The sequence below is a fragment of the Struthio camelus genome, chromosome 25, assembly GCF_040807025.1.
Source record: "Struthio camelus isolate bStrCam1 chromosome 25, bStrCam1.hap1, whole genome shotgun sequence".
Lineage (NCBI taxonomy): Eukaryota > Metazoa > Chordata > Aves > Struthioniformes > Struthionidae > Struthio > Struthio camelus.
In genome coordinates, this window is record NC_090966.1 from 1,406,270 (window position 1) to 1,474,071 (window position 67,802).

Sequence of the window (67,802 nt, forward strand, 5' to 3'; positions counted from 1 at the left end):
CAGCATGGGTCATGTGGTCTCCCAGGCGGCACGGAGATGCCGTCTGCAACCCTTGCTCCCCGTCCAGAGGGTAGGCAGGAGAACTCCCGACACTGCCCGTCTCTGTGCCCAGGAAGCGGAGGCCTGTGAGGCCGGCCGCCCGGCCGGCCCCACCCTCCCTCAGTGTCACCCCCAAGGCTGTTGCTGGCCCTGGTGGGGAGGTCTACCCAACGGAGGGCCGAGGACCAAAGGCTCGAAGGATACTTCAGGTCGGAAGGCACCTCTGGAGTCGTCTGGTCCAACCTCCTGATCCAAGGCGGGTCAGCCATGAGGTCAGACGAGGCTACTCAGGGCTTTATGTGCGCCGGTATGGCAAACGCCCAAGGCTGGCGAGTGCGCGGCCTCACTGGGCGACTTGTTCTGCCGCTTGACTGTCCTCGGGCTGAAAAGTGCTTTCCTCGTATGTAGTCTGAACCTCTCTCCTTCCAGCCTGTGCCCCGTGTCTGCTGTACTCCAACCACGCAGCCCAGGGCAGAGCCTGGCTCTGTCTTGCGCGTGACCTCCCCGTAGCTACTGGAGAGCTGCCGTTAGGTCCCCCCAGCACAGCCTTTTCTTCTGCAGGCTCAGCACGCCCCATTCCCTCCGAATGGCCCTCCTCTCCTCACAGGCCAAGTGCTCCAGCCCCCTGACCGTCCTGGCAGCCCCCCGCTGGACTCGCTCCAGTTGGTCCGTGTCGTTCTTGCGTTAGAGAGCCCAGAACTGGACGCAGCTTTCTTCCTGCGGTTGAACGAGCGCCGAGCAGAGGCGGATGATCACTCCGCTCCAACTACTTACTGGCTGTGCTGCTGTTAATGCAGCCCCGGATGCTGTTGAGAGTCCTTGGTGCCAGGCACTGCTGTCGCCAGTCGCAGCTGTCCTGAAGGGGTTTCCCCAAGAGCACCTTTTTGTGGCCTTGTTTTGGGGCTGTTGCTTGAGAGGGGCTGGAAGATGTGTGGGGGCAGAGTGCTGGTCGCGTCTCCTCTCCCCAGACAGCCGCCGGTCACGGCTCTGAGCGGTCGTGCATCATCCTGCCCAGCCGCGTCTTGCAGCAGTTCCGCACTGCCCTTTCCGCAGCTGTAAGCCTCTCTCCAGCCTTCCTGCTGGGGACAGCACTGCTTGGGGGCGCTCCTGGCTGCCCTTGGGACCCTGGGACAGCACCCCCTGCCTCTGCTCTTGCCCCGAGTCCCTGCCGGCTTCCCTCTCCCCAGAAACTTTCCCCAGGAAACGCAGGGCATCGACGGGAGGAGGAGGAGGAGGACATGCGCTGCCCGCAAGCCTATTCCCTCCCATCCACACTCCTGCTGTCTTTGGGGAGCCACCTTCTGTCTGAGCCTCCTCCCCCAGCACTGCTCCGTCCAGAGCAAGAGCAAGAGGAACTCCCTGCCCCAAGAGCTCGTGGGGCTGCTGCCCTCCCAGGGCCTCCCGCAGCCGCAGTCGGGGCTCTTCGCTTGAGGTCAGCAGCGGTCAGGCTCCCCGGTCCGAAGGAGGTGCACGGCGGCCGAGAGGGCGTTTCTGGGCAGAGGCACGGCAAGGCAGGGCTGGATGGCTGTGGGCTCTGGAGGAGCCGGGGATGGCCTCCGGAGCTCCACGGGAGAGTGCCTAAAAGGCCACTGCTGCAGTGTGTCCACCCTGCGCTTCCCCTGGGAACGGTGAAGGGTCCTCAAGTGGCCCCAAGCCCCCCCAGTTCCCCCCGAGCACTGCCTTTCTCGCAGGCCACCTTGGAAGAGCCCCCGCAGAGGCAAGCACCACGTGGAGACCCAGGCTGGCATGCAGAAGACTTTAATATTAGAGTCGCTGGAGGGGCAAAACCGAGCTTGCTCCGAGTGGAGGCCCCGGTGCAGGGAGCACGAGGGTCAGCCCAGAATCTGCAGCTGCCCCTTGGGAGAGAGGGGTGAGCAGTTCCCGCCTAGGCGGGCTTTGGGAGCCTCGTGGCCCAGGGCGGCAGAAGACAACAAGGACACGGGAGGGAAAGGAGAGAGCGGGAGAAGGGAAAGGCAGTGATGGGCCATGCGGGCAGGGCGCCCCGGCTGGCCCCTTCCGGCCTTGCTTTGCAGGGGCAGCCAGTATTGCTCAGCCCCCCCACCCGCATCCGCTGGCCAGGAGATCCGTCCTCATTCCGGCATCATCTTCTGGGTTGCTGGAGGTGGTGCTCTGGGGCCGTCGCCAGCGGCTTTAGCAGGGGAGGCACGTCGTGCTGCAGTAGCGGCTGCCGATGCCAGAGAGGCTGAAGCCCCCGGAGGAGATGGGGACTCCCTGGGAGCTGAGGATGCTGCCAACGGCAGCGGAGGTGGTGGATCCGACGGCGGTGTTCTGCGGGAAGGAGCTGAGGATGGGGCCGGGCAGGGTCACCACCACAGGAGAAGGCTGGATGACAACGGTGGAGTCCTGGCACTGCCTGACACAGGGCTCGTTGCAGCTGTTGGCCAGCGGGGTCGGGCCGCAGGGCTGGCGCGGCAGGCAGGGGTTGTAGCAGGACATGTCTGAGGGCGGGAGGTGCGCCTGGAAGAGAGGGCAGGGAGGAAGCAGGCAGAGGATGGGGCGGGCGGGGCGCGAGAGGAGCACTCCCTGTGACCCTGCCACGAGGGAGTCAAGGCCGCTGGTGGGCCGGGAGCTGGAGGCTGTGCAGCCCAAAGCACGGCCTTCTGCTTTGCCTGGACGCCAAGGGCCCTGCCAAGAGCAGCCAGGGCAAAGGAGGCTCCTGCCCAGCCCAGAGCCCAGAACACCCCTCAGGCAAGCACCAGCCCCTCTCCAGGCCAGAACTCCTCGCCTCTTTCCCCCTCCCAAGCAGCCCCAAGACCCAGCGTAGCACAGAGGAGCAGGAATCAGCTGAGACGTGCTGGAGGAGCAGGAGGAGGAGCAGCAGCAGAAAGGGCTTCAGGCTCACCTGGTTCCCGAGGAGGTGGAGGCAAGAGAAGTGGCTGAGAGAGTGGGGAGGCTGGCTGGCTTTTATAGTGCTCCTGCACGGCCCCAGGCCCAGAGTCACCCTGTACGTGGGCCATAATTTTCCAGCAGACTCATCTCCAAATGCAAAAGAGCCTAGCTCATGGCACGGGTTGTGTTTGTTGTCCCTTCAACGTTGCCTTTTCATTTCCTCGTTGCTGGCATGCCCTTTCTTCCACAGAGGCTCCTTTCAAGTGCTGGCCGGAGAGGCCCAAGGATTTCTGGGGCAGGAACATGTCAGGATGGGCCGAAGTCAAGGCCCAAGTGCTGGAGGGGTCCCGTGCAGAGAGGGCATGTCAGCCTAGGGCCCTTTGGTGGGCTTGCTTGTGACTCCCTTTACAAGAAGGGGCCGGGCACTGCAAGCTCCCATGCCTGAGTACAAGCCGCTCTGTGGAGCAGCTCGCTCTGTGCAGCAGCACACCGGACCCTGGCCCCTTTTCCACAAGGCCCTGAGCATCCTGCGAGGTGCCTGAGCTGTGGGAGCAGCAGCAAGGTCAGGCTGGAGGGCCACGGCCATTGGGGCTCGGCGGAGCTGTGCCCGCGAGGAGCGTGGTGCTCAGAAGAGGTTTCCCCAGGGCAGCGCTGGAGCTGCGCGGGCGGGAGGGGAATTCAGCCCTGCGTGGGGTGCAGGGCTGCAGACTTGGCACAGCCTTCTGGCTCGGCCTCGGGCCAGAAGGGTGACACATGGCCCTCCCAAAGTTGGCTGCGGCTGGCGGCGGGTTGGCCCCTGTGTCACGGCACATGGCTGAGCACAGCTCCTCTCTCAGGAAGGCAAAGGGAGCTCTGTGGGCAGGCTGTGCTCTTCCCTGAGGGCTGGGGGAGTCTACCCGAGCAAGCACACCCACTGAAGGCATCCCCGTACGCTTCTGGGACGCGTCCCAGCTGCCTCCACGTCTCCAGGGCAGGGAAGTCCTTGGTTCGTGCAGTGAGGCTGCGAGGACTCCTGGATGTAGTCCGTGATGCTTTCATAGCCAGGGCCCTTCTGAGCACATCCCCTCCCTGAGCATCGCCAGGCATGTGGCAGGGTCCGGCCAGCCCTCACTAGGGTCCTGCCAGCAGTGCCCCTTGCTTTGGGAGGGTTGTTGGGAAGGCTCGAGTGCCCTGCCCAAGCCTGCGGGGCTGGGGTGGGAGCGGGGGGGAGGCTTGCTTGCCTCCCCGGTGGTTGAGGGCTGTGCTCCGAACTGAGGAGGGCTTTGGAGCATGGGAGGGGAGGTGTGCCCAAGCCCTAATGCCGCAAAGCCCTAATGCCGTGAGCACACATGCCGCCTGCTTGGCAGGGACGACTGCCGGCCAGCGCGGAGCTGTTTTCTGCAACCCTTTCTTTCCCTGCCCAGCGCAGTCAGCGTTGCTTCTGGCCACTGCCAGTCTCTGTGGCGGGGAAGCTGCCATGAGAAGCCATGAGACCCTGTTGTAACAGCAGCAGCAGGGGTTACAGGGGCAAGGCCAGAAGACAAGACAGCAAGAAAACAACAGAACAGCAGCGTGAGAGCAATAAGGGAAAATACTGGCACAGAAGCTTTGGCAAAACACTGTCCCAGCAGCTTCCAACCGTAGCAGCATGGGTCATGTGGTCTCCCAGGCGGCACGGAGATGCCGTCTGCAACCCTTGCTCCCCGTCCAGAGGGTAGGCAGGAGAACTCCCGACACTGCCCGTCTCTGTGCCCAGGAAGCGGAGGCCTGTGAGGCCGGCCGCCCGGCCGGCCCCACCCTCCCTCAGTGTCACCCCCAAGGCTGTTGCTGGCCCTGGTGGGGAGGTCTACCCAACGGAGGGCCGAGGACCAAAGGCTCGAAGGATACTTCAGGTCGGAAGGCACCTCTGGAGTCGTCTGGTCCAACCTCCTGATCCAAGGCGGGTCAGCCATGAGGTCAGACGAGGCTACTCAGGGCTTTATGTGCGCCGGTATGGCAAACGCCCAAGGCTGGCGAGTGCGCGGCCTCACTGGGCGACTTGTTCTGCCGCTTGACTGTCCTCGGGCTGAAAAGTGCTTTCCTCGTATGTAGTCTGAACCTCTCTCCTTCCAGCCTGTGCCCCGTGTCTGCTGTACTCCAACCACGCAGCCCAGGGCAGAGCCTGGCTCTGTCTTGCGCGTGACCTCCCCGTAGCTACTGGAGAGCTGCCGTTAGGTCCCCCCAGCACAGCCTTTTCTTCTGCAGGCTCAGCACGCCCCATTCCCTCAGAATGGCCCTCCTCTCCTCACAGGCCAAGTGCTCCAGCCCCCTGACCGTCCTGGCAGCCCCCCGCTGGACTCGCTCCAGTTGGTCCGTGTCGTTCTTGCGTTAGAGAGCCCAGAACTGGACGCAGCTTTCTTCCTGCGGTTGAACGAGCGCCGAGCAGAGGCGGATGATCACTCCGCTCCAACTACTTACTGGCTGTGCTGCTGTTAATGCAGCCCCGGATGCTGTTGAGAGTCCTTGGTGCCAGGCACTGCTGTCGCCAGTCGCAGCTGTCCTGAAGGGGTTTCCCCAAGAGCACCTTTTTGTGGCCTTGTTTTGGGGCTGTTGCTTGAGAGGGGCTGGAAGATGTGTGGGGGCAGAGTGCTGGTCGCGTCTCCTCTCCCCAGACAGCCGCCGGTCACGGCTCTGAGCGGTCGTGCATCATCCTGCCCAGCCGCGTCTTGCAGCAGTTCCGCACTGCCCTTTCCGCAGCTGTAAGCCTCTCTCCAGCCTTCCTGCTGGGGACAGCACTGCTTGGGGGCGCTCCTGGCTGCCCTTGGGACCCTGGGACAGCACCCCCTGCCTCTGCTCTTGCCCCGAGTCCCTGCCGGCTTCCCTCTCCCCAGAAACTTTCCCCAGGAAACGCAGGGCATCGACGGGAGGAGGAGGAGGAGGACATGCGCTGCCCGCAAGCCTATTCCCTCCCATCCACACTCCTGCTGTCTTTGGGGAGCCACCTTCTGTCTGAGCCTCCTCCCCCAGCACTGCTCCGTCCAGAGCAAGAGCAAGAGGAACTCCCTGCCCCAAGAGCTCGTGGGGCTGCTGCCCTCCCAGGGCCTCCCGCAGCCGCAGTCGGGGCTCTTCGCTTGAGGTCAGCAGCGGTCAGGCTCCCCGGTCCGAAGGAGGTGCACGGCGGCCGAGAGGGCGTTTCTGGGCAGAGGCACGGCAAGGCAGGGCTGGATGGCTGTGGGCTCTGGAGGAGCCGGGGATGGCCTCCGGAGCTCCACGGGAGAGTGCCTAAAAGGCCACTGCTGCAGTGTGTCCACCCTGCGCTTCCCCTGGGAACGGTGAAGGGTCCTCAAGTGGCCCCAAGCCCCCCCAGTTCCCCCCGAGCACTGCCTTTCTCGCAGGCCACCTTGGAAGAGCCCCCGCAGAGGCAAGCACCACGTGGAGACCCAGGCTGGCATGCAGAAGACTTTAATATTAGAGTCGCTGGAGGGGCAAAACCGAGCTTGCTCCGAGTGGAGGCCCCGGTGCAGGGAGCACGAGGGTCAGCCCAGAATCTGCAGCTGCCCCTTGGGAGAGAGGGGTGAGCAGTTCCCGCCTAGGCGGGCTTTGGGAGCCTCGTGGCCCAGGGCGGCAGAAGACAACAAGGACACGGGAGGGAAAGGAGAGAGCGGGAGAAGGGAAAGGCAGTGATGGGCCATGCGGGCAGGGCGCCCCGGCTGGCCCCTTCCGGCCTTGCTTTGCAGGGGCAGCCAGTATTGCTCAGCCCCCCCACCCGCATCCGCTGGCCAGGAGCTCCGTCCTCATTCCGGCATCATCTTCTGGGTTGCTGGAGGTGGTGCTCTGGGGCCGTCGCCAGCGGCTTTAGCAGGGGAGGCACGTCGTGCTGCAGTAGCGGCTGCCGATGCCAGAGAGGCTGAAGCCCCCGGAGGAGATGGGGACTCCCTGGGAGCTGAGGATGCTGCCAACGGCAGCGGAGGTGGTGGATCCGACGGCGGTGTTCTGCGGGAAGGAGCTGAGGATGGGGCCGGGCAGGGTCACCACCACAGGAGAAGGCTGGATGACAACGGTGGAGTCCTGGCACTGCCTGACACAGGGCTCGTTGCAGCTGTTGGCCAGCGGGGTCGGGCCGCAGGGCTGGCGCGGCAGGCAGGGGTTGTAGCAGGACATGTCTGAGGGCGGGAGGTGCGCCTGGAAGAGAGGGCAGGGAGGAAGCAGGCAGAGGATGGGGCGGGCGGGGCGCGAGAGGAGCACTCCCTGTGACCCTGCCACGAGGGAGTCAAGGCCGCTGGTGGGCCGGGAGCTGGAGGCTGTGCAGCCCAAAGCACGGCCTTCTGCTTTGCCTGGACGCCAAGGGCCCTGCCAAGAGCAGCCAGGGCAAAGGAGGCTCCTGCCCAGCCCAGAGCCCAGAACACCCCTCAGGCAAGCACCAGCCCCTCTCCAGGCCAGAACTCCTCGCCTCTTTCCCCCTCCCAAGCAGCCCCAAGACCCAGCGTAGCACAGAGGAGCAGGAATCAGCTGAGACGTGCTGGAGGAGCAGGAGGAGGAGCAGCAGCAGAAAGGGCTTCAGGCTCACCTGGTTCCCGAGGAGGTGGAGGCAAGAGAAGTGGCTGAGAGAGTGGGGAGGCTGGCTGGCTTTTATAGTGCTCCTGCACGGCCCCAGGCCCAGAGTCACCCTGTACGTGGGCCATAATTTTCCAGCAGACTCATCTCCAAATGCAAAAGAGCCTAGCTCATGGCACGGGTTGTGTTTGTTGTCCCTTCAACGTTGCCTTTTCATTTCCTCGTTGCTGGCATGCCCTTTCTTCCACAGAGGCTCCTTTCAAGTGCTGGCCGGAGAGGCCCAAGGATTTCTGGGGCAGGAACATGTCAGGATGGGCCGAAGTCAAGGCCCAAGTGCTGGAGGGGTCCCGTGCAGAGAGGGCATGTCAGCCTAGGGCCCTTTGGTGGGCTTGCTTGTGACTCCCTTTACAAGAAGGGGCCGGGCACTGCAAGCTCCCATGCCTGAGTACAAGCCGCTCTGTGGAGCAGCTCGCTCTGTGCAGCAGCACACCGGACCCTGGCCCCTTTTCCACAAGGCCCTGAGCGTCCTGCGAGGTGCCTGAGCTGTGGGAGCAGCAGCAAGGTCAGGCTGGAGGGCCACGGCCATTGGGGCTCGGCGGAGCTGTGCCCGCGAGGAGCGTGGTGCTCAGAAGAGGTTTCCCCAGGGCAGCGCTGGAGCTGCGCGGGCAGGAGGGGAATTCAGCCCTGCGTGGGGTGCAGGGCTGCAGACTTGGCACAGCCTTCTGGCTCGGCCTCGGGCCAGAAGGGTGACACATGGCCCTCCCAAAGTTGGCTGCGGCTGGCGGCGGGTTGGCCCCTGTGTCACGGCACATGGCTGAGCACAGCTCCTCTCTCAGGAAGGCAAAGGGAGCTCTGTGGGCAGGCTGTGCTCTTCCCTGAGGGCTGGGGGAGTCTACCCGAGCAAGCACACCCACTGAAGGCATCCCCGTACGCTTCTGGGACGCGTCCCAGCTGCCTCCACGTCTCCAGGGCAGGGAAGTCCTTGGTTCGTGCAGTGAGGCTGCGAGGACTCCTGGATGTAGTCCGTGATGCTTTCATAGCCAGGGCCCTTCTGAGCACATCCCCTCCCTGAGCATCGCCAGGCATGTGGCAGGGTCCGGCCAGCCCTCACTAGGGTCCTGCCAGCAGTGCCCCTTGCTTTGGGAGGGTTGTTGGGAAGGCTCGAGTGCCCTGCCCAAGCCTGCGGGGCTGGGGTGGGAGCGGGGGGGAGGCTTGCTTGCCTCCCCGGTGGTTGAGGGCTGTGCTCCGAACTGAGGAGGGCTTTGGAGCATGGGAGGGGAGGTGTGCCCAAGCCCTAATGCCGCAAAGCCCTAATGCCGTGAGCACACATGCCGCCTGCTTGGCAGGGACGACTGCCGGCCAGCGCGGAGCTGTTTTCTGCAACCCTTTCTTTCCCTGCCCAGCGCAGTCAGCGTTGCTTCTGGCCACTGCCAGTCTCTGTGGCGGGGAAGCTGCCATGAGAAGCCATGAGACCCTGTTGTAACAGCAGCAGCAGGGGTTACAGGGGCAAGGCCAGAAGACAAGACAGCAAGAAAACAACAGAACAGCAGCGTGAGAGCAATAAGGGAAAATACTGGCACAGAAGCTTTGGCAAAACACTGTCCCAGCAGCTTCCAACCGTAGCAGCATGGGTCATGTGGTCTCCCAGGCGGCACGGAGATGCCGTCTGCAACCCTTGCTCCCCGTCCAGAGGGTAGGCAGGAGAACTCCCGACACTGCCCGTCTCTGTGCCCAGGAAGCGGAGGCCTGTGAGGCCGGCCGCCCGGCCGGCCCCACCCTCCCTCAGTGTCACCCCCAAGGCTGTTGCTGGCCCTGGTGGGGAGGTCTACCCAACGGAGGGCCGAGGACCAAAGGCTCGAAGGATACTTCAGGTCGGAAGGCACCTCTGGAGTCGTCTGGTCCAACCTCCTGATCCAAGGCGGGTCAGCCATGAGGTCAGACGAGGCTACTCAGGGCTTTATGTGCGCCGGTATGGCAAACGCCCAAGGCTGGCGAGTGCGCGGCCTCACTGGGCGACTTGTTCTGCCGCTTGACTGTCCTCGGGCTGAAAAGTGCTTTCCTCGTATGTAGTCTGAACCTCTCTCCTTCCAGCCTGTGCCCCGTGTCTGCTGTACTCCAACCACGCAGCCCAGGGCAGAGCCTGGCTCTGTCTTGCGCGTGACCTCCCCGTAGCTACTGGAGAGCTGCCGTTAGGTCCCCCCAGCACAGCCTTTTCTTCTGCAGGCTCAGCACGCCCCATTCCCTCCGAATGGCCCTCCTCTCCTCACAGGCCAAGTGCTCCAGCCCCCTGACCGTCCTGGCAGCCCCCCGCTGGACTCGCTCCAGTTGGTCCGTGTCGTTCTTGCGTTAGAGAGCCCAGAACTGGACGCAGCTTTCTTCCTGCGGTTGAACGAGCGCCGAGCAGAGGCGGATGATCACTCCGCTCCAACTACTTACTGGCTGTGCTGCTGTTAATGCAGCCCCGGATGCTGTTGAGAGTCCTTGGTGCCAGGCACCGCTGTCGCCAGTCGCAGCTGTCCTGAAGGGGTTTCCCCAAGAGCACCTTTTTGTGGCCTTGTTTTGGGGCTGTTGCTTGAGAGGGGCTGGAAGATGTGTGGGGGCAGAGTGCTGGTCGCGTCTCCTCTCCCCAGGCAGCTGCCGGTCACGGCTCTGAGCGGTTGTGCATCATCCTGCCCAGCCGCGTCTTGCAGCAGTTCCGCACTGCCCTTTCCGCAGCTGTAAGCCTCTCTCCAGCCTTCCTGCTGGGGACAGCACTGCTTGGGGGCGCTCCTGGCTGCCCTTGGGACCCTGGGACAGCACCCCCTGCCTCTGCTCTTGCCCCGAGTCCCTGCCGGCTTCCCTCTCCCCAGAAACTTTCCCCAGGAAACGCAGGGCATCGACGGGAGGAGGAGGAGGAGGACATGCGCTGCCCGCAAGCCTATTCCCTCCCATCCACACTCCTGCTGTCCTTGGGGAGCCACCTTCTGTCTGAGCCTCCTCCCCCAGCACTGCTCCGTCCAGAGCAAGAGCAAGAGGAACTCCCTGCCCCAAGAGCTCGTGGGGCTGCTGCCCTCCCAGGGCCTCCCGCAGCCGCAGTCGGGGCTCTTTGCTTGAGGTCAGCAGCGGTCAGGCTCCCCGGTCCGAAGGAGGTGCACGGCGGCCGAGAGGGCGTTTCTGGGCAGAGGCACGGCAAGGCAGGGCTGGATGGCTGTGGGCTCTGGAGGAGCCGGGGATGGCCTCCGGAGCTCCACGGGAGAGTGCCTAAAAGGCCACTGCTGCAGTGTGTCCACCCTGCGCTTCCCCTGGGAACGGTGAAGGGTCCTCAAGTGGCCCCAAGCCCCCCCAGTTCCCCCCGAGCACTGCCTTTCTCGCAGGCCACCTTGGAAGAGCCCCCGCAGAGGCAAGCACCACGTGGAGACCCAGGCTGGCATGCAGAAGACTTTAATATTAGAGTCGCTGGAGGGGCAAAACCGAGCTTGCTCCGAGTGGAGGCCCCGGTGCAGGGAGCACGAGGGTCAGCCCAGAATCTGCAGCTGCCCCTTGGGAGAGAGGGGTGAGCAGTTCCCGCCTAGGCGGGCTTTGGGAGCCTCGTGGCCCAGGGCGGCAGAAGACAACAAGGACACGGGAGGGAAAGGAGAGAGCGGGAGAAGGGAAAGGCAGTGATGGGCCATGCGGGCAGGGCGCCCCGGCTGGCCCCTTCCGGCCTTGCTTTGCAGGGGCAGCCAGTATTGCTCAGCCCCCCCACCCGCATCCGCTGGCCAGGAGCTCCGTCCTCATTCCAGCATCATCTTCTGGGTTGCTGGAGGTGGTGCTCTGGGGCCGTCGCCAGCGGCTTTAGCAGGGGAGGCACGTCGTGCTGCAGTAGCGGCTGCCGATGCCAGAGAGGCTGAAGCCCCCGGAGGAGATGGGGACTCCCTGGGAGCTGAGGATGCTGCCAACGGCAGCGGAGGTGGTGGATCCGACGGCGGTGTTCTGCGGGAAGGAGCTGAGGATGGGGCCGGGCAGGGTCACCACCACAGGAGAAGGCTGGATGACAACGGTGGAGTCCTGGCACTGCCTGACACAGGGCTCGTTGCAGCTGTTGGCCAGCGGGGTCGGGCCGCAGGGCTGGCGCGGCAGGCAGGGGTTGTAGCAGGACATGTCTGAGGGCGGGAGGTGCGCCTGGAAGAGAGGGCAGGGAGGAAGCAGGCAGAGGATGGGGCGGGCGGGGCGCGAGAGGAGCACTCCCTGTGACCCTGCCACGAGGGAGTCAAGGCCGCTGGTGGGCCGGGAGCTGGAGGCTGTGCAGCCCAAAGCACGGCCTTCTGCTTTGCCTGGACGCCAAGGGCCCTGCCAAGAGCAGCCAGGGCAAAGGAGGCTCCTGCCCAGCCCAGAGCCCAGAACACCCCTCAGGCAAGCACCAGCCCCTCTCCAGGCCAGAACTCCTTGCCTCTTTCCCCCTCCCAAGCAGCCCCAAGACCCAGCGTAGCACAGAGGAGCAGGAATCAGCTGAGACGTGCTGGAGGAGCAGGAGGAGGAGCAGCAGCAGAAAGGGCTTCAGGCTCACCTGGTTCCCGAGGAGGTGGAGGCAAGAGAAGTGGCTGAGAGAGTGGGGAGGCTGGCTGGCTTTTATAGTGCTCCTGCACGGCCCCAGGCCCAGAGTCACCCTGTACGTGGGCCATAATTTTCCAGCAGACTCATCTCCAAATGCAAAAGAGCCTAGCTCATGGCACGGGTTGTGTTTGTTGTCCCTTCAACGTTGCCTTTTCATTTCCTCGTTGCTGGCATGCCCTTTCTTCCACAGAGGCTCCTTTCAAGTGCTGGCCGGAGAGGCCCAAGGATTTCCGGGGCAGGAACATGTCAGGATGGGCCGAAGTCAAGGCCCAAGTGCTGGAGGGGTCCCGTGCAGAGAGGGCATGTCAGCCTAGGGCCCTTTGGTGGGCTTGCTTGTGACTCCCTTTACAAGAAGGGGCCGGGCACTGCAAGCTCCCATGCCTGAGTACAAGCCGCTCTGTGGAGCAGCTCGCTCTGTGCAGCAGCACACCGGACCCTGGCCCCTTTTCCACAAGGCCCTGAGCGTCCTGCGAGGTGCCTGAGCTGTGGGAGCAGCAGCAAGGTCAGGCTGGAGGGCCACGGCCATTGGGGCTCGGCGGAGCTGTGCCCGCGAGGAGCGTGGTGCTCAGAAGAGGTTTCCCCAGGGCAGCGCTGGAGCTGCGCGGGCGGGAGGGGAATTCAGCCCTGCGTGGGGTGCAGGGCTGCAGACTTGGCACAGCCTTCTGGCTCGGCCTCGGGCCAGAAGGGTGACACATGGCCCTCCCAAAGTTGGCTGCGGCTGGCGGCGGGTTGGCCCCTGTGTCACGGCACATGGCTGAGCACAGCTCCTCTCTCAGGAAGGCAAAGGGAGCTCTGTGGGCAGGCTGTGCTCTTCCCTGAGGGCTGGGGGAGTCTACCCGAGCAAGCACACCCACTGAAGGCATCCCCGTACGCTTCTGGGACGCGTCCCAGCTGCCTCCACGTCTCCAGGGCAGGGAAGTCCTTGGTTCGTGCAGTGAGGCTGCGAGGACTCCTGGATGTAGTCCGCGATGCTTTCATAGCCAGGGCCCTTCTGAGCACATCCCCTCCCTGAGCATCGCCAGGCATGTGGCAGGGTCCGGCCAGCCCTCACTAGGGTCCTGCCAGCAGTGCCCCTTGCTTTGGGAGGGTTGTTGGGAAGGCTCGAGTGCCCTGCCCAAGCCTGCGGGGCTGGGGTGGGAGCGGGGGGGAGGCTTGCTTGCCTCCCCGGTGGTTGAGGGCTGTGCTCCGAACTGAGGAGGGCTTTGGAGCATGGGAGGGGAGGTGTGCCCAAGCCCTAATGCCGCAAAGCCCTAATGCCGTGAGCACACATGCCGCCTGCTTGGCAGGGACGACTGCCGGCCAGCGCGGAGCTGTTTTCTGCAACCCTTTCTTTCCCTGCCCAGCGCAGTCAGCGTTGCTTCTGGCCACTGCCAGTCTCTGTGGCGGGGAAGCTGCCATGAGAAGCCATGAGACCCTGTTGTAACAGCAGCAGCAGGGGTTACAGGGGCAAGGCCAGAAGACAAGACAGCAAGAAAACAACAGAACAGCAGCGTGAGAGCAATAAGGGAAAATACTGGCACAGAAGCTTTGGCAAAACACTGTCCCAGCAGCTTCCAACCGTAGCAGCATGGGTCATGTGGTCTCCCAGGCGGCACGGAGATGCCGTCTGCAACCCTTGCTCCCCGTCCAGAGGGTAGGCAGGAGAACTCCCGACACTGCCCGTCTCTGTGCCCAGGAAGCGGAGGCCTGTGAGGCCGGCCGCCCGGCCGGCCCCACCCTCCCTCAGTGTCACCCCCAAGGCTGTTGCTGGCCCTGGTGGGGAGGTCTACCCAACGGAGGGCCGAGGACCAAAGGCTCGAAGGATACTTCAGGTCGGAAGGCACCTCTGGAGTCGTCTGGTCCAACCTCCTGATCCAAGGCGGGTCAGCCATGAGGTCAGACGAGGCTACTCAGGGCTTTATGTGCGCCGGTATGGCAAACGCCCAAGGCTGGCGAGTGCGCGGCCTCACTGGGCGACTTGTTCTGCCGCTTGACTGTCCTCGGGCTGAAAAGTGCTTTCCTCGTATGTAGTCTGAACCTCTCTCCTTCCAGCCTGTGCCCCGTGTCTGCTGTACTCCAACCACGCAGCCCAGGGCAGAGCCTGGCTCTGTCTTGCGCATGACCTCCCCGTAGCTACTGGAGAGCTGCCGTTAGGTCCCCCCAGCACAGCCTTTTCTTCTGCAGGCTCAGCACGCCCCATTCCCTCAGAATGGCCCTCCTCTCCTCACAGGCCAAGTGCTCCAGCCCCCTGACCGTCCTGGCAGCCCCCCGCTGGACTCGCTCCAGTTGGTCCGTGTCGTTCTTGCGTTAGAGAGCCCAGAACTGGACGCAGCTTTCTTCCTGCGGTTGAACGAGCGCCGAGCAGAGGCGGATGATCACTCCGCTCCAACTACTTACTGGCTGTGCTGCTGTTAATGCAGCCCCGGATGCTGTTGAGAGTCCTTGGTGCCAGGCACCGCTGTCGCCAGTCGCAGCTGTCCTGAAGGGGTTTCCCCAAGAGCACCTTTTTGTGGCCTTGTTTTGGGGCTGTTGCTTAGAGGGGCTGGAAGATGTGTGGGGGCAGAGTGCTGGTCGCGTCTCCTCTCCCCAGACAGCCGCCGGTCACGGCTCTGAGGCGGTCGTGCATCATCCTGCCCAGCCGCGTCTTGCAGCAGTTCCGCACTGCCCTTTCCGCAGCTGTAAGCCTCTCTCCAGCCTTCCTGCTGGGGACAGCACTGCTTGGGGGCGCTCCTGGCTGCCCTTGGGACCCTGGGACAGCACCCCCTGCCTCTGCTCTTGCCCCGAGTCCCTGCCGGCTTCCCTCTCCCCAGAAACTTTCCCCAGGAAACGCAGGGCATCGACGGGAGGAGGAGGAGGAGGACATGCGCTGCCCGCAAGCCTATTCCCTCCCATCCACACTCCTGCTGTCCTTGGGGAGCCACCTTCTGTCTGAGCCTCCTCCCCCAGCACTGCTCCGTCCAGAGCAAGAGCAAGAGGAACTCCCTGCCCCAAGAGCTCGTGGGGCTGCTGCCCTCCCAGGGCCTCCCGCAGCTGCAGTCGGGGCTCTTCGCTTGAGGTCAGCAGCGGTCAGGCTCCCCGGTCCGAAGGAGGAGCACGGCGGCCGAGAGGGCGTTTCTGGGCAGAGGCACGGCAAGGCAGGGCTGGATGGCTGTGGGCTCTGGAGGAGCCGGGGATGGCCTCCGGAGCTCCACGGGAGAGTGCCTAAAAGGCCACTGCTGCAGTGTGTCCACCCTGCGCTTCCCCTGGGAACGGTGAAGGGTCCTCAAGTGGCCCCAAGCCCCCCCAGTTCCCCCCGAGCACTGCCTTTCTCGCAGGCCACCTTGGAAGAGCCCCCGCAGAGGCAAGCACCACGTGGAGACCCAGGCTGGCATGCAGAAGACTTTAATATTAGAGTCGCTGGAGGGGCAAAACCGAGCTTGCTCCGAGTGGAGGCCCCGGTGCAGGGAGCACGAGGGTCAGCCCAGAATCTGCAGCTGCCCCTTGGGAGAGAGGGGTGAGCAGTTCCCGCCTAGGCGGGCTTTGGGAGCCTCGTGGCCCAGGGCGGCAGAAGACAACAAGGACACGGGAGGGAAAGGAGAGAGCGGGAGAAGGGAAAGGCAGTGATGGGCCATGCGGGCAGGGCGCCCCGGCTGGCCCCTTCCGGCCTTGCTTTGCAGGGGCAGCCAGTATTGCTCAGCCCCCCCACCCGCATCCGCTGGCCAGGAGCTCCGTCCTCATTCCGGCATCATCTTCTGGGTTGCTGGAGGTGGTGCTCTGGGGCCGTCGCCAGCGGCTTTAGCAGGGGAGGCACGTCGTGCCGCAGTAGCGGCTGCCGATGCCAGAGAGGCTGAAGCCCCCGGAGGAGATGGGGACTCCCTGGGAGCTGAGGATGCTGCCAACGGCAGCGGAGGTGGTGGATCCGACGGCGGTGTTCTGCGGGAAGGAGCTGAGGATGGGGCCGGGCAGGGTCACCACCACAGGAGAAGGCTGGATGACAACGGTGGAGTCCTGGCACTGCCTGACACAGGGCTCGTTGCAGCTGTTGGCCAGCGGGGTCGGGCCGCAGGGCTGGCGCGGCAGGCAGGGGTTGTAGCAGGACATGTCTGAGGGCGGGAGGTGCGCCTGGAAGAGAGGGCAGGGAGGAAGCAGGCAGAGGATGGGGCGGGCGGGGCGCGAGAGGAGCACTCCCTGTGACCCTGCCACGAGGGAGTCAAGGCCGCTGGTGGGCCGGGAGCTGGAGGCTGTGCAGCCCAAAGCACGGCCTTCTGCTTTGCCTGGACGCCAAGGGCCCTGCCAAGAGCAGCCAGGGCAAAGGAGGCTCCTGCCCAGCCCAGAGCCCAGAACACCCCTCAGGCAAGCACCAGCCCCTCTCCAGGCCAGAACTCCTCGCCTCTTTCCCCCTCCCAAGCAGCCCCAAGACCCAGCGTAGCACAGAGGAGCAGGAATCAGCTGAGACGTGCTGGAGGAGCAGGAGGAGGAGCAGCAGCAGAAAGGGCTTCAGGCTCACCTGGTTCCCGAGGAGGTGGAGGCAAGAGAAGTGGCTGAGAGAGTGGGGAGGCTGGCTGGCTTTTATAGTGCTCCTGCACGGCCCCAGGCCCAGAGTCACCCTGTACGTGGGCCATAATTTTCCAGCAGACTCATCTCCAAATGCAAAAGAGCCTAGCTCATGGCACGGGTTGTGTTTGTTGTCCCTTCAACGTTGCCTTTTCATTTCCTCGTTGCTGGCATGCCCTTTCTTCCACAGAGGCTCCTTTCAAGTGCTGGCCGGAGAGGCCCAAGGATTTCCGGGGCAGGAACATGTCAGGATGGGCCGAAGTCAAGGCCCAAGTGCTGGAGGGGTCCCGTGCAGAGAGGGCATGTCAGCCTAGGGCCCTTTGGTGGGCTTGCTTGTGACTCCCTTTACAAGAAGGGGCCGGGCACTGCAAGCTCCCATGCCTGAGTACAAGCCGCTCTGTGGAGCAGCTCGCTCTGTGCAGCAGCACACCGGACCCTGGCCCCTTTTCCACAAGGCCCTGAGCGTCCTGCGAGGTGCCTGAGCTGTGGGAGCAGCAGCAAGGTCAGGCTGGAGGGCCACGGCCATTGGGGCTCGGCGGAGCTGTGCCCGCGAGGAGCGTGGTGCTCAGAAGAGGTTTCCCCAGGGCAGCGCTGGAGCTGCGCGGGCGGGAGGGGAATTCAGCCCTGCGTGGGGTGCAGGGCTGCAGACTTGGCACAGCCTTCTGGCTCGGCCTCGGGCCAGAAGGGTGACACATGGCCCTCCCAAAGTTGGCTGCGGCTGGCGGCGGGTTGGCCCCTGTGTCACGGCACATGGCTGAGCACAGCTCCTCTCTCAGGAAGGCAAAGGGAGCTCTGTGGGCAGGCTGTGCTCTTCCCTGAGGGCTGGGGGAGTCTACCCGAGCAAGCACACCCACTGAAGGCATCCCCGTACGCTTCTGGGACGCGTCCCAGCTGCCTCCACGTCTCCAGGGCAGGGAAGTCCTTGGTTCGTGCAGTGAGGCTGCGAGGACTCCTGGATGTAGTCCGCGATGCTTTCATAGCCAGGGCCCTTCTGAGCACATCCCCTCCCTGAGCATCGCCAGGCATGTGGCAGGGTCCGGCCAGCCCTCACTAGGGTCCTGCCAGCAGTGCCCCTTGCTTTGGGAGGGTTGTTGGGAAGGCTCGAGTGCCCTGCCCAAGCCTGCGGGGCTGGGGTGGGAGCGGGGGGGAGGCTTGCTTGCCTCCCCGGTGGTTGAGGGCTGTGCTCCGAACTGAGGAGGGCTTTGGAGCATGGGAGGGGAGGTGTGCCCAAGCCCTAATGCCGCAAAGCCCTAATGCCGTGAGCACACATGCCGCCTGCTTGGCAGGGACGACTGCCGGCCAGCGCGGAGCTGTTTTCTGCAACCCTTTCTTTCCCTGCCCAGCGCAGTCAGCGTTGCTTCTGGCCACTGCCAGTCTCTGTGGCGGGGAAGCTGCCATGAGAAGCCATGAGACCCTGTTGTAACAGCAGCAGCAGGGGTTACAGGGGCAAGGCCAGAAGACAAGACAGCAAGAAAACAACAGAACAGCAGCGTGAGAGCAATAAGGGAAAATACTGGCACAGAAGCTTTGGCAAAACACTGTCCCAGCAGCTTCCAACCGTAGCAGCATGGGTCATGTGGTCTCCCAGGCGGCACGGAGATGCCGTCTGCAACCCTTGCTCCCCGTCCAGAGGGTAGGCAGGAGAACTCCCGACACTGCCCGTCTCTGTGCCCAGGAAGCGGAGGCCTGTGAGGCCGGCCGCCCGGCCGGCCCCACCCTCCCTCAGTGTCACCCCCAAGGCTGTTGCTGGCCCTGGTGGGGAGGTCTACCCAACGGAGGGCCGAGGACCAAAGGCTCGAAGGATACTTCAGGTCGGAAGGCACCTCTGGAGTCGTCTGGTCCAACCTCCTGATCCAAGGCGGGTCAGCCATGAGGTCAGACGAGGCTACTCAGGGCTTTATGTGCGCCGGTATGGCAAACGCCCAAGGCTGGCGAGTGCGCGGCCTCACTGGGCGACTTGTTCTGCCGCTTGACTGTCCTCGGGCTGAAAAGTGCTTTCCTCGTATGTAGTCTGAACCTCTCTCCTTCCAGCCTGTGCCCCGTGTCTGCTGTACTCCAACCACGCAGCCCAGGGCAGAGCCTGGCTCTGTCTTGCGCGTGACCTCCCCGTAGCTACTGGAGAGCTGCCGTTAGGTCCCCCCAGCACAGCCTTTTCTTCTGCAGGCTCAGCACGCCCCATTCCCTCAGAATGGCCCTCCTCTCCTCACAGGCCAAGTGCTCCAGCCCCCTGACCGTCCTGGCAGCCCCCCGCTGGACTCGCTCCAGTTGGTCCGTGTCGTTCTTGCGTTAGAGAGCCCAGAACTGGACGCAGCTTTCTTCCTGCGGTTGAACGAGCGCCGAGCAGAGGCGGATGATCACTCCGCTCCAACTACTTACTGGCTGTGCTGCTGTTAATGCAGCCCCGGATGCTGTTGAGAGTCCTTGGTGCCAGGCACCGCTGTCGCCAGTCGCAGCTGTCCTGAAGGGGTTTCCCCAAGAGCACCTTTTTGTGGCCTTGTTTTGGGGCTGTTGCTTAGAGGGGCTGGAAGATGTGTGGGGGCAGAGTGCTGGTCGCGTCTCCTCTCCCCAGACAGCCGCCGGTCACGGCTCTGAGGCGGTCGTGCATCATCCTGCCCAGCCGCGTCTTGCAGCAGTTCCGCACTGCCCTTTCCGCAGCTGTAAGCCTCTCTCCAGCCTTCCTGCTGGGGACAGCACTGCTTGGGGGCGCTCCTGGCTGCCCTTGGGACCCTGGGACAGCACCCCCTGCCTCTGCTCTTGCCCCGAGTCCCTGCCGGCTTCCCTCTCCCCAGAAACTTTCCCCAGGAAACGCAGGGCATCGACGGGAGGAGGAGGAGGAGGACATGCGCTGCCCGCAAGCCTATTCCCTCCCATCCACACTCCTGCTGTCCTTGGGGAGCCACCTTCTGTCTGAGCCTCCTCCCCCAGCACTGCTCCGTCCAGAGCAAGAGCAAGAGGAACTCCCTGCCCCAAGAGCTCGTGGGGCTGCTGCCCTCCCAGGGCCTCCCGCAGCCGCAGTCGGGGCTCTTCGCTTGAGGTCAGCAGCGGTCAGGCTCCCCGGTCCGAAGGAGGAGCACGGCGGCCGAGAGGGCGTTTCTGGGCAGAGGCACGGCAAGGCAGGGCTGGATGGCTGTGGGCTCTGGAGGAGCCGGGGATGGCCTCCGGAGCTCCACGGGAGAGTGCCTAAAAGGCCACTGCTGCAGTGTGTCCACCCTGCGCTTCCCCTGGGAACGGTGAAGGGTCCTCAAGTGGCCCCAAGCCCCCCCAGTTCCCCCCGAGCACTGCCTTTCTCGCAGGCCACCTTGGAAGAGCCCCCGCAGAGGCAAGCACCACGTGGAGACCCAGGCTGGCATGCAGAAGACTTTAATATTAGAGTCGCTGGAGGGGAAAAACCGAGCTTGCTCCGAGTGGAGGCCCCGGTGCAGGGAGCACGAGGGTCAGCCCAGAATCTGCAGCTGCCCCTTGGGAGAGAGGGGTGAGCAGTTCCCGCCTAGGCGGGCTTTGGGAGCCTCGTGGCCCAGGGCGGCAGAAGACAACAAGGACACGGGAGGGAAAGGAGAGAGCGGGAGAAGGGAAAGGCAGTGATGGGCCATGCGGGCAGGGCGCCCCGGCTGGCCCCTTCCGGCCTTGCTTTGCAGGGGCAGCCAGTATTGCTCAGCCCCCCCACCCGCATCCGCTGGCCAGGAGCTCCGTCCTCATTCCGGCATCATCTTCTGGGTTGCTGGAGGTGGTGCTCTGGGGCCGTCGCCAGCGGCTTTAGCAGGGGAGGCACGTCGTGCCGCAGTAGCGGCTGCCGATGCCAGAGAGGCTGAAGCCCCCGGAGGAGATGGGGACTCCCTGGGAGCTGAGGATGCTGCCAACGGCAGCGGAGGTGGTGGATCCGACGGCGGTGTTCTGCGGGAAGGAGCTGAGGATGGGGCCGGGCAGGGTCACCACCACAGGAGAAGGCTGGATGACAACGGTGGAGTCCTGGCACTGCCTGACACAGGGCTCGTTGCAGCTGTTGGCCAGCGGGGTCGGGCCGCAGGGCTGGCGCGGCAGGCAGGGGTTGTAGCAGGACATGTCTGAGGGCGGGAGGTGCGCCTGGAAGAGAGGGCAGGGAGGAAGCAGGCAGAGGATGGGGCGGGCGGGGCGCGAGAGGAGCACTCCCTGTGACCCTGCCACGAGGGAGTCAAGGCCGCTGGTGGGCCGGGAGCTGGAGGCTGTGCAGCCCAAAGCACGGCCTTCTGCTTTGCCTGGACGCCAAGGGCCCTGCCAAGAGCAGCCAGGGCAAAGGAGGCTCCTGCCCAGCCCAGAGCCCAGAACACCCCTCAGGCAAGCACCAGCCCCTCTCCAGGCCAGAACTCCTCGCCTCTTTCCCCCTCCCAAGCAGCCCCAAGACCCAGCGTAGCACAGAGGAGCAGGAATCAGCTGAGACGTGCTGGAGGAGCAGGAGGAGGAGCAGCAGCAGAAAGGGCTTCAGGCTCACCTGGTTCCCGAGGAGGTGGAGGCAAGAGAAGTGGCTGAGAGAGTGGGGAGGCTGGCTGGCTTTTATAGTGCTCCTGCACGGCCCCAGGCCCAGAGTCACCCTGTACGTGGGCCATAATTTTCCAGCAGACTCATCTCCAAATGCAAAAGAGCCTAGCTCATGGCACGGGTTGTGTTTGTTGTCCCTTCAACGTTGCCTTTTCATTTCCTCGTTGCTGGCATGCCCTTTCTTCCACAGAGGCTCCTTTCAAGTGCTGGCCGGAGAGGCCCAAGGATTTCCGGGGCAGGAACATGTCAGGATGGGCCGAAGTCAAGGCCCAAGTGCTGGAGGGGTCCCGTGCAGAGAGGGCATGTCAGCCTAGGGCCCTTTGGTGGGCTTGCTTGTGACTCCCTTTACAAGAAGGGGCCGGGCACTGCAAGCTCCCATGCCTGAGTACAAGCCGCTCTGTGGAGCAGCTCGCTCTGTGCAGCAGCACACCGGACCCTGGCCCCTTTTCCACAAGGCCCTGAGCGTCCTGCGAGGTGCCTGAGCTGTGGGAGCAGCAGCAAGGTCAGGCTGGAGGGCCACGGCCATTGGGGCTCGGCGGAGCTGTGCCCGCGAGGAGCGTGGTGCTCAGAAGAGGTTTCCCCAGGGCAGCGCTGGAGCTGCGCGGGCGGGAGGGGAATTCAGCCCTGCGTGGGGTGCAGGGCTGCAGACTTGGCACAGCCTTCTGGCTCGGCCTCGGGCCAGAAGGGTGACACATGGCCCTCCCAAAGTTGGCTGCGGCTGGCGGCGGGTTGGCCCCTGTGTCACGGCACATGGCTGAGCACAGCTCCTCTCTCAGGAAGGCAAAGGGAGCTCTGTGGGCAGGCTGTGCTCTTCCCTGAGGGCTGGGGGAGTCTACCCGAGCAAGCACACCCACTGAAGGCATCCCCGTACGCTTCTGGGACGCGTCCCAGCTGCCTCCACGTCTCCAGGGCAGGGAAGTCCTTGGTTCGTGCAGTGAGGCTGCGAGGACTCCTGGATGTAGTCCGCGATGCTTTCATAGCCAGGGCCCTTCTGAGCACATCCCCTCCCTGAGCATCGCCAGGCATGTGGCAGGGTCCGGCCAGCCCTCACTAGGGTCCTGCCAGCAGTGCCCCTTGCTTTGGGAGGGTTGTTGGGAAGGCTCGAGTGCCCTGCCCAAGCCTGCGGGGCTGGGGTGGGAGCGGGGGGGAGGCTTGCTTGCCTCCCCGGTGGTTGAGGGCTGTGCTCCGAACTGAGGAGGGCTTTGGAGCATGGGAGGGGAGGTGTGCCCAAGCCCTAATGCCGCAAAGCCCTAATGCCGTGAGCACACATGCCGCCTGCTTGGCAGGGACGACTGCCGGCCAGCGCGGAGCTGTTTTCTGCAACCCTTTCTTTCCCTGCCCAGCGCAGTCAGCGTTGCTTCTGGCCACTGCCAGTCTCTGTGGCGGGGAAGCTGCCATGAGAAGCCATGAGACCCTGTTGTAACAGCAGCAGCAGGGGTTACAGGGGCAAGGCCAGAAGACAAGACAGCAAGAAAACAACAGAACAGCAGCGTGAGAGCAATAAGGGAAAATACTGGCACAGAAGCTTTGGCAAAACACTGTCCCAGCAGCTTCCAACCGTAGCAGCATGGGTCATGTGGTCTCCCAGGCGGCACGGAGATGCCGTCTGCAACCCTTGCTCCCCGTCCAGAGGGTAGGCAGGAGAACTCCCGACACTGCCCGTCTCTGTGCCCAGGAAGCGGAGGCCTGTGAGGCCGGCCGCCCGGCCGGCCCCACCCTCCCTCAGTGTCACCCCCAAGGCTGTTGCTGGCCCTGGTGGGGAGGTCTACCCAACGGAGGGCCGAGGACCAAAGGCTCGAAGGATACTTCAGGTCGGAAGGCACCTCTGGAGTCGTCTGGTCCAACCTCCTGATCCAAGGCGGGTCAGCCATGAGGTCAGACGAGGCTACTCAGGGCTTTATGTGCGCCGGTATGGCAAACGCCCAAGGCTGGCGAGTGCGCGGCCTCACTGGGCGACTTGTTCTGCCGCTTGACTGTCCTCGGGCTGAAAAGTGCTTTCCTCGTATGTAGTCTGAACCTCTCTCCTTCCAGCCTGTGCCCCGTGTCTGCTGTACTCCAACCACGCAGCCCAGGGCAGAGCCTGGCTCTGTCTTGCGCATGACCTCCCCGTAGCTACTGGAGAGCTGCCGTTAGGTCCCCCCAGCACAGCCTTTTCTTCTGCAGGCTCAGCACGCCCCATTCCCTCAGAATGGCCCTCCTCTCCTCACAGGCCAAGTGCTCCAGCCCCCTGACCGTCCTGGCAGCCCCCCGCTGGACTCGCTCCAGTTGGTCCGTGTCGTTCTTGCGTTAGAGAGCCCAGAACTGGACGCAGCTTTCTTCCTGCGGTTGAACGAGCGCCGAGCAGAGGCGGATGATCACTCCGCTCCAACTACTTACTGGCTGTGCTGCTGTTAATGCAGCCCCGGATGCTGTTGAGAGTCCTTGGTGCCAGGCACCGCTGTCGCCAGTCGCAGCTGTCCTGAAGGGGTTTCCCCAAGAGCACCTTTTTGTGGCCTTGTTTTGGGGCTGTTGCTTAGAGGGGCTGGAAGATGTGTGGGGGCAGAGTGCTGGTCGCGTCTCCTCTCCCCAGACAGCCGCCGGTCACGGCTCTGAGGCGGTCGTGCATCATCCTGCCCAGCCGCGTCTTGCAGCAGTTCCGCACTGCCCTTTCCGCAGCTGTAAGCCTCTCTCCAGCCTTCCTGCTGGGGACAGCACTGCTTGGGGGCGCTCCTGGCTGCCCTTGGGACCCTGGGACAGCACCCCCTGCCTCTGCTCTTGCCCCGAGTCCCTGCCGGCTTCCCTCTCCCCAGAAACTTTCCCCAGGAAACGCAGGGCATCGACGGGAGGAGGAGGAGGAGGACATGCGCTGCCCGCAAGCCTATTCCCTCCCATCCACACTCCTGCTGTCCTTGGGGAGCCACCTTCTGTCTGAGCCTCCTCCCCCAGCACTGCTCCGTCCAGAGCAAGAGCAAGAGGAACTCCCTGCCCCAAGAGCTCGTGGGGCTGCTGCCCTCCCAGGGCCTCCCGCAGCCGCAGTCGGGGCTCTTTGCTTGAGGTCAGCAGCGGTCAGGCTCCCCGGTCCGAAGGAGGTGCACGGCGGCCGAGAGGGCGTTTCTGGGCAGAGGCACGGCAAGGCAGGGCTGGATGGCTGTGGGCTCTGGAGGAGCCGGGGATGGCCTCCGGAGCTCCACGGGAGAGTGCCTAAAAGGCCACTGCTGCAGTGTGTCCACCCTGCGCTTCCCCTGGGAACGGTGAAGGGTCCTCAAGTGGCCCCAAGCCCCCCCAGTTCCCCCCGAGCACTGCCTTTCTCGCAGGCCACCTTGGAAGAGCCCCCGCAGAGGCAAGCACCACGTGGAGACCCAGGCTGGCATGCAGAAGACTTTAATATTAGAGTCGCTGGAGGGGCAAAACCGAGCTTGCTCCGAGTGGAGGCCCCGGTGCAGGGAGCACGAGGGTCAGCCCAGAATCTGCAGCTGCCCCTTGGGAGAGAGGGGTGAGCAGTTCCCGCCTAGGCGGGCTTTGGGAGCCTCGTGGCCCAGGGCGGCAGAAGACAACAAGGACACGGGAGGGAAAGGAGAGAGCGGGAGAAGGGAAAGGCAGTGATGGGCCATGCGGGCAGGGCGCCCCGGCTGGCCCCTTCCGGCCTTGCTTTGCAGGGGCAGCCAGTATTGCTCAGCCCCCCCACCCGCATCCGCTGGCCAGGAGCTCCGTCCTCATTCCGGCATCATCTTCTGGGTTGCTGGAGGTGGTGCTCTGGGGCCGTCGCCAGCGGCTTTAGCAGGGGAGGCACGTCGTGCCGCAGTAGCGGCTGCCGATGCCAGAGAGGCTGAAGCCCCCGGAGGAGATGGGGACTCCCTGGGAGCTGAGGATGCTGCCAACGGCAGCGGAGGTGGTGGATCCGACGGCGGTGTTCTGCGGGAAGGAGCTGAGGATGGGGCCGGGCAGGGTCACCACCACAGGAGAAGGCTGGATGACAACGGTGGAGTCCTGGCACTGCCTGACACAGGGCTCGTTGCAGCTGTTGGCCAGCGGGGTCGGGCCGCAGGGCTGGCGCGGCAGGCAGGGGTTGTAGCAGGACATGTCTGAGGGCGGGAGGTGCGCCTGGAAGAGAGGGCAGGGAGGAAGCAGGCAGAGGATGGGGCGGGCGGGGCGCGAGAGGAGCACTCCCTGTGACCCTGCCACGAGGGAGTCAAGGCCGCTGGTGGGCCGGGAGCTGGAGGCTGTGCAGCCCAAAGCACGGCCTTCTGCTTTGCCTGGACGCCAAGGGCCCTGCCAAGAGCAGCCAGGGCAAAGGAGGCTCCTGCCCAGCCCAGAGCCCAGAACACCCCTCAGGCAAGCACCAGCCCCTCTCCAGGCCAGAACTCCTCGCCTCTTTCCCCCTCCCAAGCAGCCCCAAGACCCAGCGTAGCACAGAGGAGCAGGAATCAGCTGAGACGTGCTGGAGGAGCAGGAGGAGGAGCAGCAGCAGAAAGGGCTTCAGGCTCACCTGGTTCCCGAGGAGGTGGAGGCAAGAGAAGTGGCTGAGAGAGTGGGGAGGCTGGCTGGCTTTTATAGTGCTCCTGCACGGCCCCAGGCCCAGAGTCACCCTGTACGTGGGCCATAATTTTCCAGCAGACTCATCTCCAAATGCAAAAGAGCCTAGCTCATGGCACGGGTTGTGTTTGTTGTCCCTTCAACGTTGCCTTTTCATTTCCTCGTTGCTGGCATGCCCTTTCTTCCACAGAGGCTCCTTTCAAGTGCTGGCCGGAGAGGCCCAAGGATTTCCGGGGCAGGAACATGTCAGGATGGGCCGAAGTCAAGGCCCAAGTGCTGGAGGGGTCCCGTGCAGAGAGGGCATGTCAGCCTAGGGCCCTTTGGTGGGCTTGCTTGTGACTCCCTTTACAAGAAGGGGCCGGGCACTGCAAGCTCCCATGCCTGAGTACAAGCCGCTCTGTGGAGCAGCTCGCTCTGTGCAGCAGCACACCGGACCCTGGCCCCTTTTCCACAAGGCCCTGAGCGTCCTGCGAGGTGCCTGAGCTGTGGGAGCAGCAGCAAGGTCAGGCTGGAGGGCCACGGCCATTGGGGCTCGGCGGAGCTGTGCCCGCGAGGAGCGTGGTGCTCAGAAGAGGTTTCCCCAGGGCAGCGCTGGAGCTGCGCGGGCGGGAGGGGAATTCAGCCCTGCGTGGGGTGCAGGGCTGCAGACTTGGCACAGCCTTCTGGCTCGGCCTCGGGCCAGAAGGGTGACACATGGCCCTCCCAAAGTTGGCTGCGGCTGGCGGCGGGTTGGCCCCTGTGTCACGGCACATGGCTGAGCACAGCTCCTCTCTCAGGAAGGCAAAGGGAGCTCTGTGGGCAGGCTGTGCTCTTCCCTGAGGGCTGGGGGAGTCTACCCGAGCAAGCACACCCACTGAAGGCATCCCCGTACGCTTCTGGGACGCGTCCCAGCTGCCTCCACGTCTCCAGGGCAGGGAAGTCCTTGGTTCGTGCAGTGAGGCTGCGAGGACTCCTGGATGTAGTCCGCGATGCTTTCATAGCCAGGGCCCTTCTGAGCACATCCCCTCCCTGAGCATCGCCAGGCATGTGGCAGGGTCCGGCCAGCCCTCACTAGGGTCCTGCCAGCAGTGCCCCTTGCTTTGGGAGGGTTGTTGGGAAGGCTCGAGTGCCCTGCCCAAGCCTGCGGGGCTGGGGTGGGAGCGGGGGGGAGGCTTGCTTGCCTCCCCGGTGGTTGAGGGCTGTGCTCCGAACTGAGGAGGGCTTTGGAGCATGGGAGGGGAGGTGTGCCCAAGCCCTAATGCCGCAAAGCCCTAATGCCGTGAGCACACATGCCGCCTGCTTGGCAGGGACGACTGCCGGCCAGCGCGGAGCTGTTTTCTGCAACCCTTTCTTTCCCTGCCCAGCGCAGTCAGCGTTGCTTCTGGCCACTGCCAGTCTCTGTGGCGGGGAAGCTGCCATGAGAAGCCATGAGACCCTGTTGTAACAGCAGCAGCAGGGGTTACAGGGGCAAGGCCAGAAGACAAGACAGCAAGAAAACAACAGAACAGCAGCGTGAGAGCAATAAGGGAAAATACTGGCACAGAAGCTTTGGCAAAACACTGTCCCAGCAGCTTCCAACCGTAGCAGCATGGGTCATGTGGTCTCCCAGGCGGCACGGAGATGCCGTCTGCAACCCTTGCTCCCCGTCCAGAGGGTAGGCAGGAGAACTCCCGACACTGCCCGTCTCTGTGCCCAGGAAGCGGAGGCCTGTGAGGCCGGCCGCCCGGCCGGCCCCACCCTCCCTCAGTGTCACCCCCAAGGCTGTTGCTGGCCCTGGTGGGGAGGTCTACCCAACGGAGGGCCGAGGACCAAAGGCTCGAAGGATACTTCAGGTCGGAAGGCACCTCTGGAGTCGTCTGGTCCAACCTCCTGATCCAAGGCGGGTCAGCCATGAGGTCAGACGAGGCTACTCAGGGCTTTATGTGCGCCGGTATGGCAAACGCCCAAGGCTGGCGAGTGCGCGGCCTCACTGGGCGACTTGTTCTGCCGCTTGACTGTCCTCGGGCTGAAAAGTGCTTTCCTCGTATGTAGTCTGAACCTCTCTCCTTCCAGCCTGTGCCCCGTGTCTGCTGTACTCCAACCACGCAGCCCAGGGCAGAGCCTGGCTCTGTCTTGCGCGTGACCTCCCCGTAGCTACTGGAGAGCTGCCGTTAGGTCCCCCCAGCACAGCCTTTTCTTCTGCAGGCTCAGCACGCCCCATTCCCTCAGAATGGCCCTCCTCTCCTCACAGGCCAAGTGCTCCAGCCCCCTGACCGTCCTGGCAGCCCCCCGCTGGACTCGCTCCAGTTGGTCCGTGTCGTTCTTGCGTTAGAGAGCCCAGAACTGGACGCAGCTTTCTTCCTGCGGTTGAACGAGCGCCGAGCAGAGGCGGATGATCACTCCGCTCCAACTACTTACTGGCTGTGCTGCTGTTAATGCAGCCCCGGATGCTGTTGAGAGTCCTTGGTGCCAGGCACCGCTGTCGCCAGTCGCAGCTGTCCTGAAGGGGTTTCCCCAAGAGCACCTTTTTGTGGCCTTGTTTTGGGGCTGTTGCTTAGAGGGGCTGGAAGATGTGTGGGGGCAGAGTGCTGGTCGCGTCTCCTCTCCCCAGACAGCCGCCGGTCACGGCTCTGAGGCGGTCGTGCATCATCCTGCCCAGCCGCGTCTTGCAGCAGTTCCGCACTGCCCTTTCCGCAGCTGTAAGCCTCTCTCCAGCCTTCCTGCTGGGGACAGCACTGCTTGGGGGCGCTCCTGGCTGCCCTTGGGACCCTGGGACAGCACCCCCTGCCTCTGCTCTTGCCCCGAGTCCCTGCCGGCTTCCCTCTCCCCAGAAACTTTCCCCAGGAAACGCAGGGCATCGACGGGAGGAGGAGGAGGAGGACATGCGCTGCCCGCAAGCCTATTCCCTCCCATCCACACTCCTGCTGTCCTTGGGGAGCCACCTTCTGTCTGAGCCTCCTCCCCCAGCACTGCTCCGTCCAGAGCAAGAGCAAGAGGAACTCCCTGCCCCAAGAGCTCGTGGGGCTGCTGCCCTCCCAGGGCCTCCCGCAGCCGCAGTCGGGGCTCTTCGCTTGAGGTCAGCAGCGGTCAGGCTCCCCGGTCCGAAGGAGGAGCACGGCGGCCGAGAGGGCGTTTCTGGGCAGAGGCACGGCAAGGCAGGGCTGGATGGCTGTGGGCTCTGGAGGAGCCGGGGATGGCCTCCGGAGCTCCACGGGAGAGTGCCTAAAAGGCCACTGCTGCAGTGTGTCCACCCTGCGCTTCCCCTGGGAACGGTGAAGGGTCCTCAAGTGGCCCCAAGCCCCCCCAGTTCCCCCCGAGCACTGCCTTTCTCGCAGGCCACCTTGGAAGAGCCCCCGCAGAGGCAAGCACCACGTGGAGACCCAGGCTGGCATGCAGAAGACTTTAATATTAGAGTCGCTGGAGGGGAAAAACCGAGCTTGCTCCGAGTGGAGGCCCCGGTGCAGGGAGCACGAGGGTCAGCCCAGAATCTGCAGCTGCCCCTTGGGAGAGAGGGGTGAGCAGTTCCCGCCTAGGCGGGCTTTGGGAGCCTCGTGGCCCAGGGCGGCAGAAGACAACAAGGACACGGGAGGGAAAGGAGAGAGCGGGAGAAGGGAAAGGCAGTGATGGGCCATGCGGGCAGGGCGCCCCGGCTGGCCCCTTCCGGCCTTGCTTTGCAGGGGCAGCCAGTATTGCTCAGCCCCCCCACCCGCATCCGCTGGCCAGGAGCTCCGTCCTCATTCCGGCATCATCTTCTGGGTTGCTGGAGGTGGTGCTCTGGGGCCGTCGCCAGCGGCTTTAGCAGGGGAGGCACGTCGTGCTGCAGTAGCGGCTGCCGATGCCAGAGAGGCTGAAGCCCCCGGAGGAGATGGGGACTCCCTGGGAGCTGAGGATGCTGCCAACGGCAGCGGAGGTGGTGGATCCGACGGCGGTGTTCTGCGGGAAGGAGCTGAGGATGGGGCCGGGCAGGGTCACCACCACAGGAGAAGGCTGGATGACAACGGTGGAGTCCTGGCACTGCCTGACACAGGGCTCGTTGCAGCTGTTGGCCAGCGGGGTCGGGCCACAGGGCTGGCGCGGCAGGCAGGGGTTGTAGCAGGACATGTCTGAGGGCGGGAGGTGCGCCTGGAAGAGAGGGCAGGGAGGAAGCAGGCAGAGGATGGGGCGGGCGGGGCGCGAGAGGAGCACTCCCTGTGACCCTGCCACGAGGGAGTCAAGGCCGCTGGTGGGCCGGGAGCTGGAGGCTGTGCAGCCCAAAGCACGGCCTTCTGCTTTGCCTGGACGCCAAGGGCCCTGCCAAGAGCAGCCAGGGCAAAGGAGGCTCCTGCCCAGCCCAGAGCCCAGAACACCCCTCAGGCAAGCACCAGCCCCTCTCCAGGCCAGAACTCCTCGCCTCTTTCCCCCTCCCAAGCAGCCCCAAGACCCAGCGTAGCACAGAGGAGCAGGAATCAGCTGAGACGTGCTGGAGGAGCAGGAGGAGGAGCAGCAGCAGAAAGGGCTTCAGGCTCACCTGGTTCCCGAGGAGGTGGAGGCAAGAGAAGTGGCTGAGAGAGTGGGGAGGCTGGCTGGCTTTTATAGTGCTCCTGCACGGCCCCAGGCCCAGAGTCACCCTGTACGTGGGCCATAATTTTCCAGCAGACTCATCTCCAAATGCAAAAGAGCCTAGCTCATGGCACGGGTTGTGTTTGTTGTCCCTTCAACGTTGCCTTTTCATTTCCTCGTTGCTGGCATGCCCTTTCTTCCACAGAGGCTCCTTTCAAGTGCTGGCCGGAGAGGCCCAAGGATTTCCGGGGCAGGAACATGTCAGGATGGGCCGAAGTCAAGGCCCAAGTGCTGGAGGGGTCCCGTGCAGAGAGGGCATGTCAGCCTAGGGCCCTTTGGTGGGCTTGCTTGTGACTCCCTTTACAAGAAGGGGCCGGGCACTGCAAGCTCCCATGCCTGAGTACAAGCCGCTCTGTGGAGCAGCTCGCTCTGTGCAGCAGCACACCGGACCCTGGCCCCTTTTCCACAAGGCCCTGAGCGTCCTGCGAGGTGCCTGAGCTGTGGGAGCAGCAGCAAGGTCAGGCTGGAGGGCCACGGCCATTGGGGCTCGGCGGAGCTGTGCCCGCGAGGAGCGTGGTGCTCAGAAGAGGTTTCCCCAGGGCAGCGCTGGAGCTGCGCGGGCGGGAGGGGAATTCAGCCCTGCGTGGGGTGCAGGGCTGCAGACTTGGCACAGCCTTCTGGCTCGGCCTCGGGCCAGAAGGGTGACACATGGCCCTCCCAAAGTTGGCTGCGGCTGGCGGCGGGTTGGCCCCTGTGTCACGGCACATGGCTGAGCACAGCTCCTCTCTCAGGAAGGCAAAGGGAGCTCTGTGGGCAGGCTGTGCTCTTCCCTGAGGGCTGGGGGAGTCTACCCGAGCAAGCACACCCACTGAAGGCATCCCCGTACGCTTCTGGGACGCGTCCCAGCTGCCTCCACGTCTCCAGGGCAGGGAAGTCCTTGGTTCGTGCAGTGAGGCTGCGAGGACTCCTGGATGTAGTCCGTGATGCTTTCATAGCCAGGGCCCTTCTGAGCACATCCCCTCCCTGAGCATCGCCAGGCATGTGGCAGGGTCCGGCCAGCCCTCACTAGGGTCCTGCCAGCAGTGCCCCTTGCTTTGGGAGGGTTGTTGGGAAGGCTCGAGTGCCCTGCCCAAGCCTGCGGGGCTGGGGTGGGAGCGGGGGGGAGGCTTGCTTGCCTCCCCGGTGGTTGAGGGCTGTGCTCCGAACTGAGGAGGGCTTTGGAGCATGGGAGGGGAGGTGTGCCCAAGCCCTAATGCCGCAAAGCCCTAATGCCGTGAGCACACATGCCGCCTGCTTGGCAGGGACGACTGCCGGCCAGCGCGGAGCTGTTTTCTGCAACCCTTTCTTTCCCTGCCCAGCGCAGTCAGCGTTGCTTCTGGCCACTGCCAGTCTCTGTGGCGGGGAAGCTGCCATGAGAAGCCATGAGACCCTGTTGTAACAGCAGCAGCAGGGGTTACAGGGGCAAGGCCAGAAGACAAGACAGCAAGAAAACAACAGAACAGCAGCGTGAGAGCAATAAGGGAAAATACTGGCACAGAAGCTTTGGCAAAACACTGTCCCAGCAGCTTCCAACCGTAGCAGCATGGGTCATGTGGTCTCCCAGGCGGCACGGAGATGCCGTCTGCAACCCTTGCTCCCCGTCCAGAGGGTAGGCAGGAGAACTCCCGACACTGCCCGTCTCTGTGCCCAGGAAGCGGAGGCCTGTGAGGCCGGCCGCCCAGCCGGCCCCACCCTCCCTCAGTGTCACCCCCAAGGCTGTTGCTGGCCCTGGTGGGGAGGTCTACCCAACGGAGGGCCGAGGACCAAAGGCTCGAAGGATACTTCAGGTCGGAAGGCACCTCTGGAGTCGTCTGGTCCAACCTCCTGATCCAAGGCGGGTCAGCCATGAGGTCAGACGAGGCTACTCAGGGCTTTATGTGCGCCGGTATGGCAAACGCCCAAGGCTGGCGAGTGCGCGGCCTCACTGGGCGACTTGTTCTGCCGCTTGACTGTCCTCGGGCTGAAAAGTGCTTTCCTCGTATGTAGTCTGAACCTCTCTCCTTCCAGCCTGTGCCCCGTGTCTGCTGTACTCCAACCACGCAGCCCAGGGCAGAGCCTGGCTCTGTCTTGCGCGTGACCTCCCCGTAGCTACTGGAGAGCTGCCGTTAGGTCCCCCCAGCACAGCCTTTTCTTCTGCAGGCTCAGCACGCCCCATTCCCTCAGAATGGCCCTCCTCTCCTCACAGGCCAAGTGCTCCAGCCCCCTGACCGTCCTGGCAGCCCCCCGCTGGACTCGCTCCAGTTGGTCCGTGTCGTTCTTGCGTTAGAGAGCCCAGAACTGGACGCAGCTTTCTTCCTGCGGTTGAACGAGCGCCGAGCAGAGGCGGATGATCACTCCGCTCCAACTACTTACTGGCTGTGCTGCTGTTAATGCAGCCCCGGATGCTGTTGAGAGTCCTTGGTGCCAGGCACCGCTGTCGCCAGTCGCAGCTGTCCTGAAGGGGTTTCCCCAAGAGCACCTTTTTGTGGCCTTGTTTTGGGGCTGTTGCTTAGAGGGGCTGGAAGATGTGTGGGGGCAGAGTGCTGGTCGCGTCTCCTCTCCCCAGACAGCCGCCGGTCACGGCTCTGAGGCGGTCGTGCATCATCCTGCCCAGCCGCGTCTTGCAGCAGTTCCGCACTGCCCTTTCCGCAGCTGTAAGCCTCTCTCCAGCCTTCCTGCTGGGGACAGCACTGCTTGGGGGCGCTCCTGGCTGCCCTTGGGACCCTGGGACAGCACCCCCTGCCTCTGCTCTTGCCCCGAGTCCCTGCCGGCTTCCCTCTCCCCAGAAACTTTCCCCAGGAAACGCAGGGCATCGACGGGAGGAGGAGGAGGAGGACATGCGCTGCCCGCAAGCCTATTCCCTCCCATCCACACTCCTGCTGTCCTTGGGGAGCCACCTTCTGTCTGAGCCTCCTCCCCCAGCACTGCTCCGTCCAGAGCAAGAGCAAGAGGAACTCCCTGCCCCAAGAGCTCGTGGGGCTGCTGCCCTCCCAGGGCCTCCCGCAGCCGCAGTCGGGGCTCTTTGCTTGAGGTCAGCAGCGGTCAGGCTCCCCGGTCCGAAGGAGGAGCACGGCGGCCGAGAGGGCGTTTCTGGGCAGAGGCACGGCAAGGCAGGGCTGGATGGCTGTGGGCTCTGGAGGAGCCGGGGATGGCCTCCGGAGCTCCACGGGAGAGTGCCTAAAAGGCCACTGCTGCAGTGTGTCCACCCTGCGCTTCCCCTGGGAACGGTGAAGGGTCCTCAAGTGGCCCCAAGCCCCCCCAGTTCCCCCCGAGCACTGCCTTTCTCGCAGGCCACCTTGGAAGAGCCCCCGCAGAGGCAAGCACCACGTGGAGACCCAGGCTGGCATGCAGAAGACTTTAATATTAGAGTCGCTGGAGGGGAAAAACCGAGCTTGCTCCGAGTGGAGGCCCCGGTGCAGGGAGCACGAGGGTCAGCCCAGAATCTGCAGCTGCCCCTTGGGAGAGAGGGGTGAGCAGTTCCCGCCTAGGCGGGCTTTGGGAGCCTCGTGGCCCAGGGCGGCAGAAGACAACAAGGACACGGGAGGGAAAGGAGAGAGCGGGAGAAGGGAAAGGCAGTGATGGGCCATGCGGGCAGGGCGCCCCGGCTGGCCCCTTCCGGCCTTGCTTTGCAGGGGCAGCCAGTATTGCTCAGCCCCCCCACCCGCATCCGCTGGCCAGGAGCTCCGTCCTCATTCCGGCATCATCTTCTGGGTTGCTGGAGGTGGTGCTCTGGGGCCGTCGCCAGCGGCTTTAGCAGGGGAGGCACGTCGTGCTGCAGTAGCGGCTGCCGATGCCAGAGAGGCTGAAGCCCCCGGAGGAGATGGGGACTCCCTGGGAGCTGAGGATGCTGCCAACGGCAGCGGAGGTGGTGGATCCGACGGCGGTGTTCTGCGGGAAGGAGCTGAGGATGGGGCCGGGCAGGGTCACCACCACAGGAGAAGGCTGGATGACAACGGTGGAGTCCTGGCACTGCCTGACACAGGGCTCGTTGCAGCTGTTGGCCAGCGGGGTCGGGCCGCAGGGCTGGCGCGGCAGGCAGGGGTTGTAGCAGGACATGTCTGAGGGCGGGAGGTGCGCCTGGAAGAGAGGGCAGGGAGGAAGCAGGCAGAGGATGGGGCGGGCGGGGCGCGAGAGGAGCACTCCCTGTGACCCTGCCACGAGGGAGTCAAGGCCGCTGGTGGGCCGGGAGCTGGAGGCTGTGCAGCCCAAAGCACGGCCTTCTGCTTTGCCTGGACGCCAAGGGCCCTGCCAAGAGCAGCCAGGGCAAAGGAGGCTCCTGCCCAGCCCAGAGCCCAGAACACCCCTCAGGCAAGCACCAGCCCCTCTCCAGGCCAGAACTCCTCGCCTCTTTCCCCCTCCCAAGCAGCCCCAAGACCCAGCGTAGCACAGAGGAGCAGGAATCAGCTGAGACGTGCTGGAGGAGCAGGAGGAGGAGCAGCAGCAGAAAGGGCTTCAGGCTCACCTGGTTCCCGAGGAGGTGGAGGCAAGAGAAGTGGCTGAGAGAGTGGGGAGGCTGGCTGGCTTTTATAGTGCTCCTGCACGGCCCCAGGCCCAGAGTCACCCTGTACGTGGGCCATAATTTTCCAGCAGACTCATCTCCAAATGCAAAAGAGCCTAGCTCATGGCACGGGTTGTGTTTGTTGTCCCTTCAACGTTGCCTTTTCATTTCCTCGTTGCTGGCATGCCCTTTCTTCCACAGAGGCTCCTTTCAAGTGCTGGCCGGAGAGGCCCAAGGATTTCCGGGGCAGGAACATGTCAGGATGGGCCGAAGTCAAGGCCCAAGTGCTGGAGGGGTCCCGTGCAGAGAGGGCATGTCAGCCTAGGGCCCTTTGGTGGGCTTGCTTGTGACTCCCTTTACAAGAAGGGGCCGGGCACTGCAAGCTCCCATGCCTGAGTACAAGCCGCTCTGTGGAGCAGCTCGCTCTGTGCAGCAGCACACCGGACCCTGGCCCCTTTTCCACAAGGCCCTGAGCGTCCTGCGAGGTGCCTGAGCTGTGGGAGCAGCAGCAAGGTCAGGCTGGAGGGCCACGGCCATTGGGGCTCGGCGGAGCTGTGCCCGCGAGGAGCGTGGTGCTCAGAAGAGGTTTCCCCAGGGCAGCGCTGGAGCTGCGCGGGCGGGAGGGGAATTCAGCCCTGCGTGGGGTGCAGGGCTGCAGACTTGGCACAGCCTTCTGGCTCGGCCTCGGGCCAGAAGGGTGACACATGGCCCTCCCAAAGTTGGCTGCGGCTGGCGGCGGGTTGGCCCCTGTGTCACGGCACATGGCTGAGCACAGCTCCTCTCTCAGGAAGGCAAAGGGAGCTCTGTGGGCAGGCTGTGCTCTTCCCTGAGGGCTGGGGGAGTCTACCCGAGCAAGCACACCCACTGAAGGCATCCCCGTACGCTTCTGGGACGCGTCCCAGCTGCCTCCACGTCTCCAGGGCAGGGAAGTCCTTGGTTCGTGCAGTGAGGCTGCGAGGACTCCTGGATGTAGTCCGCGATGCTTTCATAGCCAGGGCCCTTCTGAGCACATCCCCTCCCTGAGCATCGCCAGGCATGTGGCAGGGTCCGGCCAGCCCTCACTAGGGTCCTGCCAGCAGTGCCCCTTGCTTTGGGAGGGTTGTTGGGAAGGCTCGAGTGCCCTGCCCAAGCCTGCGGGGCTGGGGTGGGAGCGGGGGGGAGGCTTGCTTGCCTCCCCGGTGGTTGAGGGCTGTGCTCCGAACTGAGGAGGGCTTTGGAGCATGGGAGGGGAGGTGTGCCCAAGCCCTAATGCCGCAAAGCCCTAATGCCGTGAGCACACATGCCGCCTGCTTGGCAGGGACGACTGCCGGCCAGCGCGGAGCTGTTTTCTGCAACCCTTTCTTTCCCTGCCCAGCGCAGTCAGCGTTGCTTCTGGCCACTGCCAGTCTCTGTGGCGGGGAAGCTGCCATGAGAAGCCATGAGACCCTGTTGTAACAGCAGCAGCAGGGGTTACAGGGGCAAGGCCAGAAGACAAGACAGCAAGAAAACAACAGAACAGCAGCGTGAGAGCAATAAGGGAAAATACTGGCACAGAAGCTTTGGCAAAACACTGTCCCAGCAGCTTCCAACCGTAGCAGCATGGGTCATGTGGTCTCCCAGGCGGCACGGAGATGCCGTCTGCAACCCTTGCTCCCCGTCCAGAGGGTAGGCAGGAGAACTCCCGACACTGCCCGTCTCTGTGCCCAGGAAGCGGAGGCCTGTGAGGCCGGCCGCCCGGCCGGCCCCACCCTCCCTCAGTGTCACCCCCAAGGCTGTTGCTGGCCCTGGTGGGGAGGTCTACCCAACGGAGGGCCGAGGACCAAAGGCTCGAAGGATACTTCAGGTCGGAAGGCACCTCTGGAGTCGTCTGGTCCAACCTCCTGATCCAAGGCGGGTCAGCCATGAGGTCAGACGAGGCTACTCAGGGCTTTATGTGCGCCGGTATGGCAAACGCCCAAGGCTGGCGAGTGCGCGGCCTCACTGGGCGACTTGTTCTGCCGCTTGACTGTCCTCGGGCTGAAAAGTGCTTTCCTCGTATGTAGTCTGAACCTCTCTCCTTCCAGCCTGTGCCCCGTGTCTGCTGTACTCCAACCACGCAGCCCAGGGCAGAGCCTGGCTCTGTCTTGCGCGTGACCTCCCCGTAGCTACTGGAGAGCTGCCGTTAGGTCCCCCCAGCACAGCCTTTTCTTCTGCAGGCTCAGCACGCCCCATTCCCTCAGAATGGCCCTCCTCTCCTCACAGGCCAAGTGCTCCAGCCCCCTGACCGTCCTGGCAGCCCCCCGCTGGACTCGCTCCAGTTGGTCCGTGTCGTTCTTGCGTTAGAGAGCCCAGAACTGGACGCAGCTTTCTTCCTGCGGTTGAACGAGCGCCGAGCAGAGGCGGATGATCACTCCGCTCCAACTACTTACTGGCTGTGCTGCTGTTAATGCAGCCCCGGATGCTGTTGAGAGTCCTTGGTGCCAGGCACCGCTGTCGCCAGTCGCAGCTGTCCTGAAGGGGTTTCCCCAAGAGCACCTTTTTGTGGCCTTGTTTTGGGGCTGTTGCTTGAGAGGGGCTGGAAGATGTGTGGGGGCAGAGTGCTGGTCGCGTCTCCTCTCCCCAGACAGCCGCCGGTCACGGCTCTGAGGCGGTCGTGCATCATCCTGCCCAGCCGCGTCTTGCAGCAGTTCCGCACTGCCCTTTCCGCAGCTGTAAGCCTCTCTCCAGCCTTCCTGCTGGGGACAGCACTGCTTGGGGGCGCTCCTGGCTGCCCTTGGGACCCTGGGACAGCACCCCCTGCCTCTCCTCTTGCCCCGAGTCCCTGCCGGCTTCCCTCTCCCCAGAAACTTTCCCCAGGAAACGCAGGGCATCGACGGGAGGAGGAGGAGGAGGACATGCGCTGCCCGCAAGCCTATTCCCTCCCATCCACACTCCTGCTGTCTTTGGGGAGCCACCTTCTGTCTGAGCCTCCTCCCCCAGCACTGCTCCGTCCAGAGCAAGAGCAAGAGGAACTCCCTGCCCCAAGAGCTCGTGGGGCTGCTGCCCTCCCAGGGCCTCCCGCAGCCGCAGTCGGGGCTCTTTGCTTGAGGTCAGCAGCGGTCAGGCTCCCCGGTCCGAAGGAGGTGCACGGCGGCCGAGAGGGCGTTTCTGGGCAGAGGCACGGCAAGGCAGGGCTGGATGGCTGTGGGCTCTGGAGGAGCCGGGGATGGCCTCCGGAGCTCCACGGGAGAGTGCCTAAAAGGCCACTGCTGCAGTGTGTCCACCCTGCGCTTCCCCTGGGAACGGTGAAGGGTCCTCAAGTGGCCCCAAGCCCCCCCAGTTCCCCCCGAGCACTGCCTTTCTCGCAGGCCACCTTGGAAGAGCCCCCGCAGAGGCAAGCACCACGTGGAGACCCAGGCTGGCATGCAGAAGACTTTAATATTAGAGTCGCTGGAGGGGCAAAACCGAGCTTGCTCCGAGTGGAGGCCCCGGTGCAGGGAGCACGAGGGTCAGCCCAGAATCTGCAGCTGCCCCTTGGGAGAGAGGGGTGAGCAGTTCCCGCCTAGGCGGGCTTTGGGAGCCTCGTGGCCCAGGGCGGCAGAAGACAACAAGGACACGGGAGGGAAAGGAGAGAGCGGGAGAAGGGAAAGGCAGTGATGGGCCATGCGGGCAGGGCGCCCCGGCTGGCCCCTTCCGGCCTTGCTTTGCAGGGGCAGCCAGTATTGCTCAGCCCCCCCACCCGCATCCGCTGGCCAGGAGCTCCGTCCTCATTCCGGCATCATCTTCTGGGTTGCTGGAGGTGGTGCTCTGGGGCCGTCGCCAGCGGCTTTAGCAGGGGAGGCACGTCGTGCTGCAGTAGCGGCTGCCGATGCCAGAGAGGCTGAAGCCCCCGGAGGAGATGGGGACTCCCTGGGAGCTGAGGATGCTGCCAACGGCAGCGGAGGTGGTGGATCCGACGGCGGTGTTCTGCGGGAAGGAGCTGAGGATGGGGCCGGGCAGGGTCACCACCACAGGAGAAGGCTGGATGACAACGGTGGAGTCCTGGCACTGCCTGACACAGGGCTCGTTGCAGCTGTTGGCCAGCGGGGTCGGGCCGCAGGGCTGGCGCGGCAGGCAGGGGTTGTAGCAGGACATGTCTGAGGGCGGGAGGTGCGCCTGGAAGAGAGGGCAGGGAGGAAGCAGGCAGAGGATGGGGCGGGCGGGGCGCGAGAGGAGCACTCCCTGTGACCCTGCCACGAGGGAGTCAAGGCCGCTGGTGGGCCGGGAGCTGGAGGCTGTGCAGCCCAAAGCACGGCCTTCTGCTTTGCCTGGACGCCAAGGGCCCTGCCAAGAGCAGCCAGGGCAAAGGAGGCTCCTGCCCAGCCCAGAGCCCAGAACACCCCTCAGGCAAGCACCAGCCCCTCTCCAGGCCAGAACTCCTCGCCTCTTTCCCCCTCCCAAGCAGCCCCAAGACCCAGCGTAGCACAGAGGAGCAGGAATCAGCTGAGACGTGCTGGAGGAGCAGGAGGAGGAGCAGCAGCAGAAAGGGCTTCAGGCTCACCTGGTTCCCGAGGAGGTGGAGGCAAGAGAAGTGGCTGAGAGAGTGGGGAGGCTGGCTGGCTTTTATAGTGCTCCTGCACGGCCCCAGGCCCAGAGTCACCCTGTACGTGGGCCATAATTTTCCAGCAGACTCATCTCCAAATGCAAAAGAGCCTAGCTCATGGCACGGGTTGTGTTTGTTGTCCCTTCAACGTTGCCTTTTCATTTCCTCGTTGCTGGCATGCCCTTTCTTCCACAGAGGCTCCTTTCAAGTGCTGGCCGGAGAGGCCCAAGGATTTCCGGGGCAGGAACATGTCAGGATGGGCCGAAGTCAAGGCCCAAGTGCTGGAGGGGTCCCGTGCAGAGAGGGCATGTCAGCCTAGGGCCCTTTGGTGGGCTTGCTTGTGACTCCCTTTACAAGAAGGGGCCGGGCACTGCAAGCTCCCATGCCTGAGTACAAGCCGCTCTGTGGAGCAGCTCGCTCTGTGCAGCAGCACACCGGACCCTGGCCCCTTTTCCACAAGGCCCTGAGCGTCCTGCGAGGTGCCTGAGCTGTGGGAGCAGCAGCAAGGTCAGGCTGGAGGGCCACGGCCATTGGGGCTCGGCGGAGCTGTGCCCGCGAGGAGCGTGGTGCTCAGAAGAGGTTTCCCCAGGGCAGCGCTGGAGCTGCGCGGGCGGGAGGGGAATTCAGCCCTGCGTGGGGTGCAGGGCTGCAGACTTGGCACAGCCTTCTGGCTCGGCCTCGGGCCAGAAGGGTGACACATGGCCCTCCCAAAGTTGGCTGCGGCTGGCGGCGGGTTGGCCCCTGTGTCACGGCACATGGCTGAGCACAGCTCCTCTCTCAGGAAGGCAAAGGGAGCTCTGTGGGCAGGCTGTGCTCTTCCCTGAGGGCTGGGGGAGTCTACCCGAGCAAGCACACCCACTGAAGGCATCCCCGTACGCTTCTGGGACGCGTCCCAGCTGCCTCCACGTCTCCAGGGCAGGGAAGTCCTTGGTTCGTGCAGTGAGGCTGCGAGGACTCCTGGATGTAGTCCGCGATGCTTTCATAGCCAGGGCCCTTCTGAGCACATCCCCTCCCTGAGCATCGCCAGGCATGTGGCAGGGTCCGGCCAGCCCTCACTAGGGTCCTGCCAGCAGTGCCCCTTGCTTTGGGAGGGTTGTTGGGAAGGCTCGAGTGCCCTGCCCAAGCCTGCGGGGCTGGGGTGGGAGCGGGGGGGAGGCTTGCTTGCCTCCCCGGTGGTTGAGGGCTGTGCTCCGAACTGAGGAGGGCTTTGGAGCATGGGAGGGGAGGTGTGCCCAAGCCCTAATGCCGCAAAGCCCTAATGCCGTGAGCACACATGCCGCCTGCTTGGCAGGGACGACTGCCGGCCAGCGCGGAGCTGTTTTCTGCAACCCTTTCTTTCCCTGCCCAGCGCAGTCAGCGTTGCTTCTGGCCACTGCCAGTCTCTGTGGCGGGGAAGCTGCCATGAGAAGCCATGAGACCCTGTTGTAACAGCAGCAGCAGGGGTTACAGGGGCAAGGCCAGAAGACAAGACAGCAAGAAAACAACAGAACAGCAGCGTGAGAGCAATAAGGGAAAATACTGGCACAGAAGCTTTGGCAAAACACTGTCCCAGCAGCTTCCAACCGTAGCAGCATGGGTCATGTGGTCTCCCAGGCGGCACGGAGATGCCGTCTGCAACCCTTGCTCCCCGTCCAGAGGGTAGGCAGGAGAACTCCCGACACTGCCCGTCTCTGTGCCCAGGAAGCGGAGGCCTGTGAGGCCGGCCGCCCGGCCGGCCCCACCCTCCCTCAGTGTCACCCCCAAGGCTGTTGCTGGCCCTGGTGGGGAGGTCTACCCAACGGAGGGCCGAGGACCAAAGGCTCGAAGGATACTTCAGGTCGGAAGGCACCTCTGGAGTCGTCTGGTCCAACCTCCTGATCCAAGGCGGGTCAGCCATGAGGTCAGACGAGGCTACTCAGGGCTTTATGTGCGCCGGTATGGCAAACGCCCAAGGCTGGCGAGTGCGCGGCCTCACTGGGCGACTTGTTCTGCCGCTTGACTGTCCTCGGGCTGAAAAGTGCTTTCCTCGTATGTAGTCTGAACCTCTCTCCTTCCAGCCTGTGCCCCGTGTCTGCTGTACTCCAACCACGCAGCCCAGGGCAGAGCCTGGCTCTGTCTTGCGCGTGACCTCCCCGTAGCTACTGGAGAGCTGCCGTTAGGTCCCCCCAGCACAGCCTTTTCTTCTGCAGGCTCAGCACGCCCCATTCCCTCAGAATGGCCCTCCTCTCCTCACAGGCCAAGTGCTCCAGCCCCCTGACCGTCCTGGCAGCCCCCCGCTGGACTCGCTCCAGTTGGTCCGTGTCGTTCTTGCGTTAGAGAGCCCAGAACTGGACGCAGCTTTCTTCCTGCGGTTGAACGAGCGCCGAGCAGAGGCGGATGATCACTCCGCTCCAACTACTTACTGGCTGTGCTGCTGTTAATGCAGCCCCGGATGCTGTTGAGAGTCCTTGGTGCCAGGCACCGCTGTCGCCAGTCGCAGCTGTCCTGAAGGGGTTTCCCCAAGAGCACCTTTTTGTGGCCTTGTTTTGGGGCTGTTGCTTGAGAGGGGCTGGAAGATGTGTGGGGGCAGAGTGCTGGTCGCGTCTCCTCTCCCCAGACAGCCGCCGGTCACGGCTCTGAGGCGGTCGTGCATCATCCTGCCCAGCCGTGTCTTGCAGCAGTTCCGCACTGCCCTTTCCGCAGCTGTAAGCCTCTCTCCAGCCTTCCTGCTGGGGACAGCACTGCTTGGGGGCGCTCCTGGCTGCCCTTGGGACCCTGGGACAGCACCCCCTGCCTCTGCTCTTGCCCCGAGTCCCTGCCGGCTTCCCTCTCCCCAGAAACTTTCCCCAGGAAACGCAGGGCATCGACGGGAGGAGGAGGAGGAGGACATGCGCTGCCCGCAAGCCTATTCCCTCCCATCCACACTCCTGCTGTCCTTGGGGAGCCACCTTCTGTCTGAGCCTCCTCCCCCAGCACTGCTCCGTCCAGAGCAAGAGCAAGAGGAACTCCCTGCCCCAAGAGCTCGTGGGGCTGCTGCCCTCCCAGGGCCTCCCGCAGCCGCAGTCGGGGCTCTTTGCTTGAGGTCAGCAGCGGTCAGGCTCCCCGGTCCGAAGGAGGTGCACGGCGGCCGAGAGGGCGTTTCTGGGCAGAGGCACGGCAAGGCAGGGCTGGATGGCTGTGGGCTCTGGAGGAGCCGGGGATGGCCTCCGGAGCTCCACGGGAGAGTGCCTAAAAGGCCACTGCTGCAGTGTGTCCACCCTGCGCTTCCCCTGGGAACGGTGAAGGGTCCTCAAGTGGCCCCAAGCCCCCCCAGTTCCCCCCGAGCACTGCCTTTCTCGCAGGCCACCTTGGAAGAGCCCCCGCAGAGGCAAGCACCACGTGGAGACCCAGGCTGGCATGCAGAAGACTTTAATATTAGAGTCGCTGGAGGGGCAAAACCGAGCTTGCTCCGAGTGGAGGCCCCGGTGCAGGGAGCACGAGGGTCAGCCCAGAATCTGCAGCTGCCCCTTGGGAGAGAGGGGTGAGCAGTTCCCGCCTAGGCGGGCTTTGGGAGCCTCGTGGCCCAGGGCGGCAGAAGACAACAAGGACACGGGAGGGAAAGGAGAGAGCGGGAGAAGGGAAAGGCAGTGATGGGCCATGCGGGCAGGGCGCCCCGGCTGGCCCCTTCCGGCCTTGCTTTGCAGGGGCAGCCAGTATTGCTCAGCCCCCCCACCCGCATCCGCTGGCCAGGAGCTCCGTCCTCATTCCGGCATCATCTTCTGGGTTGCTGGAGGTGGTGCTCTGGGGCCGTCGCCAGCGGCTTTAGCAGGGGAGGCACGTCGTGCTGCAGTAGCGGCTGCCGATGCCAGAGAGGCTGAAGCCCCCGGAGGAGATGGGGACTCCCTGGGAGCTGAGGATGCTGCCAACGGCAGCGGAGGTGGTGGATCCGACGGCGGTGTTCTGCGGGAAGGAGCTGAGGATGGGGCCGGGCAGGGTCACCACCACAGGAGAAGGCTGGATGACAACGGTGGAGTCCTGGCACTGCCTGACACAGGGCTCGTTGCAGCTGTTGGCCAGCGGGGTCGGGCCGCAGGGCTGGCGCGGCAGGCAGGGGTTGTAGCAGGACATGTCTGAGGGCGGGAGGTGCGCCTGGAAGAGAGGGCAGGGAGGAAGCAGGCAGAGGATGGGGCGGGCGGGGCGCGAGAGGAGCACTCCCTGTGACCCTGCCACGAGGGAGTCAAGGCCGCTGGTGGGCCGGGAGCTGGAGGCTGTGCAGCCCAAAGCACGGCCTTCTGCTTTGCCTGGACGCCAAGGGCCCTGCCAAGAGCAGCCAGGGCAAAGGAGGCTCCTGCCCAGCCCAGAGCCCAGAACACCCCTCAGGCAAGCACCAGCCCCTCTCCAGGCCAGAACTCCTCGCCTCTTTCCCCCTCCCAAGCAGCCCCAAGACCCAGCGTAGCACAGAGGAGCAGGAATCAGCTGAGACGTGCTGGAGGAGCAGGAGGAGGAGCAGCAGCAGAAAGGGCTTCAGGCTCACCTGGTTCCCGAGGAGGTGGAGGCAAGAGAAGTGGCTGAGAGAGTGGGGAGGCTGGCTGGCTTTTATAGTGCTCCTGCACGGCCCCAGGCCCAGAGTCACCCTGTACGTGGGCCATAATTTTCCAGCAGACTCATCTCCAAATGCAAAAGAGCCTAGCTCATGGCACGGGTTGTGTTTGTTGTCCCTTCAACGTTGCCTTTTCATTTCCTCGTTGCTGGCATGCCCTTTCTTCCACAGAGGCTCCTTTCAAGTGCTGGCCGGAGAGGCCCAAGGATTTCCGGGGCAGGAACATGTCAGGATGGGCCGAAGTCAAGGCCCAAGTGCTGGAGGGGTCCCGTGCAGAGAGGGCATGTCAGCCTAGGGCCCTTTGGTGGGCTTGCTTGTGACTCCCTTTACAAGAAGGGGCCGGGCACTGCAAGCTCCCATGCCTGAGTACAAGCCGCTCTGTGGAGCAGCTCGCTCTGTGCAGCAGCACACCGGACCCTGGCCCCTTTTCCACAAGGCCCTGAGCGTCCTGCGAGGTGCCTGAGCTGTGGGAGCAGCAGCAAGGTCAGGCTGGAGGGCCACGGCCATTGGGGCTCGGCGGAGCTGTGCCCGCGAGGAGCGTGGTGCTCAGAAGAGGTTTCCCCAGGGCAGCGCTGGAGCTGCGCGGGCGGGAGGGGAATTCAGCCCTGCGTGGGGTGCAGGGCTGCAGACTTGGCACAGCCTTCTGGCTCGGCCTCGGGCCAGAAGGGTGACACATGGCCCTCCCAAAGTTGGCTGCGGCTGGCGGCGGGTTGGCCCCTGTGTCACGGCACATGGCTGAGCACAGCTCCTCTCTCAGGAAGGCAAAGGGAGCTCTGTGGGCAGGCTGTGCTCTTCCCTGAGGGCTGGGGGAGTCTACCCGAGCAAGCACACCCACTGAAGGCATCCCCGTACGCTTCTGGGACGCGTCCCAGCTGCCTCCACGTCTCCAGGGCAGGGAAGTCCTTGGTTCGTGCAGTGAGGCTGCGAGGACTCCTGGATGTAGTCCGCGATGCTTTCATAGCCAGGGCCCTTCTGAGCACATCCCCTCCCTGAGCATCGCCAGGCATGTGGCAGGGTCCGGCCAGCCCTCACTAGGGTCCTGCCAGCAGTGCCCCTTGCTTTGGGAGGGTTGTTGGGAAGGCTCGAGTGCCCTGCCCAAGCCTGCGGGGCTGGGGTGGGAGCGGGGGGGAGGCTTGCTTGCCTCCCCGGTGGTTGAGGGCTGTGCTCCGAACTGAGGAGGGCTTTGGAGCATGGGAGGGGAGGTGTGCCCAAGCCCTAATGCCGCAAAGCCCTAATGCCGTGAGCACACATGCCGCCTGCTTGGCAGGGACGACTGCCGGCCAGCGCGGAGCTGTTTTCTGCAACCCTTTCTTTCCCTGCCCAGCGCAGTCAGCGTTGCTTCTGGCCACTGCCAGTCTCTGTGGCGGGGAAGCTGCCATGAGAAGCCATGAGACCCTGTTGTAACAGCAGCAGCAGGGGTTACAGGGGCAAGGCCAGAAGACAAGACAGCAAGAAAACAACAGAACAGCAGCGTGAGAGCAATAAGGGAAAATACTGGCACAGAAGCTTTGGCAAAACACTGTCCCAGCAGCTTCCAACCGTAGCAGCATGGGTCATGTGGTCTCCCAGGCGGCACGGAGATGCCGTCTGCAACCCTTGCTCCCCGTCCAGAGGGTAGGCAGGAGAACTCCCGACACTGCCCGTCTCTGTGCCCAGGAAGCGGAGGCCTGTGAGGCCGGCCGCCCGGCCGGCCCCACCCTCCCTCAGTGTCACCCCCAAGGCTGTTGCTGGCCCTGGTGGGGAGGTCTACCCAACGGAGGGCCGAGGACCAAAGGCTCGAAGGATACTTCAGGTCGGAAGGCACCTCTGGAGTCGTCTGGTCCAACCTCCTGATCCAAGGCGGGTCAGCCATGAGGTCAGACGAGGCTACTCAGGGCTTTATGTGCGCCGGTATGGCAAACGCCCAAGGCTGGCGAGTGCGCGGCCTCACTGGGCGACTTGTTCTGCCGCTTGACTGTCCTCGGGCTGAAAAGTGCTTTCCTCGTATGTAGTCTGAACCTCTCTCCTTCCAGCCTGTGCCCCGTGTCTGCTGTACTCCAACCACGCAGCCCAGGGCAGAGCCTGGCTCTGTCTTGCGCGTGACCTCCCCGTAGCTACTGGAGAGCTGCCGTTAGGTCCCCCCAGCACAGCCTTTTCTTCTGCAGGCTCAGCACGCCCCATTCCCTCAGAATGGCCCTCCTCTCCTCACAGGCCAAGTGCTCCAGCCCCCTGACCGTCCTGGCAGCCCCCCGCTGGACTCGCTCCAGTTGGTCCGTGTCGTTCTTGCGTTAGAGAGCCCAGAACTGGACGCAGCTTTCTTCCTGCGGTTGAACGAGCGCCGAGCAGAGGCGGATGATCACTCCGCTCCAACTACTTACTGGCTGTGCTGCTGTTAATGCAGCCCCGGATGCTGTTGAGAGTCCTTGGTGCCAGGCACCGCTGTCGCCAGTCGCAGCTGTCCTGAAGGGGTTTCCCCAAGAGCACCTTTTTGTGGCCTTGTTTTGGGGCTGTTGCTTGAGAGGGGCTGGAAGATGTGTGGGGGCAGAGTGCTGGTCGCGTCTCCTCTCCCCAGACAGCCGCCGGTCACGGCTCTGAGGCGGTCGTGCATCATCCTGCCCAGCCGCGTCTTGCAGCAGTTCCGCACTGCCCTTTCCGCAGCTGTAAGCCTCTCTCCAGCCTTCCTGCTGGGGACAGCACTGCTTGGGGGCGCTCCTGGCTGCCCTTGGGACCCTGGGACAGCACCCCCTGCCTCTGCTCTTGCCCCGAGTCCCTGCCGGCTTCCCTCTCCCCAGAAACTTTCCCCAGGAAACGCAGGGCATCGACGGGAGGAGGAGGAGGAGGACATGCGCTGCCCGCAAGCCTATTCCCTCCCATCCACACTCCTGCTGTCCTTGGGGAGCCACCTTCTGTCTGAGCCTCCTCCCCCAGCACTGCTCCGTCCAGAGCAAGAGCAAGAGGAACTCCCTGCCCCAAGAGCTCGTGGGGCTGCTGCCCTCCCAGGGCCTCCCGCAGCCGCAGTCGGGGCTCTTTGCTTGAGGTCAGCAGCGGTCAGGCTCCCCGGTCCGAAGGAGGTGCACGGCGGCCGAGAGGGCGTTTCTGGGCAGAGGCACGGCAAGGCAGGGCTGGATGGCTGTGGGCTCTGGAGGAGCCGGGGATGGCCTCCGGAGCTCCACGGGAGAGTGCCTAAAAGGCCACTGCTGCAGTGTGTCCACCCTGCGCTTCCCCTGGGAACGGTGAAGGGTCCTCAAGTGGCCCCAAGCCCCCCCAGTTCCCCCCGAGCACTGCCTTTCTCGCAGGCCACCTTGGAAGAGCCCCCGCAGAGGCAAGCACCACGTGGAGACCCAGGCTGGCATGCAGAAGACTTTAATATTAGAGTCGCTGGAGGGGCAAAACCGAGCTTGCTCCGAGTGGAGGCCCCGGTGCAGGGAGCACGAGGGTCAGCCCAGAATCTGCAGCTGCCCCTTGGGAGAGAGGGGTGAGCAGTTCCCGCCTAGGCGGGCTTTGGGAGCCTCGTGGCCCAGGGCGGCAGAAGACAACAAGGACACGGGAGGGAAAGGAGAGAGCGGGAGAAGGGAAAGGCAGTGATGGGCCATGCGGGCAGGGCGCCCCGGCTGGCCCCTTCCGGCCTTGCTTTGCAGGGGCAGCCAGTATTGCTCAGCCCCCCCACCCGCATCCGCTGGCCAGGAGCTCCGTCCTCATTCCGGCATCATCTTCTGGGTTGCTGGAGGTGGTGCTCTGGGGCCGTCGCCAGCGGCTTTAGCAGGGGAGGCACGTCGTGCCGCAGTAGCGGCTGCCGATGCCAGAGAGGCTGAAGCCCCCGGAGGAGATGGGGACTCCCTGGGAGCTGAGGATGCTGCCAACGGCAGCGGAGGTGGTGGATCCGACGGCGGTGTTCTGCGGGAAGGAGCTGAGGATGGGGCCGGGCAGGGTCACCACCACAGGAGAAGGCTGGATGACAACGGTGGAGTCCTGGCACTGCCTGACACAGGGCTCGTTGCAGCTGTTGGCCAGCGGGGTCGGGCCGCAGGGCTGGCGCGGCAGGCAGGGGTTGTAGCAGGACATGTCTGAGGGCGGGAGGTGCGCCTGGAAGAGAGGGCAGGGAGGAAGCAGGCAGAGGATGGGGCGGGCGGGGCGCGAGAGGAGCACTCCCTGTGACCCTGCCACGAGGGAGTCAAGGCCGCTGGTGGGCCGGGAGCTGGAGGCTGTGCAGCCCAAAGCACGGCCTTCTGCTTTGCCTGGACGCCAAGGGCCCTGCCAAGAGCAGCCAGGGCAAAGGAGGCTCCTGCCCAGCCCAGAGCCCAGAACACCCCTCAGGCAAGCACCAGCCCCTCTCCAGGCCAGAACTCCTCGCCTCTTTCCCCCTCCCAAGCAGCCCCAAGACCCAGCGTAGCACAGAGGAGCAGGAATCAGCTGAGACGTGCTGGAGGAGCAGGAGGAGGAGCAGCAGCAGAAAGGGCTTCAGGCTCACCTGGTTCCCGAGGAGGTGGAGGCAAGAGAAGTGGCTGAGAGAGTGGGGAGGCTGGCTGGCTTTTATAGTGCTCCTGCACGGCCCCAGGCCCAGAGTCACCCTGTACGTGGGCCATAATTTTCCAGCAGACTCATCTCCAAATGCAAAAGAGCCTAGCTCATGGCACGGGTTGTGTTTGTTGTCCCTTCAACGTTGCCTTTTCATTTCCTCGTTGCTGGCATGCCCTTTCTTCCACAGAGGCTCCTTTCAAGTGCTGGCCGGAGAGGCCCAAGGATTTCCGGGGCAGGAACATGTCAGGATGGGCCGAAGTCAAGGCCCAAGTGCTGGAGGGGTCCCGTGCAGAGAGGGCATGTCAGCCTAGGGCCCTTTGGTGGGCTTGCTTGTGACTCCCTTTACAAGAAGGGGCCGGGCACTGCAAGCTCCCATGCCTGAGTACAAGCCGCTCTGTGGAGCAGCTCGCTCTGTGCAGCAGCACACCGGACCCTGGCCCCTTTTCCACAAGGCCCTGAGCGTCCTGCGAGGTGCCTGAGCTGTGGGAGCAGCAGCAAGGTCAGGCTGGAGGGCCACGGCCATTGGGGCTCGGCGGAGCTGTGCCCGCGAGGAGCGTGGTGCTCAGAAGAGGTTTCCCCAGGGCAGCGCTGGAGCTGCGCGGGCGGGAGGGGAATTCAGCCCTGCGTGGGGTGCAGGGCTGCAGACTTGGCACAGCCTTCTGGCTCGGCCTCGGGCCAGAAGGGTGACACATGGCCCTCCCAAAGTTGGCTGCGGCTGGCGGCGGGTTGGCCCCTGTGTCACGGCACATGGCTGAGCACAGCTCCTCTCTCAGGAAGGCAAAGGGAGCTCTGTGGGCAGGCTGTGCTCTTCCCTGAGGGCTGGGGGAGTCTACCCGAGCAAGCACACCCACTGAAGGCATCCCCGTACGCTTCTGGGACGCGTCCCAGCTGCCTCCACGTCTCCAGGGCAGGGAAGTCCTTGGTTCGTGCAGTGAGGCTGCGAGGACTCCTGGATGTAGTCCGCGATGCTTTCATAGCCAGGGCCCTTCTGAGCACATCCCCTCCCTGAGCATCGCCAGGCATGTGGCAGGGTCCGGCCAGCCCTCACTAGGGTCCTGCCAGCAGTGCCCCTTGCTTTGGGAGGGTTGTTGGGAAGGCTCGAGTGCCCTGCCCAAGCCTGCGGGGCTGGGGTGGGAGCGGGGGGGAGGCTTGCTTGCCTCCCCGGTGGTTGAGGGCTGTGCTCCGAACTGAGGAGGGCTTTGGAGCATGGGAGGGGAGGTGTGCCCAAGCCCTAATGCCGCAAAGCCCTAATGCCGCGAGCACACATGCCGCCTGCTTGGCAGGGACGACTGCCGGCCAGCGCGGAGCTGTTTTCTGCAACCCTTTCTTTCCCTGCCCAGCGCAGTCAGCGTTGCTTCTGGCCACTGCCAGTCTCTGTGGCGGGGAAGCTGCCATGAGAAGCCATGAGACCCTGTTGTAACAGCAGCAGCAGGGGTTACAGGGGCAAGGCCAGAAGACAAGACAGCAAGAAAACAACAGAACAGCAGCGTGAGAGCAATAAGGGAAAATACTGGCACAGAAGCTTTGGCAAAACACTGTCCCAGCAGCTTCCAACCGTAGCAGCATGGGTCATGTGGTCTCCCAGGCGGCACGGAGATGCCGTCTGCAACCCTTGCTCCCCGTCCAGAGGGTAGGCAGGAGAACTCCCGACACTGCCCGTCTCTGTGCCCAGGAAGCGGAGGCCTGTGAGGCCGGCCGCCCGGCCGGCCCCACCCTCCCTCAGTGTCACCCCCAAGGCTGTTGCTGGCCCTGGTGGGGAGGTCTACCCAACGGAGGGCCGAGGACCAAAGGCTCGAAGGATACTTCAGGTCGGAAGGCACCTCTGGAGTCGTCTGGTCCAACCTCCTGATCCAAGGCGGGTCAGCCATGAGGTCAGACGAGGCTACTCAGGGCTTTATGTGCGCCGGTATGGCAAACGCCCAAGGCTGGCGAGTGCGCGGCCTCACTGGGCGACTTGTTCTGCCGCTTGACTGTCCTCGGGCTGAAAAGTGCTTTCCTCGTATGTAGTCTGAACCTCTCTCCTTCCAGCCTGTGCCCCGTGTCTGCTGTACTCCAACCACGCAGCCCAGGGCAGAGCCTGGCTCTGTCTTGCGCGTGACCTCCCCGTAGCTACTGGAGAGCTGCCGTTAGGTCCCCCCAGCACAGCCTTTTCTTCTGCAGGCTCAGCACGCCCCATTCCCTCAGAATGGCCCTCCTCTCCTCACAGGCCAAGTGCTCCAGCCCCCTGACCGTCCTGGCAGCCCCCCGCTGGACTCGCTCCAGTTGGTCCGTGTCGTTCTTGCGTTAGAGAGCCCAGAACTGGACGCAGCTTTCTTCCTGCGGTTGAACGAGCGCCGAGCAGAGGCGGATGATCACTCCGCTCCAACTACTTACTGGCTGTGCTGCTGTTAATGCAGCCCCGGATGCTGTTGAGAGTCCTTGGTGCCAGGCACCGCTGTCGCCAGTCGCAGCTGTCCTGAAGGGGTTTCCCCAAGAGCACCTTTTTGTGGCCTTGTTTTGGGGCTGTTGCTTGAGAGGGGCTGGAAGATGTGTGGGGGCAGAGTGCTGGTCGCGTCTCCTCTCCCCAGACAGCCGCCGGTCACGGCTCTGAGGCGGTCGTGCATCATCCTGCCCAGCCGCGTCTTGCAGCAGTTCCGCACTGCCCTTTCCGCAGCTGTAAGCCTCTCTCCAGCCTTCCTGCTGGGGACAGCACTGCTTGGGGGCGCTCCTGGCTGCCCTTGGGACCCTGGGACAGCACCCCCTGCCTCTGCTCTTGCCCCGAGTCCCTGCCGGCTTCCCTCTCCCCAGAAACTTTCCCCAGGAAACGCAGGGCATCGACGGGAGGAGGAGGAGGAGGACATGCGCTGCCCGCAAGCCTATTCCCTCCCATCCACACTCCTGCTGTCTTTGGGGAGCCACCTTCTGTCTGAGCCTCCTCCCCCAGCACTGCTCCGTCCAGAGCAAGAGCAAGAGGAACTCCCTGCCCCAAGAGCTCGTGGGGCTGCTGCCCTCCCAGGGCCTCCCGCAGCCGCAGTCGGGGCTCTTCGCTTGAGGTCAGCAGCGGTCAGGCTCCCCGGTCCGAAGGAGGTGCACGGCGGCCGAGAGGGCGTTTCTGGGCAGAGGCACGGCAAGGCAGGGCTGGATGGCTGTGGGCTCTGGAGGAGCCGGGGATGGCCTCCGGAGCTCCACGGGAGAGTGCCTAAAAGGCCACTGCTGCAGTGTGTCCACCCTGCGCTTCCCCTGGGAACGGTGAAGGGTCCTCAAGTGGCCCCAAGCCCCCCCAGTTCCCCCCGAGCACTGCCTTTCTCGCAGGCCACCTTGGAAGAGCCCCCGCAGAGGCAAGCACCACGTGGAGACCCAGGCTGGCATGCAGAAGACTTTAATATTAGAGTCGCTGGAGGGGAAAAACCGAGCTTGCTCCGAGTGGAGGCCCCGGTGCAGGGAGCACGAGGGTCAGCCCAGAATCTGCAGCTGCCCCTTGGGAGAGAGGGGTGAGCAGTTCCCGCCTAGGCGGGCTTTGGGAGCCTCGTGGCCCAGGGCGGCAGAAGACAACAAGGACACGGGAGGGAAAGGAGAGAGCGGGAGAAGGGAAAGGCAGTGATGGGCCATGCGGGCAGGGCGCCCCGGCTGGCCCCTTCCGGCCTTGCTTTGCAGGGGCAGCCAGTATTGCTCAGCCCCCCCACCCGCATCCGCTGGCCAGGAGCTCCGTCCTCATTCCGGCATCATCTTCTGGGTTGCTGGAGGTGGTGCTCTGGGGCCGTCGCCAGCGGCTTTAGCAGGGGAGGCACGTCGTGCCGCAGTAGCGGCTGCCGATGCCAGAGAGGCTGAAGCCCCCGGAGGAGATGGGGACTCCCTGGGAGCTGAGGATGCTGCCAACGGCAGCGGAGGTGGTGGATCCGACGGCGGTGTTCTGCGGGAAGGAGCTGAGGATGGGGCCGGGCAGGGTCACCACCACAGGAGAAGGCTGGATGACAACGGTGGAGTCCTGGCACTGCCTGACACAGGGCTCGTTGCAGCTGTTGGCCAGCGGGGTCGGGCCGCAGGGCTGGCGCGGCAGGCAGGGGTTGTAGCAGGACATGTCTGAGGGCGGGAGGTGCGCCTGGAAGAGAGGGCAGGGAGGAAGCAGGCAGAGGATGGGGCGGGCGGGGCGCGAGAGGAGCACTCCCTGTGACCCTGCCACGAGGGAGTCAAGGCCGCTGGTGGGCCGGGAGCTGGAGGCTGTGCAGCCCAAAGCACGGCCTTCTGCTTTGCCTGGACGCCAAGGGCCCTGCCAAGAGCAGCCAGGGCAAAGGAGGCTCCTGCCCAGCCCAGAGCCCAGAACACCCCTCAGGCAAGCACCAGCCCCTCTCCAGGCCAGAACTCCTTGCCTCTTTCCCCCTCCCAAGCAGCCCCAAGACCCAGCGTAGCACAGAGGAGCAGGAATCAGCTGAGACGTGCTGGAGGAGCAGGAGGAGGAGCAGCAGCAGAAAGGGCTTCAGGCTCACCTGGTTCCCAAGGAGGTGGAGGCAAGAGAAGTGGCTGAGAGAGTGGGGAGGCTGGCTGGCTTTTATAGTGCTCCTGCACGGCCCCAGGCCCAGAGTCACCCTGTACGTGGGCCATAATTTTCCAGCAGACTCATCTCCAAATGCAAAAGAGCCTAGCTCATGGCACGGGTTGTGTTTGTTGTCCCTTCAACGTTGCCTTTTCATTTCCTCGTTGCTGGCATGCCCTTTCTTCCACAGAGGCTCCTTTCAAGTGCTGGCCGGAGAGGCCCAAGGATTTCCGGGGCAGGAACATGTCAGGATGGGCCGAAGTCAAGGCCCAAGTGCTGGAGGGGTCCCGTGCAGAGAGGGCATGTCAGCCTAGGGCCCTTTGGTGGGCTTGCTTGTGACTCCCTTTACAAGAAGGGGCCGGGCACTGCAAGCTCCCATGCCTGAGTACAAGCCGCTCTGTGGAGCAGCTCGCTCTGTGCAGCAGCACACCGGACCCTGGCCCCTTTTCCACAAGGCCCTGAGCGTCCTGCGAGGTGCCTGAGCTGTGGGAGCAGCAGCAAGGTCAGGCTGGAGGGCCACGGCCATTGGGGCTCGGCGGGGCTGTGCCCGCGAGGAGCGTGGTGCTCAGAAGAGGTTTCCCCAGGGCAGCGCTGGAGCTGCGCGGGCGGGAGGGGAATTCAGCCCTGCGTGGGGTGCAGGGCTGCAGACTTGGCACAGCCTTCTGGCTCGGCCTCGGGCCAGAAGGGTGACACATGGCCCTCCCAAAGTTGGCTGCGGCTGGCGGCGGGTTGGCCCCTGTGTCACGGCACATGGCTGAGCACAGCTCCTCTCTCAGGAAGGCAAAGGGAGCTCTGTGGGCAGGCTGTGCTCTTCCCTGAGGGCTGGGGGAGTCTACCCGAGCAAGCACACCCACTGAAGGCATCCCCGTACGCTTCTGGGACGCGTCCCAGCTGCCTCCACGTCTCCAGGGCAGGGAAGTCCTTGGTTCGTGCAGTGAGGCTGCGAGGACTCCTGGATGTAGTCCGCGATGCTTTCATAGCCAGGGCCCTTCTGAGCACATCCCCTCCCTGAGCATCGCCAGGCATGTGGCAGGGTCCGGCCAGCCCTCACTAGGGTCCTGCCAGCAGTGCCCCTTGCTTTGGGAGGGTTGTTGGGAAGGCTCGAGTGCCCTGCCCAAGCCTGCGGGGCTGGGGTGGGAGCGGGGGGGAGGCTTGCTTGCCTCCCCGGTGGTTGAGGGCTGTGCTCCGAACTGAGGAGGGCTTTGGAGCATGGGAGGGGAGGTGTGCCCAAGCCCTAATGCCGCAAAGCCCTAATGCCGTGAGCACACATGCCGCCTGCTTGGCAGGGACGACTGCCGGCCAGCGCGGAGCTGTTTTCTGCAACCCTTTCTTTCCCTGCCCAGCGCAGTCAGCGTTGCTTCTGGCCACTGCCAGTCTCTGTGGCGGGGAAGCTGCCATGAGAAGCCATGAGACCCTGTTGTAACAGCAGCAGCAGGGGTTACAGGGGCAAGGCCAGAAGACAAGACAGCAAGAAAACAACAGAACAGCAGCGTGAGAGCAATAAGGGAAAATACTGGCACAGAAGCTTTGGCAAAACACTGTCCCAGCAGCTTCCAACCGTAGCAGCATGGGTCATGTGGTCTCCCAGGCGGCACGGAGATGCCGTCTGCAACCCTTGCTCCCCGTCCAGAGGGTAGGCAGGAGAACTCCCGACACTGCCCGTCTCTGTGCCCAGGAAGCGGAGGCCTGTGAGGCCGGCCGCCCGGCCGGCCCCACCCTCCCTCGGTGTCACCCCCAAGGCTGTTGCTGGCCCTGGTGGGGAGGTCTACCCAACGGAGGGCCGAGGACCAAAGGCTCGAAGGATACTTCAGGTCGGAAGGCACCTCTGGAGTCGTCTGGTCCAACCTCCGGATCCAAGGCGGGTCAGCCATGAGGTCAGACGAGGCTACTCAGGGCTTTATGTGCGCCGGTATGGCAAACGCCCAAGGCTGGCGAGTGCGCGGCCTCACTGGGCGACTTGTTCTGCCGCTTGACTGTCCTCGGGCTGAAAAGTGCTTTCCTCGTATGTAGTCTGAACCTCTCTCCTTCCAGCCTGTGCCCCGTGTCTGCTGTACTCCAACCACGCAGCCCAGGGCAGAGCCTGGCTCTGTCTTGCGCGTGACCTCCCCGTAGCTACTGGAGAGCTGCCGTTAGGTCCCCCCAGCACAGCCTTTTCTTCTGCAGGCTCAGCACGCCCCATTCCCTCAGAATGGCCCTCCTCTCCTCACAGGCCAAGTGCTCCAGCCCCCTGACCGTCCTGGCAGCCCCCCTGCTGGACTCGCTCCAGTTGGTCCGTGTCGTTCTTGCGTTAGAGAGCCCAGAACTGGACGCAGCTTTCTTCCTGCGGTTGAACGAGCGCCGAGCAGAGGCGGATGATCACTCCGCTCCAACTACTTACTGGCTGTGCTGCTGTTAATGCAGCCCCGGATGCTGTTGAGAGTCCTTGGTGCCAGGCACCGCTGTCGCCAGTCGCAGCTGTCCTGAAGGGGTTTCCCCAAGAGCACCTTTTTGTGGCCTTGTTTTGGGGCTGTTGCTTGAGAGGGGCTGGAAGATGTGTGGGGGCAGAGTGCTGGTCGCGTCTCCTCTCCCCAGACAGCCGCCGGTCACGGCTCTGAGGCGGTCGTGCATCATCCTGCCCAGCCGCGTCTTGCAGCAGTTCCGCACTGCCCTTTCCGCAGCTGTAAGCCTCTCTCCAGCCTTCCTGCTGGGGACAGCACTGCTTGGGGGCGCTCCTGGCTGCCCTTGGGACCCTGGGACAGCACCCCCTGCCTCTCCTCTTGCCCCGAGTCCCTGCCGGCTCCCCTCTCCCCAGAAACTTTTCCCCAGGAAACGCAGGGCATCGACGGGAGGAGGAGGAGGAGGACATGCGCTGCCCGCAAGCCTATTCCCTCCCATCCACACTCCTGCTGTCCTTGGGGAGCCACCTTCTGTCTGAGCCTCCTCCCCCAGCACTGCTCCGTCCAGAGCAAGAGCAAGAGGAACTCCCTGCCCCAAGAGCTCGTGGGGCTGCTGCCCTCCCAGGGCCTCCCGCAGCCGCAGTCGGGGCTCTTTGCTTGAGGTCAGCAGCGGTCAGGCTCCCCGGTCCGAAGGAGGAGCACGGCGGCCGAGAGGGCGTTTCTGGGCAGAGGCACGGCAAGGCAGGGCTGGATGGCTGTGGGCTCTGGAGGAGCCGGGGATGGCCTCCGGAGCTCCACGGGAGAGTGCCTAAAAGGCCACTGCTGCAGTGTGTCCACCCTGCGCTTCCCCTGGGAACGGTGAAGGGTCCTCAAGTGGCCCCAAGCCCCCCCAGTTCCCCCCGAGCACTGCCTTTCTCGCAGGCCACCTTGGAAGAGCCCCCGCAGAGGCAAGCACCACGTGGAGACCCAGGCTGGCATGCAGAAGACTTTAATATTAGAGTCGCTGGAGGGGAAAAACCGAGCTTGCTCCGAGTGGAGGCCCCGGTGCAGGGAGCACGAGGGTCAGCCCAGAATCTGCAGCTGCCCCTTGGGAGAGAGGGGTGAGCAGTTCCCACCTAGGCGGGCTTTGGGAGCCTCGTGGCCCAGGGCGGCAGAAGACAACAAGGACACGGGAGGGAAAGGAGAGAGCGGGAGAAGGGAAAGGCAGTGATGGGCCATGCGGGCAGGGCGCCCCGGCTGGCCCCTTCCGGCCTTGCTTTGCAGGGGCAGCCAGTATTGCTCAGCCCCCCCACCCGCATCCGCTGGCCAGGAGCTCCGTCCTCATTCCGGCATCATCTTCTGGGTTGCTGGAGGTGGTGCTCTGGGGCCGTCGCCAGCGGCTTTAGCAGGGGAGGCACGTCGTGCCGCAGTAGCGGCTGCCGATGCCAGAGAGGCTGAAGCCCCCGGAGGAGATGGGGACTCCCTGGGAGCTGAGGATGCTGCCAACGGCAGCGGAGGTGGTGGATCCGACGGCGGTGTTCTGCGGGAAGGAGCTGAGGATGGGGCCGGGCAGGGTCACCACCACAGGAGAAGGCTGGATGACAACAGTGGAGTCCTGGCACTGCCTGACACAGGACTCGTTGCAGCTGTTGGCCAGCGGGGTCGGGCCGCAGGGCTGGCGCGGCAGGCAGGGGTTGTAGCAGGACATGTCTGAGGGCGGGAGGTGCGCCTGGAAGAGAGGGCAGGGAGGAAGCAGGCAGAGGACGGGGCGGGCGGGGCGCGAGAGGAGCACTCCCTGTGACCCTGCCACGAGGGAGTCAAGGCAGCTGGTGGGCCGGGAGCTGGAGGCTGTGCAGCCCAAAGCACGGCCTTCTGCTTTGCCTGGACGCCAAGGGCCCTGCCAAGAGCAGCCAGGGCAAAGGAGGCTCCTGCCCAGCCCAGAGCCCAGAACACCCCCCAGGCAAGCACCAGCCCCTCTCCAGGCCACAACTTCTTGCCTCTTTCCCCCTCCCAAGCAGCCCCAAGACCCAGCGTAGCACAGAGGAGCAGGAATCAGCTGAGACGTGCTGGAGGAGCAGGAGGAGGAGCAGCAGCAGAAAGGGCTTCAGGCTCACCTGGTTCCCGAGGAGGTGGAGGCAAGAGAAGTGGCTGAGGATTGGCGAGTGCCTGGTAAGGACAACCGCAGAGCCCCTGGGAGCCAGCTGGAGGAGGTCAGAGGCCCATGCATGGGGTGCCTGTGCCCTTCCCGCACTGCTGCAGCCCTGCCTCCCAAGCCCGCAGGCCGGAGCTGCACGCATGCTCCCTTTCCGCTGGCCCCCAGGCCCAGAGGGGCTCTGGTGCGATGCCCTTTGCCCGCATGGAGCCGCAGGATGCTGCGGGGGCTCCAGGCCTGGCTGGGCCTTGGCAGCAGGGTGCGGAGGTTCTCAGCACCGCCAGGCCACCCTTTGCCCTCTGCTGCCCCTGAAGCTTAGCATCCCACGGCTCCTGTCAGGGGGCGCTGAGTGTCCTGGAGGGAGGAAGGGGAAGGTTGGCCCTGGCAGGAGGCAGTGGCTGGGCTGCCCGGCGAGGGTCTGCCTCAACCGTGTGGCCTTGTGCTCTCTCCAGCTGGGGCAGGACAGGAGCAGGGCAGAAGAGTACCTCTGCCAGAGCCTGCCGTACCTGGAGAGCCCGCAGGCAGCCTTGCAGGAGTTGGCCGTGAGGTTCATAGGTGAGCCACAACGCGCGGGACCCCTCTCTGTCCCAGAGTTCCTTGGTCGCGCTGGGAGTGATGGCCGCCGAGGCAGGGCTGGCAATGTTGGGGGCTGGTGGGAGCCTCATTCAGCCCCCCAGGCCCTGCATGGGTGCTGCGCCTCAGGGACCACAGCGGGCCCAGCCCTGCCCAAGGGGAGGAGGGCACGTGGCCAGAGTGTCAGGGCTGGATGGGAGCTGTGCTGCTGGGGCCACGAGGTGTGATGGGCCGTGTGTGCCTAGGGCTCGCCGCACAGCACATGAGGAACAGGAGCTCAGAGAAAGTCGCCGCCATCCGCACTTGTGAGTGAGGGCAGCGCTGGGTCATGCGGGGCTGGAGCGGGGTGAGGAAAGAGCTGGGAGCTGCGCTCGCCTTGCCTGGCCTGCCTCAGGCGAGGAGCGCTCTGACTCCCCGCCTGGAAGGCAGACATTGTGGGGTATTGTGGGGGAGTTTGGGCCTTTGTGAGCAGTGATTTCCAGCGGATGCCCCTGCTCCCGCTTGGCCCAAACAAGAGCAGGGTGGGGGCAGCCCTGTGGGCAGGGCAGGCTGGGGCTCTCTGCAGCTCCCTGGCCTTGACGTCTGCTCTGTTTCTGTCTGTCTCAGTCCTCCAAGAGGTGCTAGAGGACGGCAGGCCCTCGATCCGCTGCCTGGCTGCTCAGACCGTCCTGATCCTGGATGCCATGCAAACACAGGAGCTGTCAGGAGACCAATGCCAGCCGCTATGCTGCAGGCTGCGGAGACTGTGGGAGAGGTGGAGGCCTCCCCTGGGAGACGACTCTGTTTTAGCACAGCTCCAAGAACGCTCCCAAATGCTCCGTGCTCTGCACGCCGAAGACACCTGAGTGTGCCAGGCAGCCGGGGGCATTCCTGGCACCTGCCCCTGCCTGCAGCATAACTGCTCGCCCTCTGGCACCTCCCCTCGCTGGCCTCGTGCTACAAGTTCACCTCGTAGTTGTGCTCCCAGCAAAGAGCAGCCCTTTTTCCCCATGAGTGCAGGTGTCTTTTCTTTTGGCGCGACAAAGGCAAGCGAGAGAAATGGGCCATGCAAAGGCCCAGGATGTGCCCCAGCAGCTCTGTGCCACCCGGCCCTGCATCGTCGGTGCCGGCAGAGCTGCCTGTCCAATATCCCTGCACCAGCCGGCGTGCACAGGCCACCTTCTACTGCCCTGTGGGGTAAGGGTGCAGGCCATGCGATGAGGTGAAGGACAGGCTCCTCTGGGAAAAGACTTCCAGACATCGTAGATGTGCTTTGGGTTTTTCTGCCTCTCAGCAGGCCTCTGGGCTCCTCGGGGCTGCGTAGTGCCAAGTGCAGAGACTGCAGCGTGTGCCCTATGTTTGGGGTGGTGACTGCCTTCTGCCAGCATGTTCCCAGGGCAGTCCTGGTGCTCAGGCCCTGGGACTGCCCGGGGGACAAGTAGAGAGAGCGGGAGCTGCTGGGGCACGTGGGCGGCGTGAGGAGCTGCAGCTGCTTGGGGCCAGGCAACTCCTGCCAGTGCCGGGGCTGCAGGTGTCGGTGGGGGAAGAGGTGAGGCCTTGGTCTTTGGGCATGGCAAGAAGGTGGCCAGTGCCTGGAGCGATGACGCTGGGCGGGATGAGGCTGCAGAAGGGGGGGGCTGTGCCCTGAAACATGGGCAGGAGGCTCGTGAAGGCACTCTTGCCTGGTCCACGGAGGGGGGCGGGGGGGAGTGGGGAGGGGGCCGGGCCTCGTGTGCCCACCTGAGCCCAGCGTTGCCTCAGGAGTTGCTCCTCTGCAGCCTCTGCAGCAGAGCATGGATGCTTGGGGAGCGCAAGCGCTGTAATCTCTCCCTTCAGCTGAGGCCAGAGGTCTAACAAGAAATTGCTTCAGACTCGCCTGCTTGCCAAGGAGGAGGCTGCGGGAGAAGTGGGTGAGAGAGGGAGGACTCGGGCTGCCTTTTCTCCTGGTCCTGCACTGCCTCAGGCGCAGAGGCCCGCTTTGCAGAGGTGACCGTCCCCTGACAAGCTCATCTCCAATGCAGACCATCCCCGCTAATGAGACGGCCTGTGTTTTTGTTTCCTGCATTGCTGCCTCGTCATTTCCCCGTTCACGCCATGCCCGTTCCCCCACGGAGGCTTGTTCTGAGTGCTCGCGTGACTGGCCCAGGGCTTCCGGGGCAGGAACACGTCGGTGTGGTTGGCAGACTCGGCTCGAGTGGCAGAGGGCTCCAGCGCAGGCAGGTGACACGTGCCTGCGTCACTCCAGTGGTGTTGCTTGTGGCCCCGCTTGCCGGAAGGGGCCCAGCTCCTGCCCGCCTTGGCTGCACGCCCCCTTGGGCACCCTGCCATGCGCGACGATGCGCGACGACCTGCCACATCCCTCCCAGCTCATTTCCACCAGTGGCCCAGAAGCCGCGCAGCTGCTGCTCTGCTGGACCCTAGCTGTGGGTGTGGGATGGAGGGCCTGTGCGGGTCGCCACGAGGGACCCACGCATGAGGTCATTTGCTCCACATTTGGGTTCTGCTACCAAGCCCAGGTCGCTCAGGTTCGCCCCTTTGCGCGCGCTGTGCATGTTGCTGGCAACCTTTGCGGCCTGCTGCTCGGCGCACTGCAGTGCACAGGCTACACTTGTCTGGCGTGGCGGAGCTGCCTGCCGCTTTTGGGTGCCCGCGAACTGGGCTAGGACTGAAGTGCCTGGCAAGGTTGCCTGCCCGGCTGCGCTCGCAGCTCTGGGAGGAAACGCGCAGCTCAGGTGTGCAGGGGGAAAGAGAAGCTGAACACGCTGGGCTGGAAAGATGGCCAGAAGCCTGGAGCGGGAGCTTGGAGACAGGGAGGAGAGAGCGGGGCCTCTGTCCGGCTGACTTTTGGGAGCGCGTGCTGGCTGTTTGCACGAGCTGTGGCCTGGGCTCCTTGGCTTCTGTGGCTGCAGGAGGAGCTGCACGCCAAGCACCTGCTGGGAAATGGGGAGCCTGGCGAACAGAGCCGCTTCTGTAGCGCTCAGAGCTCAGGCAGGGTTGCAGGTGCTCCTGCTGAGGCTGCCGGCCAGCAGAGCAACGGCCTCTGCTAGAGTGTCGGCTGCTGACAGAGGCACCCGCACAGTGCCACCAGTCAGCCTGCTGCACGGCCTTGGGGCTCGGGCCTTCTCCGACTCATTGCCCTGACAACGCAGCAGTAGTTCAACAGTCGGTGGGCCATCAGAGGTGCGGAGAGATGCTGGGCTATGTTCCGTGCCGTGGTAGCTTCTGCCCCAGCTTCTGCCCTTTCCCCTGCCTGTTCCCCGGGGATGGAGGCTGGGTTAAGTGGGGCAGGGAGCGTAGGCTGGCGCGCACAGCTCAGCCCACAGCAATGGGGGGTGCCTGCCAGCACAGGCCTGTCTGAGTTAGCACCTGCCCCGGAGATCATGCAAGCAGCTCTTGTGACGTGCAAGGCGCAAGCCCGCAGAAGACACCTGCCCCGTCTGCTCCTCCTGCGGAGCTGCACCAGCTAGCCTGCAAGTCTCTGCTCTGGGCAGCTTGGCACTCTCCCACGCCATGGGCCCAGAGGCCCAGAGACAGTGGACCCTGAAGAGCAGCTGCAGCCCCTCCTTCCTCAGGTGCACAGTGTGCCGCCCTCTCCGCCCACGCCCACGCCGCTGCCTTGGGAAAGGCATGCGGGCAACGGCCGCAAGGTGTCTCTGCCTGCTCTGCTGGGTGTGGCTGAGCGCTGGCAGCAGCGGCTCGCCTCCGTCCTGATCCGAGCTGGGAGAACGGGTGCCAGGCGTGGGCAGAAGACGCCTGCCCCCGTGGGGAGAGCTCTGGGTGCGCGAAGGGCTCTTGGCCGGGACTCGCCCTTTCCGGGCAGGTGGAGGAGGTTGGCTGGACAGCCTGCGTGTGCCCGGGGCAGTGCCAGGGCGAGAAAAGCCCAGGCTGTCCTTGCCTCGGCGCTGCCAGGGCAGAAGTGCGCTCCGGGCTCCGGCGCCAAGCGCCGCCTCTCTGGGGCCTGGCTCTGGGACAGGTGTGTCACTGGGGCCGAGGCCCACTCATGGTGCCGGCCGGGAAGGCGGGTGGGCGGGCGCTCGGGCAGCGGCAGCAGCAGCCCTGCCGCGGCTCCGAGCCCCGCGGGGGCATCCGGCGAGCTCGGGGCACAGCAGGGAGGCGGCTGCGCGCCGCAGCCACCGCTGGGTGCGTGGGGCAGCGCCGGGCCTGAAGCTCCCAGTGGGGAGGGGCAGAAACTCGCGGCAGGCGAGGGGGCCGGGCAGCATTTGCTGGCCCCCCCCAACTCCCCCCCTCCCCGACCTCCAGGAAGCGCTGCTCGGCCCCGGCGGCTCTGTCCTACCCAGCCCCACAGCCTCGGGGTCTGCAGAGCTGCTTCCAGATGTGGGGAGCGCAGCTCCCGTCCCTCCTGCTTCCACAACAGTTTGGAAGCAAAACTGCTGTGACTTCCTCTGGTTTACAGACCTTTCTGGTCTCTGTAACGCTCTGCCTGTAGGGCCACTCGCTCTTCCTTGCACTGTCGCGAGCCTCCCCGCACAGGCCAACAGGCCCAGCGGTCGCTGCTCTGCCTGCAGCTCTCCTAGCGCCGCTTCACCTTCTCCCTCTTGCTGCTTCTGCAGTAAACAGCTCTTCTCCCACAGCCGGCCCTTCCGCAGGAGAGTCTTCCTGCCTTTATCGAGGAGAGCTGCAGGTCGCGTTGCATCGGCTAACGCCTGCCTCGAAGAGCTGAGGCGCTGCGTGGGACTCAAGTGGAAGCCGACAAGGACAGTCCAGAGACTCTCTGTTTCCCGGGCAAGCCTCACAGACAATGCATTCCCAGTCAGAACTTTTTTTGGAAACAACTATAGACATATACACACAAAAGCCTGGGTCTCGAGTAATGTACGCAACTGTCAAAGTTGGTGCCTTTCACTTTTGCTCTGCCCCGCCGCCCCTTCTCCCCCTGCCCCTTTGCTACTTTCAGGGAGGCCGAGGATGCTCGAGGCCAAGGTGCCCGCGCCGGGGCAGCCCCCTGCGCACCCTCCTGCAGGCGGAGGGGCGCTGCGGGCCGGTCGCCGTTGAAACCCCGCAGCTGCGCGGCGGCTCCGTCTCGCTGCCACTCGCAGCCGCCTTTCCCGGGGCCGCTGTTGCCAGCTTGTCACGGGCCTCTCGGCCGGCGGCCGCAGCTCCACGGGCAGCAGCAGCCGCCTGCGGGCCCCTGGCAAGGGCTGGTGTCGTTTTGGGCTGCGCTATTCCCGTGCGGCCGCACATAAGCCGTGGCTGCTGCCGGGATTGAGGAGCTCTGCGACCGCTGGCTCCCCCCCCCCCCCGCCACCGCCACCGCGGCTCGTGGCGCTCCGCTTTGTGCTCGTCCCCGCCTCTGCCACCTGCCGCGACCCTGCCCACCGCCGCCGTGCTGTCTCCTCTCCACCCGGCACGGCAAGGCAAGGCACGCCTGAGCCTGTGTGCGGGCCATGGCCGCGGCCGCCGGGCTCGTTCGCGAGCCCAGGAGCGCGGGGCCTGGCACGCAGCCGCCACCTCCGGGTGAGCGCCCCGCTCCCGCCGCTCTCACCTCCCCTCCGCAGCGCACCGCCGCCCTGGCCCCGGCGCACCTCCGGCCCTGGCCCCGGCGCGGACGAGGCCGAGGCCGAGGCCGAGGCCGAGGCCGAGGCCGAGGCTGAGAGTGGCGCCGGGGCCAGGGCGCAGCCCCGGGGACCGAGCTGGCGGCGGCGGCGGCGGCAGCCGAGAGGAGGCGCCGGCACCGCAGCAGAGAGTCGGCGCGGGTGGCAGGGCGAAATGACGCGGGGCCATGCCAGGCGAGGTGAGGCATGGCGTTGCGATGCGGCCGTGCCGGCTCGCCGGGCTGCCGGCGCTCACCACGGCGCTCGTGGGAGCGTGGGGCTGGTGGCGGCGGGGGACCGAGGCTGTGGCCCGGGAGAAGCACCGCGGGCTGCGCAGCCCTCGGGGCCGCCCAAGCGTTGGGCCTCGCTTCTGGCCCAACGGCTCCTTCGCGCACCTCCTCTCCCCAGCCGTGCTGTCGAGCAGCCAGCTCTCACGTCTCCCTTGCTCCTCCGCGCTGCCTGCACCTACCGAGGCAACTGTGCCCACCCCACTCCAGCCTTTCCTCGTTGCGAGCCTTCCTCTCTTCAGCCTTCCTTTCAGCCCACCCCTCCCTTGGGGACAGGCAAGCGCTTGTTGACGTGACTTTCTTCTCCCCTCTCTCTCTCTCGGCAGGGGCGGCGGCAGCAGGCAGCCCAGGTGCAGCAGGAGCCGTCGGCAGAGGCCAGCGAGGCCGCCGGCACCCGCACCATCCCCGCCTGCTCACACGCCAACGTGCAGGGGCGCCAAACGTCCTCCTGGTCGCGGCAGCGCCCGCACCGATGGCCGCAGCTGATAGCAACGGGTGTGGGAGGCGGAGAAAAAGCGGCGCGGGCCCCCGTGCTCACGGCGGCAGAGCGCCAGTGTGGCGCCCTGCGCCTCGCCCGGGCACAGCGGCGGGACGCCGCGCTGTATTAGTGCGCCCTGGGAGACACGGTGAGGGCCTGGGAGCCGCCGCTGTCGCTGTGCGCGAACCCCAACCTGGCCCGCCGCGCCGCGCCCCAGCAAAGTGGCGGGACGCTGTGTGTGGCCGGGCCCCTGTCTGCTCTCGGCACAGTGGACAGCGCCCGGGGCTGCGTGGCTGGGAGCGGGGCAGCGGGGGGCGCTGGAGCTGGGCGCAGAGGAGGCGGAGGGCGCCGGGCCGGGACGACTTCCCGCCGTCCCTGATTTGATTTGAGTTTGTTCTGTCTCTCAGCAGGCCTCCCCGGGGCTGCGTGGTGCCAGCGTGTTCCCAGGGCAGTCCTGGTGCTCAGGCCCTGGGACTGCCCGGGGGACAAGTAGAGAGAGCGGGAGCTGCTGGGGCACGTGGGCGGCGTGAGGAGCTGCAGCTGCTTGGGGCCAGGCAACTCCTGCCAGTGCCGGGGCTGCAGGTGTCGGTGGGGGAAGAGGTGAGGCCTTGGTCTTTGGGCATGGCAAGAAGGTGGCCAGTGCCTGGAGCGATGACGCTGGGCGGGATGAGGCTGCAGAAGGGGGGGGCTGTGCCCTGAAACATGGGCAGGAGGCTCGTGAAGGCACTCTTGCCTGGTCCACGGAGGGGGGCGGGGGGGAGTGGGGAGGGGGCCGGGCCTCGTGTGCCCACCTGAGCCCAGCGTTGCCTCAGGAGTTGCTCCTCTGCAGCCTCTGCAGCAGAGCATGGATGCTTGGGGAGCGCAAGCGCTGTAATCTCTCCCTTCAGCTGAGGCCAGAGGTCTAACAAGAAATTGCTTCAGACTCGCCTGCTTGCCAAGGAGGAGGCTGCGGGAGAAGTGGGTGAGAGAGGGAGGACTCGGGCTGCCTTTTCTCCTGGTCCTGCACTGCCTCAGGCGCAGAGGCCCGCTTTGCAGAGGTGACCGTCCCCTGACAAGCTCATCTCCAATGCAGACCATCCCCGCTAATGAGACGGCCTGTGTTTTTGTTTCCTGCATTGCTGCCTCGTCATTTCCCCGTTCACGCCATGCCCGTTCCCCCACGGAGGCTTGTTCTGAGTGCTCGCGTGACTGGCCCAGGGCTTCCGGGGCAGGAACACGTCGGTGTGGTTGGCAGACTCGGCTCGAGTGGCAGAGGGCTCCAGCGCAGGCAGGTGACGCGTGCCTGCGTCACTCCAGTGGTGTTGCTTGTGGCCCCGCTTGCCGGAAGGGGCCCAGCTCCTGCCCGCCTTGGCTGCACGCCCCCTTGGGCACCCTGCCATGCGCGACGATGCGCGACGACCTGCCACATCCCTCCCAGCTCATTTCCACCAGTGGCCCAGAAGCCGCGCAGCTGCTGCTCTGCTGGACCCTAGCTGTGGGTGTGGGATGGAGGGCCTGTGCGGGTCGCCACGAGGGACCCACGCATGAGGTCATTTGCTCCACATTTGGGTTCTGCTACCAAGCCCAGGTCGCTCAGGTTCGCCCCTTTGCGCGCGCTGTGCATGTTGCTGGCAACCTTTGCGGCCTGCTGCTCGGCGCACTGCAGTGCACAGGCTACACTTGTCTGGCGTGGCGGAGCTGCCTGCCGCTTTTGGGTGCCCGCGAACTGGGCTAGGACTGAAGTGCCTGGCAAGGTTGCCTGCCCGGCTGCGCTCGCAGCTCTGGGAGGAAACGCGCAGCTCAGGTGTGCAGGGGGAAAGAGAAGCTGAACACGCTGGGCTGGAAAGATGGCCAGAAGCCTGGAGCGGGAGCTTGGAGACAGGGAGGAGAGAGCGGGGCCTCTGTCCGGCTGACTTTTGGGAGCGCGTGCTGGCTGTTTGCACGAGCTGTGGCCTGGGCTCCTTGGCTTCTGTGGCTGCAGGAGGAGCTGCACGCCAAGCACCTGCTGGGAAATGGGGAGCCTGGCGAACAGAGCCGCTTCTGTAGCGCTCAGAGCTCAGGCAGGGTTGCAGGTGCTCCTGCTGAGGCTGCCGGCCAGCAGAGCAACGGCCTCTGCTAGAGTGTCGGCTGCTGACAGAGGCACCCGCACAGTGCCACCAGTCAGCCTGCTGCACGGCCTTGGGGCTCGGGCCTTCTCCGACTCATTGCCCTGACAACGCAGCAGTAGTTCAACAGTCGGTGGGCCATCAGAGGTGCGGAGAGATGCTGGGCTATGTTCCGTGCCGTGGTAGCTTCTGCCCCAGCTTCTGCCCTTTCCCCTGCCTGTTCCCCGGGGATGGAGGCTGGGTTAAGTGGGGCAGGGAGCGTAGGCTGGCGCGCACAGCTCAGCCCACAGCAATGGGGGGTGCCTGCCAGCACAGGCCTGTCTGAGTTAGCACCTGCCCCGGAGATCATGCAAGCAGCTCTTGTGACGTGCAAGGCGCAAGCCCGCAGAAGACACCTGCCCCGTCTGCTCCTCCTGCGGAGCTGCACCAGCTAGCCTGCAAGTCTCTGCTCTGGGCAGCTTGGCACTCTCCCACGCCATGGGCCCAGAGGCCCAGAGACAGTGGACCCTGAAGAGCAGCTGCAGCCCCTCCTTCCTCAGGTGCACAGTGTGCCGCCCTCTCCGCCCACGCCCACGCCGCTGCCTTGGGAAAGGCATGCGGGCAACGGCCGCAAGGTGTCTCTGCCTGCTCTGCTGGGTGTGGCTGAGCGCTGGCAGCAGCGGCTCGCCTCCGTCCTGATCCGAGCTGGGAGAACGGGTGCCAGGCGTGGGCAGAAGACGCCTGCCCCCGTGGGGAGAGCTCTGGGTGCGCGAAGGGCTCTTGGCCGGGACTCGCCCTTTCCGGGCAGGTGGAGGAGGTTGGCTGGACAGCCTGCGTGTGCCCGGGGCAGTGCCAGGGCGAGAAAAGCCCAGGCTGTCCTTGCCTCGGCGCTGCCAGGGCAGAAGTGCGCTCCGGGCTCCGGCGCCAAGCGCCGCCTCTCTGGGGCCTGGCTCTGGGACAGGTGTGTCACTGGGGCCGAGGCCCACTCATGGTGCCGGCCGGGAAGGCGGGTGGGCGGGCGCTCGGGCAGCGGCAGCAGCAGCCCTGCCGCGGCTCCGAGCCCCGCGGGGGCATCCGGCGAGCTCGGGGCACAGCAGGGAGGCGGCTGCGCGCCGCAGCCACCGCTGGGTGCGTGGGGCAGCGCCGGGCCTGAAGCTCCCAGTGGGGAGGGGCAGAAACTCGCGGCAGGCGAGGGGGCCGGGCAGCATTTGCTGGCCCCCCCCAACTCCCCCCCTCCCCGACCTCCAGGAAGCGCTGCTCGGCCCCGGCGGCTCTGTCCTACCCAGCCCCACAGCCTCGGGGTCTGCAGAGCTGCTTCCAGATGTGGGGAGCGCAGCTCCCGTCCCTCCTGCTTCCACAACAGTTTGGAAGCAAAACTGCTGTGACTTCCTCTGGTTTACAGACCTTTCTGGTCTCTGTAACGCTCTGCCTGTAGGGCCACTCGCTCTTCCTTGCACTGTCGCGAGCCTCCCCGCACAGGCCAACAGGCCCAGCGGTCGCTGCTCTGCCTGCAGCTCTCCTAGCGCCGCTTCACCTTCTCCCTCTTGCTGCTTCTGCAGTAAACAGCTCTTCTCCCACAGCCGGCCCTTCCGCAGGAGAGTCTTCCTGCCTTTATCGAGGAGAGCTGCAGGTCGCGTTGCATCGGCTAACGCCTGCCTCGAAGAGCTGAGGCGCTGCGTGGGACTCAAGTGGAAGCCGACAAGGACAGTCCAGAGACTCTCTGTTTCCCGGGCAAGCCTCACAGACAATGCATTCCCAGTCAGAACTTTTTTTGGAAAC